Source organism: Lynx rufus, unplaced genomic scaffold (assembly GCF_022079265.1).
Source record: "Lynx rufus isolate CCGP_SWC_20201006 ecotype Redwood Valley unplaced genomic scaffold, mLynRuf1.p SCAF_37, whole genome shotgun sequence".
In the NCBI taxonomy this organism is placed as follows: Eukaryota; Metazoa; Chordata; class Mammalia; order Carnivora; family Felidae; genus Lynx; species Lynx rufus.
In genome coordinates this window covers 985,005-1,053,933 of record NW_025814853.1, presented here as the reverse complement: position 1 = coordinate 1,053,933, position 68,929 = coordinate 985,005, and the positions used below count along the sequence as shown (strand labels likewise).

At 57.6% G+C, this 68,929-nt stretch overlaps 1 protein-coding gene across 1 annotated transcript; it reads right to left on the bottom strand.

The window, feature by feature from the left end:
* Positions 1–32,569: 32,569 nt before the first annotated feature.
* ENPP7 (ectonucleotide pyrophosphatase/phosphodiesterase 7) lies at positions 32,570–40,230 on the bottom strand. The gene is made up of 6 exons (XM_047093923.1): positions 39,978–40,230; positions 38,654–38,799; positions 36,863–37,489; positions 35,909–36,218; positions 35,667–35,825; positions 32,570–32,856 (listed from the first exon to the last, which is right to left on the bottom strand). The coding sequence occupies exons 1-6, from the start codon at positions 40,228–40,230 to the stop codon at positions 32,570–32,572; spliced, it is 1,782 nt and encodes a 593-aa protein (XP_046949879.1).
* Between the last annotated feature and the right edge of the window lie 28,699 nt (positions 40,231–68,929).

The window sequence follows — 68,929 nt, the reverse complement described above, 5'->3', positions numbered from 1 at the left end:
CGCCCGCCGTGCCCCGCTTGCGCCCCGGGGCGCGCCCGGCCTCCTCCGAACTTCGTTTTCCGGGCGAAAAGCCATTGTTCGGGCCCGAACGGGGGGAAGTCGGCCGCTTCCTGCCCCGGCCTCCGAGGGGCGCTGCTGCGGGGCCCCGCCCGCCCTCTACCCTTCCGCACTGGGGCCCCTTCTCTTGGGGCAGAAGTCTTCTCTGTTTTGCGCGCCAGCCAGCCGAACGGGGCCGGGGGCGGGGAAGGAATGGGAGACAAAGTACTGGGGCAGGGGAGCAGCCTAGCCTTTCCCCCCCCAAAGGCGGGAGAGAAAAACGCACCAAATGAAGACGCGTATTGCTCCGTGTTTTCTTCGAGCCATGGAGAGTGGGACCCAGCCCCCCAAGATTTAGGGCACGCCGTTGGGAGGAAAGCGATTGCACCTTTTCTTACTTTGTTGCACGGTTCTGAAGAAATGAATGTGATGGTGGGGGTGGGTGGGGGGTGGGAGCGACGTTGAGGAGATGATTCTAACCTAGGACTAGGTCTGTAATGGGCCCGACGGGATTTGGCGATGTGTCCTTTGCATCAGTTGCACGTGACGGAAAGGAGACCGCGTGGAGGCGGGGGTGGGGGTGGGTGGGGGTGGCCTGGAGTCCTCTCTGGGGTCATCGTGGGCAGCCTGCCTTTTTATTTTCTTCTGCTGAGATCCGTATTCCCTTGAGCAGCTCCCCCTTAAATCATTTAGAGCTTGAATCAAAGTCAAACGCTGAGTAAAGGCGATGTGCATCAGCCTTAACTTTTTCCACATCAATACCGTTTAACTCAATGAAAACCCATTTTCTGGTGTTGGCGTCTCCCTTGAATGCAGCTGCCAAGTGCTCTCTCTGCTGAGCAAATCAGAGAGTCGTTTTCTTGTCGCAGGAGAATGTCTACAAGTAATTTTTGATCATTAAAGCCGTATTTATAAAAATTCTGCAGGAGAAATGTATTTGTCGTTGTTGTTGTAACGGAAATGCCTGCTGTAAAAATTGGGAACTGCAGGGGCCCCATCTTTCCCTTTCTGGCATGTTTTCCAGTTTATTTGGTTAAGTATGTTTCATTCATTTGATATCCTGGAGAGACTTTGGATAACATTCGCAAACTTAGATATTGCTTGCAAAGAAGGCAGGAAGGAGGACTCGCCTGGGTCTGGGTGGAGGTGATGGCTCAGGTGGGAGGGGCTGTAGCCCAGAACCCCTGCTTGGTGGTGAAACCCATCTTCCTGGGGTGCAGAGAGCCGCTGGCCATGTGCAGCGGTTTCTGTGTCCCCATCTTGTGGAACTACTCAGTAAATTGTGGGGCTGAAGCCAAAGGTGTATTTATTGTAGTCCTAAAAATAGCTGGGTCAGTTTCAACTCAGGTTTCCTTGCAGAATTTGTCTTGGGTGTGAGGTTTTTGCCCTGGAAGTTTCCAGTTTCCTCTTGGTGATATATGGTTCCCCGGGATACTGGCTTAATTTTTTTTTTTTTTTTTAAGAAAAGGAAGCTTAAAGAGGGGAGTTTTTTTCTAGTTTGTCTAGAATTTGATCCCAACCTATTAAAAAAAAATCAATTTCCTGAAAGGCGTAACACGTACATCGTCAATTCCACTGTGCACCCCCAGTTTGGGTAAAATAATGTTTAGATAATTTATTTGGAGAAACAGATATGACAGATTTGAGTAGAATTAAGTCAGCAGATAAATAGGGTGGTGGTTGATCCAAAATTTGTGAAATGTTCTATAAAAACAAAACTAGAAGTAGGCAGAAGCAAGGAATAATTCCCGCTAATCCAATCGTGTCAAAACATGGGTTTGGGCTAAAGCAGATTCTGTCTTCCGTTTTGACTGTCACAGACTGTCAAATAATTTAAGAATTATTAAGACAAGTCAGAAGTAATTATTTTCTTGCTCATTCAACAAAGAGTCACTCAGCATTTGCTATCATCCCGGCAAGAGTAGACACAGCATGGAGAGTGCCTAGCAGTGCTGTTGTCTAAAGTCTTTTTTTTTCCCTTTTAATGTTTATTTGTTTTTGAGACCGAGAAAGAGAGAGAGAGAGAGAGGGACAGAGCAAAAGCTGGGGAGGGGCAGAGAGACAGGGAGACACAGAATCCGAAGCAGGCTCCAGGCTCTGAGCCGTCAGCACAGAGCCCGACGCGGGGCTCGAACCCACAGACCGTGAGATCATGATCTGAGCCGAAGTCGGACGCTCAACCGACTGAGCCACCCAGGCGCCCCAAGTGCTGTCTCAAAGGAGCTTTCAGAGATGTTCTTGTATCTGCAAGTGCCTTGTATCTGCGTTTTCAATAGTTTCACCATTAGCCATTTGTAGAGAGTGAGCACCTGAAATGTGGCTAGTGGGATTTTTTATTTTATTTCAGTTTAGGTAACTGAAATTTAAATAGCCACCTGTGGCTAGGGGTCATGTACCTGGACAGTACAGGTCCATAGGAATGTCAGGGATAGACTCGAAACACATTTCAAGCAAAAGAGTCATGTACTGCCTTGAATTAATCCTGGAACATGCATAGTTTCCTTGTACCCCCATGTACGCTTTCTTACACTCGAGAACGTTTATAACACATACAGGAAGGCGTTTAAAATACGGGCATACGGGAGGACGTTCAGACTAAATACTTCATTTAATGCCATGTTCTTGCTACGCAAGTGACAATGCGCGGGACACACGTTAACTCGCTGATGTCTAAAACATCTCTGAGAAACGATAAATGTTTTCATGCTCCTCCTGTGACTCAAAAAGCCGAGACACTGGGTCAGGGATGATGGTGTTACTTTGCAGTGAATGGGAGTCAAGGACTGAGATGGAGCCAGGACCCTTTGGTCGGCCGCCTTTGGCAGCTGAAACGAGGTAACATTCCTTGTGCCTTACAGGGTAGTATTTCTGCAAATACCGTGTCATGACTACAGTCAGGGTTGGCTGTGGAAAGAGTAACTACCACCATGCACCCCAGACACGCTTCCTGATCCCACGGTGAGATCAGGATATGGAATAACACATTGCGCCCTCTTTAATATTAAAAACATTTACGACTTCAGCCAGGTCACGATCTCGTGGTCCGTGAGTTCGAGCCCCGCGTCAGGCTCTGGGCTGATGGCTCGGAGCCTGGAGCCTGTTTCCGATTCTGTGTCTCCCTCTCTCTCTGCCCCTCGCCCGTTCATGCTCTGTCTCTCTCTGTCCCAAAAATAAATAAACGTTGAAAAAAAAAATTAAAAAAAAAAACATTAAAAAAAATTTTTTTTAAAGTGTATTTATTTTTGAGACAGAGAGAGACAGAGCATGAATGGGGGAGGGGCAGAGAGAGGGAGACACAGAATCCGAAGCAGGCTCCAGGCTCCGAGCCGTCAGCACAGAGCCCGACGCGGGGCTCGAACTCACGGACCGCGAGATCGTGACCTGAGCCGAAGTCGGCCGCTTAACCGACTGAGCCATCGAGGCGCCCCTGAACAATCTTTAATGTTTAACGTGATGACTTGTCCCCCACCGGGTCCCCTCACGTTTGTGAGGCTGAGACGTGACTTACAGGCTAGCCATGTTATGTGACGCTGATTCCGTGTGCGTAATGGATACGTATTGTGTATACCTGACACAGTGTTTCGGTGCCAGAGCTCAAGTAAAAGTAAGCACAGATAGGGTGCTTGCCGCAGCTCTCAACCTCAACCTTTTCCGGTTTGCCCAAGAATTGCCTGGGCGCACAGTGCAAATATTGACCCCTGCTCCCCCCAGAGCCTGACCCGGAAACCCCCAGGCTGTCTTCAGCCTCGTTGCTTAGTATGCTTCCTACCAAGGGCAGCCTGTCCTCACTTTACAGATGTGGAAAAGCAATCCCAAGTTGCTTCAGTCTTGCAGCCGGGGAACCTCTACCTGCCCTTTCCCACCTGAGCCTGGTGGGGGCGGGCAGGCCAGTGTGGGAGGAATTCAGAGGCCTGCACTCAGGAGGCCCTCCAGGGCTGACAGAGACCCCGGCAGCTGGGACCCGCCCCGGGGCCCTTAAAAACCTGCACAAACTCGAACTCCTCACCTTGGACTCTTGGGGCCGGGAAGGTTAAGGTTACAGGTGGTGAGCAGTGGACGGTTAACCTACCCCTTTATGGTGTTTTGGAGACCAGCCCACCGCCCCTTGCGGGACCCCCCCCCCCCATTGCATCGGGCTTTTATTTTAAAGAGTGTCATTTCTTAATTTTGCAAGCAAATCGGTCCCCGATGCCGGTGAGAAACGGTGCAGCGATGAACGTCTTTATCTTTGCACGTGCAAGATGCTCGCACATCTGGAACAGCCTGCCTCGATTTTGTACTAAAGAGCTCGTTTTTGCTCGAGATCGCCAAGCTGTCCCCGAGGGGTGTGCTGATTTACATGCCTGCCCCAGACACACGGGGCTGACTCTGTCCCCGCATTCTCCACAGACCCCTAGGAGTTGTAAGTCCATCCAGGGCATTTCTGGACACTTAGCTGGTTTCAGTGCTGTTCTAACACAAATCAATCATGTCTGTTACACGCCCCACATCTGCTTTTTTTCAAGACCTTTGCCTGGTGCGGAATTGTTCGAGTGTAAAATGGTTTTATGAGTGCGCTTTGCCAGTGTGAAATGCATCATTTTACAAATTCAAAGGTAGCTTGCACTTAACAAAGTTCTGAAATCTAGGGTGACGCCCTTACTTACAAACCGGTAATTGGTTCGGGGATTCAAAGCGGTAAACGAATGCACATTTATGAGTTTGCTAATTGTTCTTTCTGGCTGCTGGAGGTGATCTTGGACGTCCTTCATAAATCCTTCGAGCCCCACCAATAAACCCACGGGCTTCGGGAATGGGGGTTCTGAGACCCTGCTTACAAATCCCCCTCAGAATCAAGTGTTCGTTCTGTTCCACCCCCGTCATTAGCTGGGTTCCTTTTTGTCTAAAAGAACCCACACAAAGAAATGTCCTTTCGGTCACACAAAGCAAAAGAGATTTGCATTGCCTTTTTAAATCCTGCTGCGTTTTGATGAGAGAATATGAAATTAAGTCCAAAGGACGCCTCTTTTTTTTTTTTTTTTTTAAAGCCCTTTCTTTGCTTCCTGTTGGCAAAAATCTCAGTGATAACGAGAGGAATTGCATTTGGAGTCAGGGAATGTTCGAACCCGAAGGTGGGGTGGGGTGGGGGGAGGTGCCTGGGTGGCTCAGTCGTTTGAGCCTCCGACTCAGGTCATGATCCCACGGTTGGGGGATCGAGCTCCCCGCCGGGCTCCGTGCTGAGTGTGGAGACTGCTTGAGGTTCTTTCTCTCTCTCTGTCTCTCTCCCTCAAAAAAGAAAAACAAAACACAAAAACCAGAAGGGACTGTGGAAATGCCACTTTGCAGGTGAGCACGGGGTGGCCCGGGGTCTCTGTCCGAGCCTGGGCTCCTGCTTGTGTGGGACAGCGTCTTGCCGGCCACGCGGCCGCACGGCCATCTCTGAGCTCCGCTCCTCCACCGCCATTGGCCTTCGTGACTGTCAACCCAGCGGGGAGAGTGGGACGCGCCCCAGGGGTGCCAGATTCAGAAGGTTCAGCAGATACACTCTGAGAAATCCCTCCGGTCCCCAGCAGCCTGGTTCTCCATTCTAGAAGCAACACACATTCCCGCTTCCTAGGTTTTCTTCTGGGGGCATTTGGTCCCCTCCGGCAAGGGTGCCGGGAACCTTTCTTCCCCTCGTGCCCTCCAGTGGTTTTCCCTTGATCACGCACACGGCCGTGCACCTCACGGTGTTCTCGATGCTGCTGTTTTCTCTTAGCAGTGTGGCCTGAAGGTTATGGCCCCTCGAGTGGGGCGACCTGCCGTGTTCCTTCGGATTCCTCCAGGACTTTCCGTAGCTGGATGTATCGTGGCTTATTTAACTGGACCCTGACCGCTAGGTGGTGAGTTGTCCCGATGTTTAGCTCTTGGCATTAATTAGAAAACCAACTTCCTCCGCACAGTGGACTTGGAGAGGCACGGGCCCGCCGCGAAGGCGTCCAGGAGGCCGCGTGAACACTGGTTGAGACGCTGTTAATCGAACCCACGAAGCACAGGTTGGGCCTCGGCCGCGGCTCCTTCGGCCCCGCACGTCCTGGCTGGGTTCCGTGAACACGCAGGAATAACTCCCTGTGCCGACAGTGGTGGCCGCTGGCTTTCCGAGGTATTTGGATGGGAGTTTCCTCTTTGGGGCTGAAACCCGATCCTTCGTTCTGGCTACAGAAGCGAGAGGGGTGCTCTCTGTGTCACCGGTTCACGTCTCTTTGGGTTCAGTACGGGCTGCCTCCTGTGGTCACTGCTTTTCCAAGGCTCCCGTCCTGGTGTGAATACTGCCGCCGGGAGCCTACGTGCCCCAGAATGACACGGCGGTGTCCCCACAACTTCAGTAGGTGGATTGGGACGTACCGCGTAGCGAGATGCCAGCCGATGGGAATTTGCAAGGTGACTTTTGGGTTGAAACGACTCACACAGCAAATACTTGCCAAGCGACGGCCCTTTGCCAGGCCGGTGCCGGGGAGGCCGCCGCAGGAAGGCAGAGCGATGGCCACTGGGTGGGAGCCAGGAAGCAGGGCCAGCAGTGGCCCGAGCCGTCCAGGGAAGCGTGAGGACATAAAGCACAGATAAGGGCATCAGGTGCACCTAGGGCGGGGTCGTATTCCTCCAGGGGAACAGAACCAATACCAGAAATGCCAATTCCTAAAGAGATTTCTTTTTTTTTTAACATTAACAATTTTTAAAAATTTTATTTTAGAGAGAGAGAGCACAAGCAGGGGAGAGGGGCAGAGAGAGAGGGAGAGAGAATTTTAAGCAGGCTCCATGCTCAGTGCAGAGGCCGATGCGGGGCTCAGTTCTGCAACCCTGGGATCGTGACCTGAGCCGAAGTCGAGAGTCAGACGCTTAACCGACTGAGTCACGCAGGCGCTCCTTGAAAGAGATTTCTTGCCATCGTGGGGGCTATCTGGTCAGGTTGAAAATCACAGGGCAGGCCGTCAGGGAGGGCGGGTTGGAGCCCTAGGGCTGAAGCCACCGTCCACGGGCAGAATATCTTCCTCCCAAACCTCGGCACTGTTCTCAAAGTCCTTCAGCTGATCGGGTCAGACCCACCCCGATTCTCCAGGACAATCTTCTTTACCTCAAGTCAGCCGATTGTGGATGTTATAGTCACATCCACAAAAATGCCTTCACAGAAACACCTCAATTCGTGTTTGACTGAGCAACTGGGGACAGTCGTCTAGTCGAGTAGACCCATAAGATCTCCAAGGTAGTGTTTTATTTATTTATTTTTAATTGTTTAAATGTTTATTTATTTTTGAGAGTGAGGGAGACAGAGTGCGAGTGGGGGAGGGCAGAGAGAGAGAGAGAGAGAGAGAGAGAGAGAGAATCTGAAGCAGGCTCCAGGCCCTGAGCTGTCAGCACAGAGCCCGATGTGGGGCTCAAACGCACGAACCGTGAGATCATGACCTGAGCTGAAGTCGGCCAGTTAGCTGACTGAGCCACCCAGGCATCCCTCCAAGGTAGTGGATTATCTGGAAAAAAAAAACAAAACAAAAAAACCCCTAACTGTGGAACAATATTGTTTGTGTTTCCTAGGGCTGGAATCACAAATTATTCACAAATTCGGTGACTTAAAACAACAGAAATTAGCCTTCTTACCGTGCTGGAGGCCACAGGTTTGACGTTGAGGTGTCATTAGGGCCACGCCCCTTCCAGAAGCTCTACGGGAGGATCCTTCCAGGCTCTTGCAGCTTCTGCAGGAGGACGCCTGTGATTCCCGGCGTCCCTTTGGCACAGGGACCGTCCCATCTCTGCCTCTATCCTCACGGCGCCTCCTTCCCTGGGTCCCCTCCTCTCTGTCCTTGTGTCTCAGACCTCCCTCTCCTCACCCTTATGAAGACACCAGTCGCTAGGTTGAGGGCCCACTCTAATTCCAGGGTGACATCCTCTTAACTCAATCACATCTGCAAAGACCCTCTTTCCGAATAAGGTCACGTCCACGGGTCCCCATGGTCAGAGCTCGGACGCGTCTTTCTGGGGGTCACTATTCAACCCTCTGCAAATAATGTATGCTATTACTTCTGCCGTGCAACCAAAAGGAATCTGTGTGTTGGCGGATGTGTACAAATTTTCTGCAAGGATCCCAAGACGCAGATAGCAGTGACTGTGTTAGGCCGGCGGTGAAGGGTCCTTTGATGATCAATTTATGGGCCCATGAGTCAAGTGCAGTGTTTTACCTTGTGCACGTATACGCTTACGGAAAGCGCTATTTCCTGAGTTACCTAGCGTTTAAGCTCATGAATTACTTTGAGCTTTGTTAAAGTTTAATCTAGTTTTGGGCTCCTGGGTGGCTCAGTGGGTTCAGCGTCCGACTTCGGCTCAGGTCACGATCTCACGGTTCACGGGTTCAAGCCCCGCGTCGGGCTCTGTGCCGACAGCTCGGAGCCTGGAGCCTGCTTTGGGTTCTGTGTCCCCCTCTCTCTCTGCCCCTTCCTTGCTCGTGCTCTGTTTCTGTCTCCTTCAAAAATAAGTAAACGTTTAAAAAAAAGCTTAATCTAGTGTTTAAAACTTAGATTTTATAAAGTTTTTCTATAATAAAAATATTCAGGTCCTGGTCTCTCCTCAATATATTCTGATTTCTTTTTTTTTTTTTTTAAGTTTATTTATTTATTTTGAGAGGAAGGGAGAGAGTGCGCCCGTGAGCAGGGGAGGGGCAGAGAGAGGGGGGAGAGAGAGGATTCTCAGCAGGCCCCACGCTGTCAGCGCAGAGCCCTATGCGAGGTTCCATCTCACGAGCCGTGAGATCATGTCCTGAGCTGAAATCAAGAGTCAGATGCGTAAGTGACTGAGCCGCCTGGGTGCCCCTCTGATTTCTTTATCGCTGAGAGAAATTAAAGATTTAAATAAAGAAGACTGTTTATGGATTGGAAGATTTGTATTTTTAAGATGCTGATTCCCTTCAGATTGATCTAATGATGTGACACAATCCCATTACAAATCTCAGCACAGGAGCACCTCCCTCCTCTCCCTCTCTCTCGGCCCCTCCCCTGCTTGCTCTCTATCTCTCTCTCAAAATAAATTAGAAAAACCTAAAAAAAAAATATTTAAAAACAAACCAAAGGAATTGATAAGCTAACTCTAATTCTGAAATTAGTGGGGAAATACCAGGGAATTAGAGTCATCAATACGCTTTCAAAAAAGGACAGGGTCGGAGAACTCACACTCCCTGATCAAGATTTACCGGAAACACGTAACCCCTGTAGTGTGGTTTAGTCTGGTAAAGTCCAAGAGGCCAGGGGGTGTGGTCTGGCTGGTTCGCTGCCGTGGCCCCACCGTAGAGAGGGCTCGGGGCACAGCGCACTCTCAAAAACGTAGAGTGAATGGAGAAGGTTCTTTCTGTCGCTCAAAGGTGAAGACAGCCAGGGAGGACGGGGTTATGGCGGGGCTGAGGCAGGGGAGACTTGGAAGCCGCTGGGATAGTGTTGGGACTGAGCCCAGCTCCCCCACCTGGAGGAGAAGCGGCCGCAGACAGCCGGTGGCCTCGGAAGCTTCACTGCAACATGAGCACACACCGTCCTCGTGTGGAAGAGATAGCACCGATCCTGGGTCCCTTACCAAGGCAGTGGTTCAGGGAGCTTATGTGCTGCCATGGGCCCCGGAAAAGGATGACAGGTGCAGTTTGTACCAGGGCCGGTAGGCACCAGGGCCGGTATGGACCACAGGACAGAATGCACCAGGGACAGTATGGACCACAGGACAGAATGCACCAGGGACAGTATGCACCAGGGACAGTATGGACCACAGGACAGAATGCACCAGGGACAGAATGCACCAGGGACAGTGTGGACCACAGGACAGAATGCACCAGGGACAGAATGCACCAGGGCCAGTATGGACCACAGGACAGAATGCACCAGGGACAGTATGGACCACAGGACAGAATGCACCAGGGCCAGTATGGACCACAGGACAGAATGCACCAGGGACAGTATGCACCAGGGACAGTATGGACCACAGGACAGAATGCACCAGGGACAGTATGCACCAGGGCCAGTATGGACCACAGGACAGAATGCACCAGGGACAGTATGGACCAGGGCCAGTATGGACCAGGGCCAGTATGGACCAGGGCCAGTATGGACCAGGGACAGTATGGACCACAGGACAGAATGCACCAGGGACAGTATGCACCAGGGACAGAATGCACCAGGGACAGTATGGACCAGGGACAGTATGGACCACAGGACAGAATGCACCAGGGCCAGTGTGCACCAGGGGAAAGGATGCAGTAAGGGGGCAGCCGGCACCAGAGGGCAGTGTGCATCAGGGAACAGTACGTAGGAGGGACAGTTTGCACCAAGGGAGAGTATGCAGTAGGAGACAGTACCCAAGAGGGGACTGGAGGCACCAGGGGACAGGACGCAGTAGGGCACGGTCACGCCAGGGGGCAGTGTGCGCCAGGACGCATGCCCTTCCTTGTAGCTTCATCAGCGTGATTCCTTGTGATCAAAGTTTATCACCCTTTTTGGTTTGAAAATCTCATTGAAACTTTCAGACATGTTTATGGCTCTGATAGGAATTGCCAAAATACCCCGTGGGAAGACCTTCTGGTCTTACGCCCCCCCTTCCCCCAGCACATACAGCTTCCCTCCCGTCGTCGGCAGGCCCGTCAGGCCTTTCCCACTTGATGGCCTCCTGCAGGTCAATGTGGGTTTCTTGGCTTATTTAATCTGCGTATTGTACTTTAACTGTGCCTCGGTTTAAATTCGTCCCCGTCAGGGCATAAATCCCCGACAGCGGGAATGCAGCGTTCACCACAAAGCTTGGTACAGAACGGGGACCCCAGCCGTACCCATAAAAATGAGCAGTTTGCAGACAGGCATGGGGCAAATTCATCCCCAGACAGGGCATATTTGTGATTTTAAACCCTCAAGTCCTCAGTTCAATTAGAAATCCGTTTAAAAGTCCCTGGTAAAAGCTGGGTGAGCGTGTGAGGAAACTGTCACTCAGGCACCACGGGTGGGACTATAAACGGCTTCGATGTTTCTGGAAAGCAGTTTGCCGGACCCTCAAAAGCACTCGTGCCCTTTTATTGGGTAATTCCACACCTAAGGAATATCCTAAGGAAATAACAAGTAATCAGAGATGCACAGAAAGATTTATCTGTGTACTGATTTGCTCACCACAGCAGAGCTGATAAATACACTGGCAATAGCTCAGTGTTCATCCGTGGGCAGCTGACTTTACTAGACTGGGGAGTATTCATGCAAGGAAATTCACTACACTCCTTAAAGTTCAAGTTTCGGGAGCTCCTTGCAATGACATGGTGAAGCCCTGTGGAATGTTCCATGAAAAAAAGTGAATTAGAGAAATCTGCAGTGTGGTCTCCGTTTGGGGAAAACACCTATGTCTATGTGCATGGACAAGAGAGTGGGAAGAAATAATAAAAATAGTGTTTACAGTTATTTTTTTCTTTATTTTATTTTATTTTTTTTTAAATTTTTTGACGTTTATTTATTTTTGAGACAGAGAGAGACACAGCATGAACGGGGGAGGGTCAGAGAGAGAGGGAGACACAGAATCGGAAGCAGGCTCCAGGCTCTGAGCCGTCAGTCCAGAGCCCGACGCGGGGCTCGAACTCACGGACCGCGAGATCGTGACCTGAGCTGAAGTCGGACGCTTAACCGACTGAGTCACCCAGGCGCCCCATTTCTTTAAAAAAATTTTTAAAAATCTTTATTAAAAAAATTTTTTTAAATGTTTATTTATTTTTGAGACAGAGAGAGACAGAGCATGAACAGGGGAGGGGCAGAGAGAGAGGGAGACACAGAATCGGAAGCAGGCTCCAGGCTCTCAGCCATCAGCCCAGAGCCTGATGCGGGGCTCGAACTCATGGACCGCGGGATTGTGACCTGAGCCGAAGTCAGACGCTTAACCGACCGAGCCACCCAGGCGCCCCAAATCTTTATTTATTTTTGAGAGAGAGCGGAGCAGGGGAGGAACAGAGAGAGAGGGAGACACAGAATCCCAAGCAGGTTCCAGGCTCTGAGCGGTCAGCCCAGAGTCCGACGCGGGGCTCGACCTCACCAACCGTGAGATCATGACCTGAGCCGAAGTCGGACACCCAACCGGCTGAGCCACCCAGGCGCCCCAACATTAAAAAATTGTTAACCAAATCATGAAACAGGATAAAGAGAGGTACTGCGTCTCAATACAAGGTACAACCCGTCTGGTTTTCCCATTCATGAGTTTTAGAGATGTTAGCACACCTTTCGGAGAAATCACAGACCCAGAGGGCACGAAGGAGTCAGGCCTTCCCTGCCCCAGGGTAAGTGCCTCTACTGTGTGACTCTGAGACAGCACGTGGAGAGAAGCAGGGTAAGAAGGAGAGAACGAGACACAGAGCGACGGAGAGACGGGGGACAGACCCAGAGTATCCAGATACACCTGGGAGCTTCCTGTTGGGACAGCTCCTTGGTGGCTCAGCTGGTGTGGGCTGAGGTTCTGTCCCCTCATCTACATGGGCCCATGCTTTCGTTTCAACCTCCCCCCAAACATTGGCACGACTCGATGTTCTAGGCCAGAAACAATATCAAATTCCAAAAGGGGCAAACATCCGGGCCTCCTCTCTGATCACGAGGTCGTAAAACAGGAGACCAAAAAAAAAAAAAAAAAAAAAAAAAAGGCGGGGAAGGGGTCGAGAAGGAATCGAATCAGACACGTCTCAAAAGCAGACACGAGGATGTTATGTCTCCGGATGGCTCGGTCGCTTAAGCCTCGGGCTCTTGATTTCGGCTCACGGTTCTTGAGTTCGAGCCCAGAATCAGGCTCTGTGCTGATGGTGCGGAGCCTGCTTGGGATTCTCTCTCCTCCCTCTCTCTCTCTCTCTCTGCCCCTTTCCCAGCTCATGTTTCTCTCTCTCTCTCAAAATAAACTTACAAAAAATGGTCATGTCTTATGTGGACCCCCCAAAGATACGTCACGTCACTGCTCATCAGGCAAATGTGAATTAAAACAGCACGGCCGTGAGAGGGGCCGGGGTTTAGAAGAGCAGTACCACTAACACCTGGTGAGGACGTGCCGAACCCGGGACCCGCGCTCGCTGCCGGGCCGTGGTGCCGGGCGGTGCCGGTGGTAGTTACAAAATGGTGCAGCCGCTTTGGGAATCAGGTTGGCAGTTGCTTAAAAGCTACATCAACCCTGGGCGCCTGGGTGGCTCAGTCGGTTGAGCGGCCGACTTCGGCTCAGGTCACGATCTCGCGGTCCGTGGGTTCGATCCCCGCATCGGGCTCTGTGCTGACAGCCTGGAGCCTGTTTCGGATTCTGTGTCTCCCTCTCTCTGACCCTCCCCCGTTCATGCTCTGTCTCTCTGTGTCCCAAAAATAAATAAACGTTGAAAAAAAAAAAAAAAGAGGTAGACCGGTCTCAAAGTGCTGTGCTCGGTGCGAGAAGCCAGACAGACTTACCCCCCTGTATGCTGCCATTCCTACGAAATCTAGAAAAGGTAAAACCTACAGGCACAGGAAACAGATCCGTGGTGGCCTGAGCTGGGCGGGGGCGGGGGCGGGGCAGGGCGGGCGCAAGGGGACGTTTTGGCGGGACGGTCCCCAAACGGGACTTGGGATGGAGTCCTGGCATCCTGCTTCCCCATCCTGGGGGCTTCTTTTGCCTCTCTTGTGGGACAGCCTTGGAATAGAATGCCCTAGTGCCATAAAAAAATGTCACAGAGGGGCGCCTGGGTGGCTCGGTCACTTAAGCGTCTGACTTCTGCTCAGGTCATGATCTCGTGGTTCGTGAGTTCCGGCCCCACGTGGGGCTCTGGGCTGACAGCTCGGAGCCTGGAGGCTGCTTCGGATTCTGGGTCTCCTTCTCTCTCTGCCCCTGCCCCGCGCATGCTCTGTCTCTCTGTCTCTCAAAAATAAATAAACATTAAAAGAAAACAACTATATACACGAAATGATTCCATGTTTGTTAGCCATTTCCAACGTTTATTTATTTTTGGGACAGAGAGAGACAGAGCATGAACGGGGGAGGGGCAGAGAGAGAGGGAGACACAGAATCGGAAACAGGCTCCAGGCTCCGAGCCATCAGCCCAGAGCCCGACGCGGGGCTCGAACTCACGGACCGCGAGATCGTGACCTGGCTGAAGTCGGACGCTTAACCGACTGCGCCACCCAGGCGCCCCTTGTTAGCCATTTCCAGACAAAAGTCTGGAAATACGTTTGTCTAGCTTTTGCTTATTTAAAAAAAAAATAGCATCTCTCTCAATGAATGCGTATTCTTCCGTAATGGAAACACATAAAAGGCGTTTGTAAGAAACCCGGGGACCCTGCAGTCTGGTCTCCTCATCTTCTATGTTCTAGAACTTAATTATCGTGGTGGTTGCATATACATTTAGCAAAATTGATAGAACTGTTTATTTTTTTATTTTATTTTTTAAAAATTTTTAACGTTTATTTATTTTTGAGACAGAGAGAGACAGAGCATGAACGGGGGAGGGGCAGAGAGAGGGGGAGACACAGAATCCGAAACAGGCTCCAGGCTCTGAGCGGTCAGCACAGAGCCCAACGCGGGGCTCGAACTCACGGACCGCGAGATCGTGACCTGAGCTGAAGTCGGACGCCCAACCGACTGAGCCACCCAGGCGCCCCTGATAGAACTGTTTAAATGGGTGTGTTTTATTACATGTGGACGGTACCTCCCAAAGCAGAAAATGAGTAAAACTGTAGAATCTAAATCAGCTGTGTGGATGGTGCCGGCGTCAGTGTCCTGGTTGTGATGTTGTCCTGTAATTAACAAAAGGTGTCACCTTGGGGGGAGGCCGGCGGCCACCAGGGGCCCAGAGGCAGTGAAGGGTCCTCCCCTAGAGACTTCAGAGGGCACGGGGCCCTGCCAACGCCTTGATTTCAGATTGTCTGGTGTCTACAACCACGAGGCAATAACTTTCTGTCGTTTCAGGCCACACGGTACTTTGTCACACCAGCCCCGAGAAACTCATAGAGGGGTTTTGACCCTCTGATGGTAGAGACGTTAGAATCGGTGTGGAGGAGGGAGTGGGCCATAAAAGGTGCCAGACAATTGATAAGCCGTTAGGGAAAAAACAAGAAAGCTGTACTCTCTTTACACCGACCTAAACTTTTTATTTTTATTTACTTTATTTATTTATTTAAAAAAAATTTTTTTTAATGTTTATTTATTTTTGAGACAGAGAGAGACAGAGCATGAATGGGGGAGGGGCAGAGAGAGAGGGAGACACAGAATCGGAAGCAGGCTCCAGGCTCCGAGCCATCAGCCCAGAGCCCGACGCGGGGCTTGAACTCACAGACCGCGAGATCTTGACCTGAGCCGAAGTCGGACGCTCAACCGACTGAGCCACCCAGGCGCCCCTGTACTTTATTTTTATTAAAAATTTTTAAAAGTTTATTTTGAGAGAGGGACAGAGCACGTGAGTGGGGTAGGGGCAGAGAGAGAGAGGGAGAGAGAGAGAATCCCGAGCAGGCTCCGCACCGTCGGCGCAGAGCCTGACGTGGGGCTTGAACTCACGAACCGTTGAGCTCGTGACCTGAGCCGAAATCAAGAATCGGACGCTCGGGGCGCCTGGGTGGCTCAGTCCGTTGAGCGTCCGACTTCGGCTCAGGTCATGATCTCATGGCTTGTGAGTTTGAGCCCCACATCGGGCTCTGTGCTGATAGCTCAGAGCCTGGAACCTGCTTTATATTCTGGGTCTCTCTCCCTCTCTGCCCCTCTCCCACTCTTGCTCTCTCTCTCTGTCTCAAAAATGAAAATAAACATTAAAAAAAAAAAAAAGAATCGGACGCTCACCTGACTGAGCCATCCAGGCGCCCCTCAGGTTCTTTTTAATTGGAGCTGAAGTTTAAAAGATGGGATATTTCTGAAAGTCAAATTTTTGCCACCTCTGGAAAATGTGGAGGTCAGGTAACCCTGGGCTGATGTTCCCACACGGACTCCTACATGCACCCGCTTTCCCTCTTTCCAGCCCCTGTCCGCCATTCTGGATTTAGGGGCTACCCAGCTCCCGGCTTCTGCATGGATGCCCCCAGGAGGGGGCGGGTGCTGCCTCCAGACTCTGGGTGACCAGCAGGTGTGGGTCTGAGTCCCCAGCGGGCTTTAGGTGTCATTATTACGTTATCATGTGCCTGTCCCAAAGATAGCTTGAGTCACACAGTCGAGTGTGCTGAGTGTCAGAGAGCGGGATGGGGCCAGCGGAGAGGCCACAGATACGGGGCCCGTGGGCCTTGCACCCCAACAGAGCGGCTACCAGATGCTCACAGGCAGATAAGGGGGCTTTCTCCTATCTCTCTACCCCAGGGAAGGGGGTCTTCTGCCCAGGAACTGGCCACATGGGCCTTGCCCAACGACGACGGCCAGGTGTCCACACCCTGCAGTGGATATAGGGGCAGATCAGGGCGCCCACCTCCGCTTCCTGCAGCGGGTCTGTACTGGGCGTGCAAGGGCAGCACCAACAGTAGAGGTGGCCGGAGGGGACAGGGGACCCTCCTCCTGGTTCCTCTGGGACCGATTCTGGCCTGGTTTTTCTTCTGTGCAGTGGGTTGATTTGTATGCGTCACATTCCCGAGTCCTAACCCCTGGGAGCCGTGAATTCGGTCTTATTTGGAGAAGGCGCCTTTGCAGGTGTGACGATGCCCAGGATCTCAAGGTGGAGCTACCCCAGATGTGTAGGGCCACCCCAACTCCAACGACCCCTGTCCTTATCTGGGAAAGATTTGAGCCCGAATCCGGGAGAAGGCCACGTGACGATGGAGACAGAGACTGGAATGTGTCTCCAGGTCAAGGGATGCCAGCCAGGGACCGCGGGAAAACCACCCGAAGCCGAAAGAGCAAAGGAGGAATCTCCCTCGGGGTCTCCAGAAAGACCCAGCCCCTTAATTTCAGACCTCTGGCCCCCAGAACCGGGGCAGAACACTTCTCTGTTGTTTTAAGCCACCGGAACTGTGCCCATCGGTTATGGCAGGCCTAGGAAAGGAGCCCAGCACGAGGCATTTTCGGTGCTAAAACCGGGAGAGCCCCGAGCGAGCCGGGATGGTCGGTCAAATTGGCATTTGAAATATCTACCGAAGTTTTTGAACTCGAGTCAAAGCACGGGAGCTGGCTCTGGCTTAGATTGGAAGCTTCTCCCGGGTCACGACTGGTACTTTTTCTACGTCACTGTGCCTACCCTGCCCGCCGCTCTGGCGTCAGCGTCGCAGAGCGCGTGGGGCCTTCTGCCTAGGCTGGCGGCTGACGTCGGCGAGTAGGAACGGGCAGGGGTGCCCTGGGCCTTCTCAGCAGCCCTGTGTGTCCTTTGGGGGGGGGGCGGTGAGCAAGCCCACCACATCCCAGCTTCCCCTCCTTTGGAAAGAGGAGTTGCTCCCGGCCTGGGCCTCAAAGAGCCACGCAGATGATCTGGCTTCGGCAAAGGGCCGGGTGGTCCTCACCTTCCCGCTGCTTGCTCCCAGGCCGGAGTCGCTCGTGGTTTCACTTAGGAAATCGCCCATATCCGGGTGGGAAGCAGGAGCCCCGAGGCCCCATCCCGGGAAGAGACCTGGTTTCCTTTTCCTTCTGCTTCCCTGTTTCCTCCTGGGCCAGGGCAGCAGACCCTCTGACTGCCTAAGCAGTGAGGCCACCTGAGAGAACACAGTGTCCATCACCTGCCAGACCCCGTTTTCCTGGCCGTGGACATAGGCGCTTGGGGGTGGGGGGGGTGTGCGGTGTTCACCCCGGAGCACCGCTGTGGGCGCCTCCTTCGCCCCGACCCCGTGGGGCCGCTTTGGCAGCTGTCACGGAAAAGCCATGCTTGTCTTGACACACGTGGGGCCTGGCCTGGATTCACCTGGGTCTCCCGCCTCCCACCTGGGGTCAATCGCAGGAAATCTCCTCCGACGTGCCGGACGCGGCCCAGGAGCCCCCGAGAGCCCTTCCCTCCGCCTTTGGCAACACCGGTCGTGCCGCAGGCCGAGGCCTGCCCTTGGCCGTGGCCCTTGGAAACACAGGTAAAAATTCCTCCGATCTCACAATTTCTGGAGTGCAACTATCTAGCAATGTCTGGCCCCGAAGCTGGGGGGGCCAAGTGCCAGGAGGGGGAGGCGAGACTGAGGAGCACAGCGGGCTGGGGACGGCCCCCGCGAGGGGACCCCCTTGCACGTTGGAGGGGCGGGGGGAGCGAACTCTTTTAAGAGGCTGGTCTTCTCGTTCCCTCACATATCGTGTCGTCCATTTAAGTAAGTCACATATGCTCGGGGCGCCCGGGGGGGGGCTCAGTCGGTTAAGTGTCCCACTCTGGATTTTGGCTCACGTCATGATCTCACGGTTCGTGAGTTCAAGCCCCAAGTCGGGCTCTCTGCTGACAGCAGGGAGCCTGCTTGGGATTCTCTCCCTCCCTCCCTCTCTCTGCCTCTCCCCTGCTCGCACTCTGTGTCTGTCTCTCGAAAATAAATAAGTAAACATTAAAAAAGAGTCACGTAGGGGCACCACCCGGGTGGCTCAGTTGGTTGAGCATCCGACTTTGGCTCAGGTCATGATCTCACGGTTCGTGGGTTCCAGTCCGCGTCGGGCTCTGTGCTGACGGCTCAGAGCCTGGAACCTGCTTCGGATTCTGTGTCTCCCTGTCTCTCTGCCCCTCCCCTGCTCGTGCTCTGTCTCTCTCTCTCTTAAAAAGAAATAAAAATTAAAAAAAAAAGAGTCACATATGCTCACCATAAAAATATATTTATATTTTGTGTTTTATATCTATTTTAGATACTTTATAGGGTTTTATTATTTTTTAGTGTTTCTGTATTAACCGACTTAACCGACTGAGGCATCCAGGTGCCCCTTAAGATACTTTAAATATGCTTTTGTGTCTTGTATTTTCCATCCATATAAAACATACGCTGCCAGTAAAAGTGGCTTACAAAACCGAGCTGTAACTTACATATACTAAAGAATACAGATCTTAAGGGAAAAACTCAGCATATGTTCACGTACGTTTCTATCTGTGTTGATGCTGCTCCGAGGTGGACCTTGGCATGGAGAAGGCGTCCACCGGCCCCCAAGGCCACCTCTGTCCTGACCTCCAACACCGTAGATTCGCTGGTCTGCGCTCGAAAGACGTATACACGGAAACATGCAGCGTATGCTCTTTTCCGGGTGGCTCATTTCACGCGGCGTTTGTCCGTGAGCTTCAGACAATTGACGTTCTTACTGCTGAGTGGTGTGCCCTTGAATGTCTACACCACAAACTGACTCCTTGTTTTGCCGATGGGACTTGGGCAGTATCGCGTATTAGCCGTTACAGATAACGCCGCGGGGAGGTCCGCGTAGGAAGCATCTAGGTGCCGCGGGGAGGTCCGCGTAGGAAGCATCTAGGTGAACTCCGGGTGTGACATTTGTGGGGCAGAGGAGAGCTGAAGCTCGCCGCTCTGCCCCAGACCTTCGGCGATGTGGGGAGAGAGGGCCGTGAAAGAAAGACGGCCCCTCACGTTGGTGTGCTCTGCTTTAACTGCGGGTGAAGGCGGGACATCTTCTCTTGGATTCATTGGCCACTGGCATTCTTCTTTTCTGAGAATTGTCCAAATGTTTTACTTTTTTTTTTTTTTTAACATTTATTTATTTTTGAGACAGAGAGAGACAGAGCATGAACGGGGGAGGGGCAGAGAGAGAGGGAGACACAGAATTGGAAGCAGGCTCCAGGCTCTGAGCCGTCAGCCCAGAGCCCGACACGGGGCTCGAACTCACGGACCGTGAGATTGTGACCTGAGCTGAAGTCGGACGCTCAACCGACTGAGCCACCCAGGTGCCCCACTTTTTTTTTTTAAGTAGTTCTCACACCCAACATGGAGTCCAACATGAGGCTTGAACTCACGACCCCGAGATAGGGAGACACAGAATCCGAAGCGGGCTCCAGGCTCCGAGCTGTCAGCACAGAGCCCGACGCGGGGGTTGAACTCACGAAATGCGAAATCATGCCCTGAGCTGATGTCTGACGCTTAACCGACCGAGCCACCCAGGCGCCCCTTCTAATTTTTTAAATGTTTACTTATTTATTTTCAGAGAGAGAGTGTGAGCGGGGTCAGGGGCAGGAGGCAGGGGGGCGCAGAGAGAGAGGGAGAGAAAGAAAGAATCCCAAGCAGGCTCTTCCCCGGGCAGCACAGATTCCGATGCTGGGCTCAGGACTCAGTAATCGTGAGGTCATAACCTGAGCCGAAATCGAGAGTCGGACACTTAAGTGACTGAGCCACCCAGGTGCCCCCTTGACCCATTTTATGTTAGGTGGTTCGTCTTTTTCTATTACGTCTGTAAACACGCTTTGTATTTTAAGAAAGTAGAACCTTGTATTGGAAAGGCATGGGAAGGAATTAATTTTATACCCAGAGCCAAACCGTAGGTGGTCCTACCGACGTGGGCTTTGGGACTCAGCTGTCCAACCACGCGGTTCCTTTGCTTGTATACCTTAATCACACAATATCAAAATGCAAAGTTTGTTTGATTTTGCTAAGTGTGTTAGAATTAAGGTTCGGGCAGGCGACCATGGTTTCTCCACCTTGTTCACCAGCTCACCACAGACAGCGTCCCTGCCTTCTGAGCCTGGGCTGGACCTCAGGATCCTTCCCGACCCAAAGCTCCCTGTGGACGGTAGTGACTTGAGCTGGCGTGGGTTGGAATCTGTCTGCCTCCAGGGCGGAATGTCACCTACTGTTGGAGTTAATTGAACACGAGAATGGACACTAGGGACAGAAGGGAGGCACCGTCAGGGCTTGCGAGGCCAAACAGGGCTGAGGACAGGAGGGTGGGGCCGAGTGGGGGCAGGGATTCTGTCTAGAAGACAGGACCCAGACATGAGTACATTTTTTACCATGCAGCTCTGGAGTACTGATGGTGAGGTTATATCTGGATTCTGAAGGTGGGGGAGGGGGCTGGGTTGAGGAGGGGATGGGGAGGGGAGGGAGGGAGCCGGGTTGAGGATGACATAGGGGGAGGGTGGGGAGGTGGGCCAGGAGGATCCATGATAAATATGGAGACCCAGTTATTGGATCAAGACCTGCGCGGACCATGTCAGTTGGCTGCTGTCCATGCTTGTTGGCCCAGAGGTGGCTCAGTTTGGTGACAAGATTGGGGCCTTCCCAGGACAAAAGAGAAAGGGGCAGGGGGTGGGAGCCTGGGTGGCAACGGGGAGCCGTGGCTGTAGCCTCCCCCAGAGTCTCTGATGTCTCGTAGGCTGGGCTGGCCAGGACTCGGGTATAAGCTGCGGACTTTTCAAGCACCTTGTGTTTCGGACTGAAGATCTTTCATGACTGGACATTTTCCTGTTCTGTTCCCTATGAAGAGTGGCTTCCCCTGCTGGCTCCCAGGCGGCTTTGTGATTTGAACTTGGAAATGCTGCAGTCTCTTTCTGCAGCTCCTGCACCTCCTTCCGGTTAGTTCTCTGGCTCTGTGCCCCTCAACATCTGCTTTCTCACCCCACTGAATAAGGGCGGATTTTTACATCGTCTCAGGGGAAATTTTAAGGTGTAGATGACCAGAGCTTGCAGCCTGAGTGTCTGGGCTTCCTGGTGTGGCTGAGTGGATGGCATTCGGGACCCTGGACCCTCCTCGCCCACCCGTCCCCTCCGTGAGCGTGTGTGTACGTGCATGCGGGTTCACACGATTCTCCGCATACGCGATCCCTTGGCACCGTGCGAACACCACAGACACTGCATGGAAAAGCCAGAACATCAAGTGACATCTGTCAACTGAGCACCTGCTAGGAGACAGCTCGTGGGCCGGGTGCCAGGGGAACCTCGACAGAGAAGACAGGGTCACTGCCTTCAACGATCTTTGTCCAACTCCCAAACTGGGAGGCGGTGGGCTTTATTTAGCATCCACATGTCACATGGGGCCAACGCAAAGCCCGAGGCGGGTCTTTTAGAAAAAGTTTTTGATTGTGGTAAGATACACACGAGCATAAAATTCACCCCCTTAACCACTAAGTACATTCACGGTGTGGTACAACACCGCCACCCCCCCGTCTCCAGAAGCCTTTCGTCGTCCCAAACTGAAGCTCGGTCCCCATGAAACTATGAATTCCTGTGCTCCTTCCCCAGCCCCCGGCGCCCTCTCCATTTTCATGAATTTGACGGCTCTAGGTACCTCGCATAAGTGGAATCGTAGAGCACTTGTCTTCTTGACGCTGGCCGATTTCACCCGGCACACGTCCTCGAGGTCCACCCGTGGGGTGGCAGGCGTCGGCACGTCTTTCCTGTTCATAAACGACTTGGAGTCCATTGTGTGGATGGACCCCACTTTGTTTATCCCGTCATCCATCGATGACGATGGATGAGTCCCGTCATCCATCGATGGGATGAAACCCCACCCCTTGGCTACGGGAGACAGCCAGGGCTTTTAAATATATTGAATTAGCTGTCAGCATTTACGACTTGGGGGATTTCTCCACTATCCAGCGCCCAGCTTCTCGTGGAGAATAAGGAGGTCTGGTCACACTGGGCTGCTGCCCTGTGTGTCGGTGACTGGTGACGCGCGGTTCCTGTCCCGGGACAGTGTCATGCGGGCGCGGACCAGAGGCGGACCACTCACGTCTTTGTTTTCCTTTCAGTCGAGTTAAGGAAAAAGCAAAATATTTCCATTACCTGCGTCTCTATCAAACGTGAACAATACAAAACATGTGGAAGGATCTCCCCGTTTCGGGGAGAGGAGAATGTTCCTGCGTATGGAACACGCACTCAGGGCAGGTCTGTGGGCGGAGAGCCCAGGGGGCCGGGTCCCTAACACGGCCCCCTCCCACGTGGGTGTCCCAGGGGGCACTGCAGTGGACCTCTGGGTGGGGCTTCAGGAACTGAAGGTTCTGGATGCAGCTTGGTTCCTGCTGGTGGGTCCATTGAGTCATCTACGTCATGATACCCTAATCATTGGTTTGATTTCTGATCGGCGATATCCTGATCGCCCGTCCCTCCCGCAACGTTGTGGGCCACGTAAAGCAAGCAGGTGTAGGGGGTTGAGCGGTGGCCCCTGGGAAGACACGTTCAAGTCCTGACCCTCCTTACCTCTGAGTGTGACCCTTTATGGACGAAGGGTGCTTGCGGGTGTAATTAAGGATCTGGGGATGACATCATCCTGGATTAACTGGGTGGGTCCTAAGTCTAATGACAAGGGTCCTTATTAGACACAGAAGAGTGAGGGCATCTGGGGGGCTCAGTCAGTTGAGCGGCTGACTTCGGCTCGGGTCATGATCTCACGGTATGTGAGTTCGAGTTCCGCGTCGGGCTCTGTGCTGACAGCTCGGAGCCCGGAGCTCGCTTCGGATTCTGTGTCTCCCTCTCTCTCTGCCCCTCCTCCACTCGCGCTCTGTCTCTGTCTCTCAAGGATAAATAAATGTAAAAAAAAAACAAATAGCAAACCCCGAGCCAGAGGCTTTTCAGGGCCTCCCCTCCGTCCGTGCTGTGTAGGAGAAATGGCTCGTCCCGGACAGACACGCGTCCTTCCCGTGGCCAGGGCTAGACGCCCACAAATATTTAGGCGCCGCGGCCCGAAGCCGGTCTGTTCACCTGAGGTTTTCATGGAAGATGCTGACTCTCCCGGGGGCTTTTCTCTGCCGTGTGCTTGTGCAGAAAGGCTGGCTCTTGTGTGTGCCGTCCAGAATGCGTTTCTCCCAAGGGGCTGCTGCTTAAAAGAACCACTTCTCCAGTCAATTCCAGTTGGGGCATACGTTCACCCTGCATGTTTTATCGGAAGGTGGGAGGTGTCGTTCAGGCGTTCCCGGGGTTTGGCTGACACCTGTGGGGGGCCCGGAGCGGCCTTAAGGAGTCACAGTGCCCCCCCCCCCCCCCGGAGGGTCCCTGCCCACCTTCCCCGAGCCTCTCTGACGGAGGGCCTGGGCTCCAGCCAGGCTCTGGGGGGGGAGCACTCCCCCGGCTCCCCTCCCGGCTCCCCTCCCCCAGCCCCTCTTCGGGTCCCTCCCCAGGAGCATTTATTAGCAGCCAGAGGACCAGGGAAGCCGGGTACGTAGACCGGGGCCCGCTGGTGCGGCTCCGGGGCCTGAAACAGCCGCTGTGCAGCCTCCCTGATTTCTGTTTTGTGTTTCGGCGGACTCCCAGAATCTGTGTTTGTAAAAACTCGTGCTAAAGTACATATAACATAAAACTTACCATTTGAATGCTCCCGAGCATATAATTCAGTAACATTTAGTACATTTCACAGGGTCGCACGCCTCCACTACTATCCGGTTCCTGAACGTTGTCATCTCCCCCAAAGGGAACCTGTGCTCACCCAAGCAGCCCCCTCCCCACCCGAGTCTCCCCTCCCCTCCCCCCCCCCAGCCCCCTGCAGCCACCAGCTACTGTCTGTCGCCCAGGATTTGTCTCTTCTGGACACGCCGTACAGAAGGAATCATAGGACGCGTGGCCTTTTGTGACTGCCCTCTTTCTCCCCGCATGTCCGCGTGGCCTGTGTGGCATGGCTTCATTCCTTGTCACGGCTGAGGCGCGTTGCATGGTGTGGACACACCTCACTTTCGTTGTCCTCACGTCTGTCCACGCACCTTCATCTGGGCTGTTTCCACCTTTCGGCAAATGTCAAGAACGTGGCTATGAACATCCGTGTAAAGCGCTTGCTGGAGTACCTGTTTTCATTCTCGGGGCGCCCACCAGCCGTGGGAGCGCAGGGCCACACGGTGACTGTGCGTCACCCGCCGGGGAAGCACCTGACTGCTTTCCGCTGCGGCTGCGCCTTCTCGTGGGGCCCGCCGGCTGCGCGGAGTTCTGGCCCCTCCACATCCCCTGTGGCACTTGGCGTTTCCTTTCCTCCCTCCCTCCTTCCTTCCTTCCTTCCCTCCTTCCTCCCTCCCTCTTTCCTTCCCTCCCTCCCTCCTTTCTTCCTTCCCTCCCTCCTTCCTTCCCTCCCTCCCTCCTTCCCTCCCTCCTTTCTTCCTTCCTTCCCTCCCTCCTTTTTCTTCCTTCCTTCCTTCCTTCCTTCCTTCCTTCCTTCCTTCCTTCCCTCCCTCCTTTCTTCCTTCCTTCCCTCCCTCCTTTCTTCCTTCCTTCCCTCCCTCCTTTTTCTTCCTTCCTTCCCTCCTTCCTTCCTTCCTTCCTTCCCTCCCTCCTTTCTTCCTTCCTTCCCTCCCTCCCTCCTTCCTTCCCTCCCACCCTCCTTTCTTCCTTCCCTCCACCTCCCTCCTTCCTTCCCTCCCTTCCTCCTTTCTTCCTTCCTTCCTTCCCTCCCTTCCTCCTTTCTTCCTTCCCTCCTTCCTCCCTCCCTCCTTGCTTCCCTCCCTTCTTCCTTCCTTCCTTCCTTCCTTCCCTCCCTCCTTTCTTCCTTCCCTCCTTCCTTCCTTCCTTCCCTCCCTCCCTCCCTTCCTTCCTTTCTTCCTTCCCTCCTTCCTTCCTTCCTTCCTTCCTTCCTTCCTTCCTTCCTTCCTTCCCCCCTTCCCTTCCCACTTCCTGTCCTTTCCTTCATTATGATAATCGTCCCCTGGGCGTGAAATGCCATCTTGTGTTATGGATTTGCATTTCCCAGGCGAGTGTCTTTCTCTGTGCTCCCTGGCCACTTGCGTCTCACCGTCTCACCGTCTCACCGTCTCACCAACCGTCTCCCACTCTTTGGTCCAAAAGGAAGGGGAACGGCACCAGTGGCCTCCAAGGTGCTTTGTGCTCGGAGTTCCTATACGAATTTGGAAAAATGTCCTTTGGTACCTTTTTAGGTTGGGAGCCACCGTTTTCTGTCATTAAGTTCACAAGGCTGCAAAGGGTATGATTACCGGTGTATCGTAAATACCAGTTTAAAAGGATACAATGGTGGGGCGCCTGGGTGGCGCAGTCGGTTAAGCGTCCGACTTCAGCCAGGTCACGATCTCGCGGTCCGTGAGTTCGAGCCCCGCGTCAGGCTCTGGGCTGATGGCTCAGAGCCTGGAGCCTGTTTCCGATTCTGTGTCTCCCTCTCTCTCTGCCCCTCCCCCGTTCATGCTCTGTCTCTCTCTGTCCCAAAAATAAAAAAAAAAAAAAAAAAAAAAAAAAGGATACAATGGTCCCTCACTCTCTAGAAGCAAAACCCGACGTTCTGTCCCACTTTCAAGGTCATCCAGCAAGTCGTATCGCTCAGTCACAGATAAACCGAGCCAGAAAACCACTCTGCGCCCTGAGAGAACCCCAAATCTGAGTCCCCCCGGTAATAAAATCCTGTTTCTTTCCTGTGGACCTGTGATAACACCAAGAATCTCAGGCTGCCCTTTGCCCTTCCCAGTCTGGGGTCCTGACCTTCAGGGTCGGCCTAATCGTGAGAAAGTGGCTGCTGGAGACTAGGTCTTCTCCCGAACTTTCTTGCCTTTTAAATACTTGACCGTATTTTTGTGCGGGGCCTTCTGAAGTCTGCCTCCCCTGCCCTCTTGGCAAGAAAATGGTCTTTTCTTTTCCTAAATGCAACTGCCCCCCGCATCTCCCTTGGGCAATTCTTTTAAATATATCAAATGAAATGTAAATAATGCAGCAATGTGACCTCACAATACCCAAGACGGGAGGGGGGGGATTCCCAGTTCTCTTCCCTTCCCCCCAGGGGCGTCCTGTGTCACTTCTTCCACTGAATCTTACTTTAATAAAAATATTTTTATGTTTGAAAGTAAGTCACTAATCACTCAAGCAGAGGCCTCTGGAACAAAAACATAATTTAAATTGAAAATGTTTTATTTCCTGTGACTCTAAGTCTCTCAGTTAAAAAGAAAAATTATTCTGGATCGAGTGAGTAATGGAATTAGTCAATTGACCGGACCAACATTAAGTGTATTAAATTGTGTATATATTGGGGCGCGTGGGTGGCTCAGTGTAGGTTAAGCCACCGACTTCAGCTCAGGTCATGATCTCACAGTCCGTGAGTTTGAGCCCCACATCAGGCTCTGTCCTGACAGCTCGGAGCCTGGAGCCGGCTTCGGATTCTGTGTCTCCCTCTCTCTCTGCCCCTCCCCTGCTCATGCTCTGTCTCTGTCTCAAAAATAAATTAAAAACACATTAAAAAATAGTGTATATATTTATTACATACATATATAAAAGTTAAATGTTTGAACGTCTCTTCATGGGATGGATAGGGCGCGTGTTTTCAAACGGTTCGTGTGTCTTTGGATGACTATTGCTTATGATCTGAGACATGGTCTAGAATCTCTTTGTCCCTGGTGTGAGTGTGTTGGTGAAGATTCTGAGAAGACTTGTTTCTATAAATTCCCACCTGGTAACGGGAGAAAGGCGCCAGGGCTAGGTGCCTCCTCTTTCTGAACGGCTTTAGCGATTTAAGTCAAAAGTCACAACAGCGACTTATCACCAAAAACATTTTAAAAAATTGATTGGATCGAGTTGTCCTCCAGATGAGCAAGATTGCGGGCTTTCTCGGCACTCCCGGTGGGTGAGTGGCCCCGGGTCCCTCCCTGGTCCCCAGGATCCCCCACCCTTCTCAGGAAGTGGAGGTGTCCTTGAGGTCCCGTTCAGAGGCGGCGGATCCTCGCTGACCCAGCGACCCGGATCCCAACCCCCTCGGACCGGCCCGCTACGCTGTAGCTGCGCCCGCGCCGGCGAGGAGGGGGGGCGGCCAGGCTGCAGGTGTCTGGGCGTTCCGGTAGGGTTGATGGTGGGGGCCTCCCCGGACAGCCGCGCCGACTGTCCGGTCGGGGCGGGGGGTGCGTGCCTAGGAGGCCACCCCGCCTCTGAAGCGGCCCCGCAAGGTGGGTCTGCGGAGAGGGTCACAAAGAGGAGAGGTGCACCAGCCTGCTGCGCGTGCGCGGACCCGGCTGCCACCCTCTGCGGGCTGTGCCTGCGAGTGTAGACGCCGGGGGCCTGTTGCAACCGCGCATCTTCGGGTGTCCGGGTCCCGGGTGGGTGTCGGGCGCGCAAGCCCGTGTTGTCCTAGTATTTACAGCGTGTGGCTGGGATGGGAAATAATGCGTACGGTGTGGGGTGTGAGTGGCGCGTGCGCGCCTGTAGGCGGCGCGTGTTCTGGCGTGTGCGTGTGTGTGTGTACGGGGTGTGGGGGTGCGCCGTGACAGGGCGGCGTGCGTGTGCGCGGAGCGCGCGGCGTGCCCGTCGCGTCCCGCCTGCGCCCCCAGCGCCGCGCTCAGGGACTGCGCACCGCCTGCGGCCCTGGCACCACCCACCGCGCGGCGCGGAGCCCGGAGCGCGGCGGGTAGCCATGGCAACAGAGGCTCCCGCAGCTCCGCGGTCTGGGTGAGGGGCGCTGCGCCCCCCGACGGCGGGCGTGGGGGAGGGGAGGCCGCTCACCCCCAGAAACGCGCGGACGAGGCGGGACACACCCCTGCGAAGCGCCTGGCTGACACCCCTCGGGATACCGCCCCCCCCCCGCCCCGCCCCGGGCCCATCCTCGGTCCCTGCTGCTTGCCTGGGGGTCCTGGACCCCTCGCTCCGGTCCTCTGCAGGCCTGGGGCTGGGCGCCGAACCTTTCCTGCTGCGAGTGGATGCGCAAAGCACTTACTGCTGCTGGGTGCGAAGGCGCAGCAAGACAGGTGCGTCTTAGGGTCCTGCTCCGGGGACCGAGCCTGGACCGGGTCACGAGCACGGCTGTCTGGTTTTATGACCGACAGCTGCTCCTGCTGGGTCCCGGAAGGATGGGCCAAAGGGAGCCCCCCTGCCCCCCACCGCCATTCCCACCCCCAAGCGTTGGACGTGGCTCTTCAGTGGGGAGGAGAGCATCTGGGCCAGCAGCTCCCTGGGGTCTGGAAAAAAAGACTGACTTCCGCCAGCAAGTAGCACCTGAAGGAAAGGGCTGGCCGGCCCTCCGGGAACTGAACCTGGGGATATCTGCCGCCCCCCGCCCTCGCTCAGGGCCAGCCAGCCAATGAGGCTGCCTCGATTCTAATCCAGTTTTACCTGAGGAGGTTGGGCAAGACCAGTTTGCATTTATTCATTCATTCATAACCCTTAGTAAGTGCAGCCATTCTGAAGCGTGGTACCCGAGGCCAGCGGCAGGAGAATCACCTGGTAACTAGTCAGGAGTGCAAATTCTCAGGCCCACTCCAGGCCTCCCACCCAGAAACGCGTGTGCGCGCTCAGGCTCACCAGCACAGCACCTGATCTAACAAAGCGATTCTGAGGCACCCTTGAATTTGAAAACCGCTGATCCGGGGTGGCCTTGGTGCTGGGCGCGGGGCTGCATGATCCCTTCCCTCATGGGATCCTAAAACAAACCTGATTTGGAAAGTTCTCCTTCTCTGGACTATGAGCGTTCACTTGGGGCTCCACCTACAACTGGGGGGGAACGAATACTCTGACCCCTCCCCCAAGGCTGATGTGGTTATTTCCGAGGGGCGGGAGGAGAAGCTGGAGGAACCGGAGATTCTGAATTCCTACTTCAGAAGCTGCTGGAGAAAGGCTTCGAGGGGTTTGAAGAGCCCAAGAGCGCCGCCTCCTGGTGACAGCACGCGGGGCTGGCTGTAAAGGGGGGAGGCCTCCTGACAAAGGGGACTTTCCCGGTCCCTCCGACACCCTGTCGCTCATGAACTGGCCAGTCAGTACTTGAACGTGTCACCCATCACTGCCTGGCTAAAGTCAACAAAGGCTTTGAGCAGACAGCTGTACGTGGACGAATGGTGTATCCGTGTGGGTCCTCAGTCACCTCCACGGGGCTCGGGACGGCAGTGCCGCTTTGTTTCAGCCGGGGTTTTCTCCCGACTGTTTCGGTTGGGCCGAGGGTGAGATGGAGTTTGCACGGTGGGTTACAATGTTAGTTTTCAGCAGCGTCCCGAACTCCCCTGGCCGGAGTCTTTGGACAGCAGCCACCGGGGAGACTGAGCGCTGCCCTCCAGGAGCCTCCGGGGTTGGCCACGTGGGGGGAAGGGAGGGCAGGCAGGTGGGAGCACGGACGACCTCCCGGACGCGTGCCTCTGGCTCCCTCTCCTTTACTGTTTCTAAATTTTGTCGCGTCTACCGGCCATCTTTGCTATGGTCACGGTCAAGGTACTGCCCTTACATCAACGCGTCCTTCTTTTCCTTAAGTTAATTTTATTTATTTATTTATTTATTTATTTATTTATTTATTTGACAAACTTTATTTATTTCTTTTAAATTTTTTTTAATGTTTATTTATTTTTGAGACAGAGAGAGACAGAGCATGAACGGGGGAGGGGCAGAGAGAGAGGGAGACACAGAATCGGAAACAGCCTCCAGGCTCCGAGCCGTCAGCCCAGAGCCCGACGCGGGGCTCGAACTCGCGGACCGCGAGATCGTGACCTGAGCTGAAGTCGGACGCTTAACCGACTGAGCCACCCAGGCGCCCCCCCCCCCCCTTAAGTTAATTTTATTTTTATTTTTATTTTATTTTATTTTTTTTTTAATTTTTTTTTTCAACATTTATTTATTTTTGGGACAGAGAGAGACAGAGCATGAACGGGGGAGGGGCAGAGAGAGAGGGAGACACAGAATCGGAAACAGGCTCCAGGCTCCGAGCCATCAGCCCAGAGCCCGACGCGGGGCTCGAACTCAGGGACCGCGAGATCGTGACCTGGCTGAAGTCGGACGCTTAACCGACTGCGCCACCCAGGCGCCCCTTAAGTTAATTTTAAAAAGAAAAACCGTTGAAATACCAGACATAAATGGAAGATCAGTAGCTCTCACCTCAAACCGAAGGTGATCATAAAACCGGGGACAACGCAGGTATAACATTGCGGCCACGGGGTGGCCCGTCACCGCCCTGAGCCTGGCTCCTCTGGGGGCTAGAGCAGCGAGGTGCTTCAAGGCTTAGCGTCCCCGACCCGAAACTTCCTGCGAGAGAAGCAACGTTTGGAGGCGAATGGCAAAGAGAACAGCCGTGACTCCTCGCTGTTCCGCGTGTCTTCGCGCGGGCCTGAAGCGTAGCTCGTGGGCCTCCCGTGGGCCGGATCCAGCTTGCGAACAGTAACTCACCTAATCGTTAGGACCAACCTGTGAGACAGAGACTCCCGTTGTTCCTGATTTTACAGTGGGGACGTGGCCCAGTGGTCAGCAACTCGCGTGGGGCTGCCCAGCATTGCGTTAGAGGGTCTGAGCACGGGAGCTGGGGCTGGGCCGCCCCCGGCCACACCAGGCACAGGGCGGTCCCCACCACTGCACAAATGAGAAATGTAGCCTCATGGCACGAAGCCCGGGATCATGTTTCTTTCTTTTCTCTTTGAAAAAGTCAGTCGGACGAGCCTTGGAGTGTCTGTCGGCCCATCCTCTGCAAAGCAGCCAACCGTGGGCTCTCGGAGGCAGGCTGGGGGTCTTTCGGGGGCCTGTGGGTCGTGGTGGTCACACAGGCCCCTGTGGGTGCTCGGTGCTCGGCAGCTGTGAATGCACGCGGATCCCCCTCCGGGTCCCCTCCAGCCAGATGGGCAGACTCCCCGGGGCCAAGACCGGATTCGGGCCTGTCCGGAGTCAGAAGCTGGTGTGTGGGCTGGTCTGGGTATCCTGCGCCCGGCAGGCTCTGATGGTGGGGGGGGGGGGGCGTTCCTTCTGGGGAAATGACTGGATGCAGGGCCTGTGAGGCCAAGGCAGGACTCCGGCTCCGGGCAGCTGGTGAGGCGGCTGCGGAGGGTGGGTTGGGATGGACCCTGGAAGTGAAGGTGGGGACCCAGTCACAGGTAGATGAGGCCCAGGGAGGGGAGGGGGGCTCACAGGCAAGGGGTCGTCTGGTCCCGCAAACCCCTCCCGCGGAGTCGCGTCTCACAGTGTTACAGCTGGATTTGTAACACGCAGTCTCTGCGGCCCGGCCTTCACCTGGGGGGGCCCCCAGCCTCCCAGCGTTCTCCTGGGCAGATCTCAGGGAAGTACGCATCTCCTCGTCCCCTCACGTTTTCCGATGAGGACACTGAGGCTGCGCCCCGAGGTCACAGCTTGTGAGTGGGGGACAGACTGGAGTGGGAGTTGTCACTCCAAAGCCCTGCTCTTTATTTTTTAAACTTTTTTTTTTTTTTCAACGTTTATTTATTTTTGGGACAGAGAGAGACAGAGCATGAACGGGGGAGGGGCAGAGAGAGAGGGAGACACAGAATCAGAAACAGGCTCCAGGCTCCGAGCCATCAGCCCAGAGCCTGAAGCGGGGCTCGAACTCACGGACCGCGAGATCGTGACCTGGCTGAAGTCGGACGCTTAACCGACTGCGCCACCCAGGCGCCCCATAAAGCCCTGCTCTTTAAAAGTGGTTTTGAGTGCATGGTCCGGAAATGCTTCGGTATGCGCAGTGCGCAGGGGACGGCGTGGCGGACCGCACCCCTCCCGCTCCTGGCCCGTCTCTGGAGCCGGCAGTGCTCCCCTGTTCCTGGGAGTGCTCCAGGGTGTTTATTTACGTGCAGACGTGCCCGCATGCGTGCGCACACACGTACACACGCACACATACTCTCCCCCCTCCCCCACGCCCACCCGTGGGGGGTCTCCTATTTGCAACGTCTTCGCCTTTTTAAATTACTTTTATTTTTTTGGCTGAGCAATGATGTGGTTCCCTGTCAGTTCACAAAGAGCCTTCTCGCCCCACCCCTTGTGCCACCTCTCCTTGGCAAGGCCAACCAGGGCCTGTCCCTCAGGAAGAGCGGATGGGTTCCCGGGGGTGGGGGTGGGGGGGTGGTTAGTCGTCCTAAGTTGTCAGGAATGCATCACACGCTGGGGCCAGCTGGTTGGGCTGTAAGAAAACCCAGCAGGCTTTGGAGCAAAAGGCCTGTAGCCACGGTGGCTACTGTGACTGCAGCGGCTAGGCTGTCCTTCATTCCCCCTGGAGCAGGAGCGGGCGGGGACCGGCGTGCGGACTCGATCAGGCAAAGCGTCCCCGCCACCGGCCCCTGCGCCCCGGGGGGGAAGCTGGAGCCGGGCCGCAGGACCTTCCCGCGCGGGGCTCCCGCGCGCCCCCGCGTGGCCGCAGACGGCACGGCTTGTGGGGCGGGGCCTGTGGGAAGAGGAGGAGAGGGGAGGGGAGGGGGACCCTGCGCCGCCCCGGACCTGGGCAGGGGCCCCACTGCCAGCACCAGAACGACTGAGCATGAGCTGGGGCTGTGGGGACACTGAGGTCTGTGGTCAAGTTGGGATTAAAGGCCCATCCGTGTCCAGCGGACTCACGCATTGAGAGGGCAGCTTCTGGAGGCTTCCTGGAAGAGGCGGGCCTGGAAGAATAAGTGTCTGTTGGCTGGTCTGGTGGAGAAGAGGAAGCAGGGCTGCAGGGAGGGAGGGACTGGTGGGAAATGGGCTGGGCAGATAGTGGCCTGGACACTCATGTCAGGCTGTGACTGAGAAGGTCCCCCGTGGGAACTCCTGACCCTCAGCTGACCCCCACCCCGGAGGGCACTCGGGGCTGCAGGTGGGGGCGGGGCTGGGGTTGGGGATGGCTTGTGGGGGCACTTTCCTAGGCCTGGCTGGGGGGTCCTGCAGACCCAGAAGTGGGGAGAGCCCGAGGGTGCCTCGGTTTCCCCTGCTCTCAAGCCTGGTGAGGAGGACTCAGGTCGCAGTGGAGGGCGGCCACGTGTGGCAAATCCTTTGGGCACTGCCTTTGGAGCGGAGAAAATGACCTATGAGACAGCAGCCGTAGTTCCGAACCGGATTCGGCAGCTGTGACGCCAAACCCAACAGGGGAGGTTGTCTCCAGGGCTCCGAGCTCTGGGCTGGGCGCCAACTCCGTTGTGAGGGCTGATTCTGCAGGCTTTTCCCAACCCGGCATTTGTGACCTTGCTCTGGGGCTGGAAATTGGCTTGGTGGGCCGGACAGCGGGTTTGCTAGCACGCTTCTGGGGCAGACCTCCCTGGGACCATGAGCAGAGTCAGGTGCTCTAACCTCTCCCTTGCCTGTGAAGTCTGAGTCCCCTCTCGGCTGGAGGGCTGGGGAATCTTATAATATCACCGTCTCGTGCCGGAAAACCCACTTCAAGGACCCGATCCCCCTGCGCACAGAAAGCTAGTGGTGGACACAGCGGAAAGTACTCCAGACGAGGGATTTAAAAACTGGTGCTCAGACAGAGTCCCTTTTGGTGATCTTGGACTAGCCCGCTAACTTCCCAGGCTCCAGCGTCCTGTCTGGGTAAGAGGGGGTGGCTAAAATGATCTTTCTGGTTCTCTCCAGCTCTACCATTCAGTGGCAAGTGCCCCCCCCCCCCCACTCCTCTGCAGCCCCTCTGCCTTCTGGCCTCCCTCCTATCTCAGCTGCCACTGGTCCCTGTCTCTCCTCACGTGTCAGTGAGTGACTGTGGCCCTTCTGGGGCAGCCCGACCCTGAGCTGCAGACACAGCCTTCATATCTCGATTTTCTTTACCCCCAGAAACAAACCTTGTAAGTCAGGCCCTTCAAAGGTATTGTGAACTCGTCCGTTTTACATCATCTCCACTCTGTCCCCAAGATGTTCTGCCCGGACCCCTGCGGGACCTTCCTAACTGGCCACGCTCTGGCCTCCAGTGTTCTTTTAATCATTGGTGTCGAATCAGGTGTCCCCTCCCCCCCACCATGTCCCTCGGCTAGGGGCTCCCTGCGGCCGGTGAGGCAGCTCCGGGCCCCTCTGTCCGTGGTGAGCTCATCATGGACCCCTTCCTCCAATACCAGCCTCCAAGCACAGGCCTCCCTTCTCTTCCACAAACTCGAGGAGGCAGTCTCGCCCAGGGGCTCTCACTTGCGCTCCTGGAACCCCATCCCCCGGGGCTGGGCATGGCCGCCGTCCTCCTCATTCAGGTCTCCCCCTCCCCCGTTAGACGGTCTCAGTCGTCTTGCCCACTGATTCGTTCTCTGCCTGTTGTCTGCCCTTGGCGGTCCCCTAAATTACAGACTCCGGGGCGTGGGGCCCAGACTGTCTTGGCTGGTATCCCCAGACCCGGGACACCCAACAGGCTCCCACTGTGTGGTCTGGGAATGAATGAATGATTTGGCTTCTGCTTTGGCTGGAGGGCTGTGGCACCACACGGCAGAAACCAGGCAGGGCAGGAGCTGCCCCGCAAACCTAAACCCCAAGCCTTCTGAGTTCTCCCTTGTCCCGGAGCACAGCACGGACTTGAAGGCGGCCGGGTGGGGAGGAGGCTGGGAGGGTCCCAGTGTCATGGGTGGTCTGCTTGGAAAAGACCTGCTCCAGGCCTAGAGCAGGGCAGCTGGAAGGGGCCTGCAGGGTCCTGAGGACTGACTCCTCTCTGCCCGGTGAGGGGGCCCAGGTCAATGGTGGGGGCATCGGGCTGGGTCAGCAGGGAGCACGGTCCCACCCTCCCCTCCCCTCCTCTTGCCTCCCCTCCTCCCCTCCTCTCCCCTCCCTTCCCCTCCTGGGCCTCTGACCTTGAGCGGCATTATGCGACCTCGGCCAGAAGAATCGTAGCCACTGAGAGTCCCACCACCAAGGGGCACCAGCCACGTGGCACGAGGGCAAACCCTGAGGAAATTTGGAGCATACAGTGAGTGAGGGGAGCCAGAGCCTAACACTTCCCCCGCTCCCCCATGGTGGCCCGGGTGCCCTCTGCACCGCCCCCCCCATGAGCCCCCTGACCTCATCTCTCACCACGGCCCCTCCCCTGCTGAGCAGCCCCTCCCCACCTCCAGCCAGGCCCCTGCTGGGGTCCACCATCTTGTCTGCCCCTGGGCTGGGTGGGGGGAGGGGGAGGGGGGGTAAGGGTGTGCTGGGGGGAGGCCGATCCAGGAAGGAGCCCTCCCGTGGCCATGTGGGACAATAGGTCATGTGGCATCAGAAGCCCGGAGGTGGACTTCACCAGGAGGCCTGTCCTGGGGGCAAACCACCTACTTCCCTGGCCCTCAGTCTCCCCGCCCCCAACAAGGCTGCTCCCCTTCTGTGCTGCTCCCAAGATGCGCAAAGTGCGCTGCATGGTGTCGGGTACTCGAGATGTTTCCAGAGTCTGGGGCGGGGAAGGAGAAGGCGGCCCCACACGGCTGACGGCCATCCCTGGTCAGGGCAGGGCAGGCGCGCACACACAGTCTGCAGGTGCCTGGGGGCAGAGCAGGTGCAGGCGGACGGCAGCACCTTACCTGAGGGGGACGTGGGCGACACGGTGCTGAGGGGCCCGTGGCTGGTTTCCTGCAGCGTGGGCGACACGGTGCTGAGGGGCCCGTGGCTGGTTTCCTGCAGCGTGGGCAGCAGGACGCTGAGGGACCCGTCGTTGGCCTCGGGCACGATGCCCAGCAGCTTGCACATGAGCTCGTACACGTGGATGCTCTCGAAGGGCTCCACCTCCAGGCCCCGCTTGAAGCTGGGGCCCACGGCCCGGAAGATGGTCTTCATGTCTGTGACGTTGTTGTGGAAGCCGTGTTCCCCCTTGTTGAATTGCACGCTCAGTCTCTGCCGAGGAGGGAAGGTCCTGAGTCTTTGCGGGGCCCGAAGCACACCCCCGCCCTCTCTGCCAGCCGCATCGCTGTGTCGGCAGAGGACCCCCGGAAGGCGTTCACACGTAGGGGCAGGGGAGGTTCTCTGAATTCTGAGCCCCCAGGATCCGCGGCCCAAGAGAGAGCCTCAGCAAAGACCTGGTGACAGAGGCGCTGACCCCAAGGACGCGGGGTGGCGCTGGCCGCCCCGGGGCGCCTGTGCACACCAGCGCCCCCTCCCCGACTCCCCCTCCCAGCCTGCATCTGGCTTCCCCTCCAGCATCCCGTGGCTCTCATCTGATGGCAGAGCGGGCCCCTTGCCCTCGTCCCTCCCTCCCTCCCTCTGGCCGGTCTTCCCACACTTTGACCTCCACGCATGCACACGCACGTACACGTATGTCCACGCACGCACCCAGGACGTGTACGAAGCACACACACGGATCTTACGCACGTACACACACGTGCACGTGGACAGACGCACTCCCACCGCGTGGTGACGGGTATGTGCCTGCGGCGGCCCGCGCCCCTCAAACTGGGGGCCGGCGGGAGACGGAACTCGAGGGGGGCCCGGCGGCCCAGTGAGGGAGCCCGTCCCCAGCCGTGATTCTGCGGGCAGCTCACCCCGTGGATGACGTAGCCAGGGTCGCTGAACATGAGCAAGGGGGTGATCCTGGCGTTGTTGGCGTAGTGGAGGGACGAGGGGAAGGACTCCTTCTTGAAGACGTGCAGTTTGGGGTGGGCGTCCTTGAGGACCTCGTACACCGTCTCCAGCTTGCCCTCCTTGGGGAGCAGCATCCCGTTCGGCCCGTAGTCCAGGAGCTCAAACTCGATGTCCTTGAAGGTGAAGTTGGGGAACTTGTGGAACTCCACCAGGTCCGGGGCCTGCTTGTGGACGGTGGTCATGCCGTGGTCGGAGGTGACGATCAGGTTGAGGCTGTCCTCCAGGCCGCTGCTCCTGATGCTGTCCCGGAGGTAGCCCACGGTCCTGTCCACCTGCATCACCATGTCCTTCCTCTGCTGGGACTCGGGGCCGTACTTGTGGCCCGTGGAGTCGGGCTCCCCGAAGTAGAGCGTGACCAGGTCCAGGCCCTCCCCCGTGAACCAGGTCATCACCGTGTCGATGTTGGCTTTCCACTCCGCCTCGTTTCCGTAGTTGTGCAGAGCGCCTTCCTTGCGGCTCAGCGTCACGGCCACGTTCTGGTAGGTGACGTTCCCGCCAGGGTAGAAGAAGGAGCCGGTCTTTAGGCCCTGTCAGAGAAGGTGGCGTGGGAGCCGCGGGCCTCCTTGGGCTCAGCCCCTGCCTGTGCCCGGCCCTGCCCTCCCCTCTGCCCACTCGCCCTGCCCTGCACCTGCTGCAGGCGTGGGCCTTTCTTTGGGGGAAGCCCTTTTACAACTCTTATCTCACGTTCCCGAGTTTACAGAGGAGAGAGCAGGTGCCCCGTGGACTCGGGACTCAGCACCGGTGCGATAATGGATACAGACGTGTCCCCAGATACGCGGCGTCCTCATCATCGCTACGGCCCTAGGCCCTTGCCCCGAGGCTGAGCTGTCCGGACGGGTGGCCCTCCCCTTCTGGCCTGGAGCCCGGCCCCTCCCCGCAGGATTCTGGCCCAGGTCCTTCCCCCGTGTCCCCGTGCCTGCCCTTGCAGCCTTCAACCTGGCCGCCCATCCGCCTTTCCATAAACCGATGGCTGCTTTATTTCCAGATCCATCTGGCCCCCCAACCACGTGCCCGCGGTTGTCCGCTCCCCCTGCGCCCTTCCGTTTGGACCGAGCGCCGCGAGAGGCCAGGCTCTCGGGCCCTGCTTCCTGTGAGTGAGCCTGGCATCCGGGTAGCTCCTTCCAGAGCGGAGGGACTCCGACCTGAGTGGACACCCGGCCTAGGAGGTGGGTGTAGGCTCCGAAGTTCATCCTGGGCTCATCTTGAAAGCATCCGTTGGGCCTTGTTGACTAGAAACCACGCCTGTGGTGGGGCCAGGAAGCTCCCAGGACGTTGCAGGATGGTGAGCTCCCCGCGCTCAACCCCACAACCCACCTCTTACTTTGTCTTCCTCCCTCTGGAACTTAGCCACCCAGCCCTGAGAGGAGTCGGGAAGGGGAGAGGCATCAGGCTGTTGCATTGTTATGTGCCTTTTGGCCGAGTGACGTTATTTTTCCCGTGGGGACCCCTCTGCCACTGCCAGGGGTCCAGGGGTGCAGTATTCCCTCCCGGCGGGAGGCCGGAGCAGCCCTGCCCGGTCCCAGGGCTCCAGGGAGGACTGGGCAGGGCGGTACCCACCGCCCCCAAGGCCCCTCTATGCTGGGAGCCCGGGACGCCAGGGCGGGGAGCGGGCCAGCGTGGGTCTCGAAAGGTCTTTCTGGGCCTGGTCCTGCCTTCCCCTCTCTCCCGACTGCCGTCCGCGGGGGCATTACCTGCCTCTGGGCTGTGATCCAGATGGGTAAGCTGCCATTGTCCCACCACATCTGGACGCCCAGCGTGGCGTGGTAGGGCAGCTTCACCTTGCTGGTGGTGTTGTAGTACATGTTGTGAACCACGCCGTGGTTCTCGATGTATTTGCCTGTGGGAAGGAGGCACCAGAGGGGAGGTGGGGGGTGGGCGGGCTTTCTCGCGTGCCGCCCCCCAGGAGCCCAGGTTTGGGGTCCCAGGCACATCCTCCCCAACCCAGAGGTTCTATCCGCAGTGCCGGCGACTCATCCTGCGGCTCAATGTGCGCACAGCGCAGCCCCACCCGTGCGGGGACGTCATTTGTAGCCTCTGGGTTTTAGCAAAGCCTGGGAGGGACCCAGATGGCTCTCAGGAGGGAACTAATTAATCAGTTACGGCCCGGTCATAACACAGAATCCCGGGCAGAAATTTAAGTGAACTCCCAGCGGAGCTCTATCCGCGAGGTATTTTCTAAAGTTCACTTTTTGCACGGGAAACACGCGCACGTGCGCTCAGAAGGCACAAGAGGGGGGACGATGAAGAGTGTGCCCCCTTCCCCCGCACCCCCGTCCGCGATCTACGGAGGACGCAGGTGACGTGCAGGTGTTTGCAGTGGGAGCCGTGGTCACAGAATGCTGGCGTCAGGATGAGCCGTCCGCAAGGAATGGGGTCCCCCCTCCAAGGTCACGTCCCCCCCCAGAGCCTCAGCGTGTCACCTTGTTTGGGGATGGGGTCTTTGCAGGTGCGACTAGTGAGGTCAAGATGAGGGCAGTCTGGGTCAGGGTGGGCCCTGAGTCTATGGGCAAGCATCCTCACGAGATGAGGGGAGACACAGGCGGGAGGGGCGGCTGGGGCTGGACCGACGGGCAGGAAGCGGGGAGCGGCAGGAAGGGCCCCCTGAGTCTCCCTGCTGACACCTGAATTCTAGACTCCCAGCCTAAATAGGGCGACGGTGGGTTCGAGGGGACCTCGGGGGGGCGGGGACAGCAGGGAGCCTCAGGCTCATCTCTCCTGCCTGCCTGTCTGAAACCCAGCCACACTCACCACCTCCAGAAGCCCTCCCAGGTTGCCACCTTGGTTGGGGTCACTGTTTAAAACGAGACGGCTGGGTAGTTTTGTGGCTTGTGTCGGTTGTCACCGGCCGTGCTGCGTCTCCCCAGTGACAGCATCCCCTCCTGGGGGTCACCTTTGTCCCTGTGCGGCCCCCCGGGGGGACAGGGCTCTGTGCATACACTGGGTGCCTTCTGTTGGTTCCCCCTGGTTGCTCAGCCCCCTCCCCAGCCCCAGGCCCCACCCGAGGCCAACGCTCACCAGTGACCAGGGTGAAGTGGCAGGGGCTGGTCATGGTGACGAAGGCCGGGGTCATGTAGCGTGCTTTCACCCCGTCGAGTGCCATGGCGTCCAGGTTGGGGGTGGGTACGTCCTGGTCATAGTCCCAGCGGAAGCCGTCAAAGGACACCAGCAGCAGCTTATTCCGGGAGACCTTCCTGCCGACGGGAGCCCCTGTCCCCGGAGCCAGGAGGGTGGCCAGGGCCACGGCGAGGAGGACAGCCGAGCGTCCCATGATGGGTTTTTCAGACAGGAAAGCCTCCGGGCTCGTTCCTGCTAAGGAGCAGAGCAAAGTCCCAGGGTCAGCCGGGCCGACCTGATCCTGTGCCTCTTTGAACACAAGACCTGCACATACCTGCGTCTCGGAAAGCGGCCCTGGTCACCGCACCTGCCACCCGGGCCCAGCCCTCACACGGCATCGGCTTTTATTGCCAGCACAGCCTCCTGGGCTGGGTGCTCCTCCCACCTCGTGCACGTGTGTCCTCACAGGGAGGATGGGGACCGGTCCCGAAGGCCTGGATTGCAGAGGAGGCCACTCCCTCCAGAAGGCCCGTGTCCCCACTCCACCTCTCCTAGGCGCTCTCGGCCCCGGTGCCCTGCTTGCCCTGACCCCAGAGCACTCGGAAGAGGGGGCTCCCTCGTTACCTGTGCTCATGGGGGTGGGCGCACGCGGGAGAGGGACCCCTGAGTTCAGTGTGCAGCCCCCTTCTCTGTCCCTGTTTCTGTCTCTGTCTCTCTCCCTCCCTCTCTCCGTACCTACGAAGCTCGTTCTATGAGCCGGGCACGGTTCTCCGTTCTGCGGACACAGAGTGAAGGAGACAGACCTGCTCCTGGCTCCTTTCATTCTGGTTGGGGACACACAAAGGACAATGAGTGGCCAGGTAGATCCGTAAAATAGTGAGGTTCTCGGAAAGAAAGCAGGCAGGAGGGTGAGACGGAGCACATGGCTGGGGAGGGGCAGCAGAACAGGTGGCCGGCCAGGGCCGCACCAGAGGACGGCGTGGGTGGGAGCCAGGGGCAGGTCAGAGGGCGGCGTGGCGGGGTCTGGGGCCTGGGGGGCTGTGGTAGTACCGAGTCGGGCGTTCTTGTGCAGGTCAGGGCGAAGCCAACCAAGGGAAGGACAAAACTGATCTAGTTTTTTTTTTTTTTAATTTTTGAGAGCCAGAGAGAGATGGAGCACAAGTGGGGGAGGGGCAGAGAGAGCGAGGGAGACACAGAATCGGAAGCAGGCTCCAGGCTCCGAGCTGTCAGCACAGAGCCCGACATGGGGCTCGAACCCACGAATGGCGAGATCGTGACCCGAGCCGAAGTCGGGCCCCCCCAGGCGCCCCTGACCTGATGTTTGTTTTTTTTTTTTTAATTTTTTTTTTAACATTTTATTTTTGAGACAGAGAGAGACAGAGAGAGACAGAGAGAGACAGAGAGAGACAGAGAGAGACAGAGACAGAGAGAGACAGAGAGAGACAGAGAGAGACACAGAGAGACAGAGCATGAATGGGGGAGGGGCAGAGGGAGAGGGAGACACAGAATCGGAAGCAGGCTCCAGGCTCCAGGCTCCGAGCCATCAGCCCAGAGCCCGACACGGGGCTCGAACTCACGGACCGCGAGATCGTGACCTGGCTGAAGTCGGACGCTTAACCGACTGCGCCACCCAGGCGCCCCTACCTGATGGTTTTTAAAGAAACAAGGTGTTGCCCCTGCAGGAGGGTAGGCCTGAGGAAGGGGCGGGCTGGGATCCGTGCAGGGAGGTGCCTGCCAGTGTCTGGGCAGGAGGGGGTGGTGGCCCGGACCAGGGTGGCTGCTGTGGCGGTGACGGGTGCCAGGGGAGTACGGAGGCCTTGCTGGCCGACTGCACGTGGGGGAGATGGCGGGTGGAGGGAAACCAGCATTCCATTTTAGCCACCCCGTGTTGGGGGTGCCCGCGGGCAGCCCGAGTGGAGGTGTCCGGTGGGTAGTATGTCCTGATTTAAATTTTCTTCACCTACAAACCTGTCAACAGCAGGCCTGACTTATGAGGGCTGCAGCAAGATGTTCTCGCCAAGCGATGCCCAGCTCACCACCACAGAGGCCATCAGAGCCTTCTCCACGGGGGCAGATACCAGGGTCCTCCCCACCGGAACCCTACTGAAACACACCCTGGGGAGGAATCCCCACACAGCAACCGGCCTTGGAGGTTCTCCCGTCTGCCGGAGTCTGGGAATCCCGGACAGGCGCACCGCACGGACTCCTACAACCAGCGCCGACGGGCGGCCTGCCAAGTGGTGGGCCAGGCCACAGCAGGTGCAGGGAGTGTGGCGCGGGGGCCCCAGCTCCAGGGATGGAGGCGGCAGCTGTGTGTGAGTGGGTGCAGGTGCCCTGGGAGAGAACAGCGGGGCCTCATTTACACCCGTGTGGGGTCAGGCCCAGGAGGGCTACTCTGTGGGTCTGACATCCAGGCCGCAGAGTGGGCAGGAAAGCCTGCCTTCCAGGTGGGGGGCAGGCGTGCAGGGGAAGAAGTGCCGGGGCTCCCAAGGGCGGAGGGGGAGAGGAGGGGCGAGGTCGGGCTGGAGGCTAGAGGGGCAGGCCATGGAGGAGCCCGGGTTTTGGGGTAGCTGTCTTTCAACGTTCTGTTCTTCCAGACCTCCAGGATAAGATGGCTGCCAAGAATAAAGACTACACTTCCCAGCATCCCCTTCAGCGAGATCTGACCATGTGACCCCCGTTATGGCCAATAGGATGAAAGAAAAATGTCATGTGACAGCCCCAGCCTCTTCTCTCTGGAGCGCTCCTCCCGCGGGTTCCCCAGGCCGGCGCTGAGGGTCTCCCGGGGGGCGCGTGGGAGTCCTGGGTCGCGTGGCCTGTCGCCTGCGTCCTCGCTGCGAGTCGTGCGCGCAGCCTGTCTTGCTTCTGTTTCCTTGTTTGGTTTTCTGTCGGGCTCAGCAGGATCCATTCCCAGGCTCTGGGCGGCCTTGCTGGGTCTGAGCCGGGAGGTGATCTGAAATGCAGGCTGCTGCGTGGGCAGGGGGGGAGGCGGGAGGGAAGTGGGCCCGACGCGGGGGTTCAGGGGTCCGGCCCGGGACATTGGGGGGGCTTGGGGCCAGCGCTGGTCCTGGCGGCGGGTGCGAGCGACGGAGGCCTCGAGGACCTGTTGTCACAGGGCACTTTCTTCTGCTGACCCCCGTCCGGGGGAGGGGGGGCGGGGGTGTGGATTCAAGGCTCCTGTTCACCCTCTGCTGCCTGCCTGGGTCTGGCCTGGAGATGGCGGAAAAGGTCTGCTCCCTGTCGTCTCAATGTCTCAGTAGGCTTTTTTTTTTTTTTTTCCTCCCTGGATCTCATGGGTCACCCTTCCATCAGTTTCCTTTTCCTTCCATGGCCTCCTAGAACACTTCAACAAAAAGAGGGTGTGCTAGCTGACGGGAACCAGAAGTGACAGGGCACTGGCTTTACTTACCCAGGATCTCATTCAAGCGTGGAGATAGTTCTGGAAGGCAGGAGTTCGTAATATCCTCACTTTATGTGTGGGGAAACTGAGGCAGAGCGAGGTTTCAGGTCGCTCAGCAGACGGAGGAGCCGGTCCTTGAAGCCAGGCTCGACAACCCTGCTTTGAACCACGTCTACGGGCCGTGGGTGCACCAGCCACTTGGGACCCTATCTCGGGCTTTGGGGCTGTTGACTGCTTTTAAAAATAGTACAGCTGTGGGGCGCCTGGGTGGCGCAGTCGGTTAAGCGTCCGACTTCAGCCAGGTCACGATCTCGCGGTCCGTGAGTTCGAGCCCCGCGTCGGGCTCTGGGCTGATGGCTCAGAGCCTGGAGCCTGTTTCCGATTCTGTGTCTCCCTCTCTCTCTGCCCCTCCCCCGTTCATGCTCTGTCTCTCTCTGTCCCAAAAATAAAATAAACGTTGAAAAAAAAAATTAAAAAAAAAAATAGTACAGCTGTGACCATGGTGACATCGCTGACTTCCCCTTCTACTTTCCCGGTGTTTCCTCCGGCCGCTACCTGGGAAGGGGTCCTGGGATGCGGCTGCTTGGGCCTTAACAGTTGTGTCGCGGTCAGAACGGCTGAGCTCTTAGCTGCCAGTCCCACCAGCCACGAGTGGTGTCTCCTCTGCCCCACTGTCTCCACTGGGTTTTATTTTGTGTTCCTTTTGTGTGCTTGACGGGCGTGTGATGAGATTTTCCAAGTCACAGTTTCTTCTGTCTGCTCCCACGTGCAGTTTATTCGTCATCTCTGACCACTGCTCAAGGTCATTGGATCTTAGGGCTTCATCAGTTTTGTTTTGTTTTTTTTTTGTATCTTTCAGCGTATATGTCTTGGAACGTATATTCTGGAATCTACTTTTCATAGGTACTGACCAGTTGTATTTACCTCTTGTAACTTTCCCCGCTGTCTTGCGCACCGGTCATTTCTCAGGCAGACGGTCGACCCGGAGCCCCCTGAAGGCAGGCCTGGCCATATTTTTCATGGTTGTATCCCCAGAGCCTGGCCCCAGCCAGCCCAGAGGAGGCACTGAACCCGTATTTGTTGGGTGAATAAATATGCGTGGAGGGAAAACGTATGCAAATATCTATCATGTTTTTGGTTAGGGAGAACATTTTTTACGATAAACTCTTTGACGGCAATTTTAGGTTTATGGAAACCTCGCAAAGATCGACTTCCCACATACCCTATGCCTGGTTTCCTCTGTTAGTAACATCTTACATTCTGCGGTATATTTGCATAACACATGAGCAACGTTCATAAGTTACTGTTCAATTCAGTACCGACAACTCCGTATTCTCAGATTTCCTCAGTGCTTGCCCTGTTGTCCCACCTCTGTACTGGGGTCCCATCGTGTCATCGGCCTAGCTCCTGTGTTCCTCTCAGGTGTGATAGTTTCTCGGACTTCCCTTGCTTTTGATGACATTGGCGGTTTTGAGGAGTGCTGGTCAGGTGTTTTGTAGAACTTCCCTCCGTTGGGATTATCTGTCGTTTATCTCTTGATTAGACAGGGGTTATGGGTTTTGGGGAGGAAGGGCGCAGAGATTAAGTGTCATTCCCATTATGTCCTATCAAGGGTACATCCTATCAATGTGACTCATCACGGTGCTGTGACCTTGATCACCCGGCCAAGATAGAGTCTCCAGGTGTCTCCACTTTCTTCTTTCTCTTTGCCTGCTCTGCTCTTTGGAAGGAAGGCCACCGTGTGCTACCCACACTTGAGGACTGAGAGGCCACGCTCCACCTCCTTGGGGACAGAGTATCTACAGAAGTTATTTGGAATTTTGAGCAGGACGTTTGTCTCTTCTCCCCATGTATTAACCTGTCCAGTGATTCATACCCGTGTAGACTCGCGGATGCTTGTTTCACACTGTGGATTGTAACCCACTGCTGCCTGATTGATGTTTGCTGGTCCGTCCCAGGCCGCCGGGAGCCCTTTCACTCCTCCGGTGTCCCTTTGGCGTGCCCATCACTTTCTCTGAGCACTTCCTGCTCCCCGGCAACCACATCTCGTGTATTTCCTGCCCCCGTCCTACAATCGGGCATTTCTCAGGGAGCCTGGTTCCTTTTGTCGGCAGGTGATGTTAGAGGCCAGGGGCTGGGTGTGGTTGTGCCCCTGCTGCAGGGTGTCGAGAAACTACTTGTAAAGTCGTAATCCAGCTGTCCCGGAAGCCCAGGCTCCCCGGCTCTATCAGGTGGACGTGCGGCTTAGGGACACGGCTGCAGTGCCTGGCACACAGTGGGGGCGAAGGAAAGAAGGCGTGGGTGGCGCAGGGAGAGTCTGGACCCCTGACGGATGTCCTCGCTTCTCCTCTGTCTCCGCGCGGCCGCTGGAGCGATGTCTAGAAACCAGGAATCGCCGTCTCCCTGTCCGGCCGCCACGTACTCCTGGGCTGCCGCCGCCAGGGGGCCCCGGACGCCCGGTGACGGGGTGGGCGCGACCGTGGGCTGTCCCCTCCGTGGAGAAGTGTGGAAGTCACGCGTCCACCCTCCCCACTCTCCACAGTGACAGGCGGCTAACCGGGCTCTAACAGGTCTCCCCACGCCCAGTCCACACCCTGTGGAGGGAAAGCGGGGGTGTTGCTGACACATTGCGTGCTCTCGGGGACACGAGACAAAGAACGGCCCGATTGTGCAGTTAAGCTGGAGAGGAGCGTTGCCATCAGGAAGGAGATGAATGAAAATTTGACTCGGGGGCGTGGCCGAGCACCCTTCCCAGACAGGGTCCCTGAACCTGTGCCATCTTGGGAGGCCCTGTGACCCTCCCGGCTTGGGGCCGGATGGGGTGCTTCTTCCTCGTGTCCGGGGGCGGGGGGGGGGGGGAAAGCTGAGCCGTTGAGCCTGGGACAAACGTCTGGCGGGCAGTGGGAGGCCATCAGGAGCCACACACAGACAGGCCTGGGCTCAGCAGGTGTGCCGCCAGGGGGCACCACAACCTTTGCGACCTTGGTGGCGGTCCTGCCGGGAGAGACGGTGGCCCGAGGCTGGCGATTCCTTCCCAAAGGGCCGCCGCCATCCGGGGGCACCGTGGGGAAGAGGACCTGAGTGGAGCAGCCTCCCTCCATCCCTCTGCTGGAGAGGCCCCCCGCCCCCACGACGAGCACCCCCGCTGTCGTGGGAGGCGCTCCCCACCCTGCCCGCTGCGGGCGGGACCTGCCCACTGCTGGTTGTGCCCGATGACTGGGGCCTGACCCGACCTTCACGACAGCAGTATTTTATTAGTGCCACAATCCACTTTATCAATTGCTGCTGCCTTTTATTACCACTCGGGAGCTTTATCGCAGCGGCCACCTCGCCTCCAGCTAAATGAGGATTAATATTTTAACAGGATTATGTGCTGTGGGTTAGCAGTGCTCCCTGGGGACGCGGGGTGCTCCCCTCCCTCGCAGGCTGTCCCCTCCCCCCAGGCCTCCCTCCTGGCGTGCAGGGAGGTCGGGTCCTGAGATAGGGCAGCCGGGCCGCCTTGTTCGGACGCCAGGATGGGGGGCTGGGTGGGAGGGCTCGGGGCTGTGGGGACAGTTTGCCTTGAAGAGCGGGGCCTGTCCTGTGGGTGGGATGGCCCTGCAGGGTGAGGTCCCTGAAGAGACCAGATTGTTTCCTGGCGTCAGTGGGCTTGACCACCATGGGGGAGGGAGATGAGGGGGAGGGGGGCACCGCCGTGCTGATGCCCACCTGCCCCAGGATCTCAGCCCGCCGAGTGACACAGCTTGTAACTTTGCCAGCTTCGGGCCCTCTTGGGCGTTCTCCTGGAAAAACATTTCCATTTCCTCTAAAGTTTTATAAAAGCAAGACTGTTCCCATCCCTCTCCTGATTCCATCATGGAAGGGACAAGACCCAGGTTCTCAGGCGGGGCTTTCAGGACCTGTGTGCTCGGCCCCCCGTGGGTCCCCAGTGTCCGGGGGACCCCTGCGTCACCCTCCTTCCCCGGAGCCGCCTTCTCCTTCACGAGCTGGAGGAGGGGCCGGCCGGACCCACCCCCTCCCCCCCACTTGGGAGCTGTCCTCCACGGGGCTCCACGGGTCCTGCCGAACCACTGGTCACCGTCTCTGTAGGTATGAGTTTGTGTGTCTGCTTTTCATGCTTGTGTGTATGAGTTTGTGTGTCTGGAGGAATGAGTGAATGAATGCGTGAATGAATGAGGGAGGGAGGCAGGCAGGTTGGTTCCCTAAGTGAGGGACCGGGGCTGACGTTTGCACACCTGTGTTCACAGTGGCAGTCCACAAGAGCTGGAGCACAGAAGCTGGCCGGGTGTCCACCATCGGCTGAGGGTCTGGCCACGCAACGGAGTTTATGCAGCCTGGAGCAGGAGGGGCCTTCCGACAGCTGGTGCGGCGCGGACGGACCGGGCGGACGTGATGCCAGGTGGAGTCAGCCAGTCCCAAAAGGATAAACAGTGTAAGATTGCATTTATGTGAGGCTCCTGCGGTCGCCAGATTCACAGAGGCGGAACGAAGGAAGGGGCAGCAGAGGCCGGGGAGTTAGTGTTTCATGGGGACAGGCTTTCGCTTTGGAAAGACGACAGCGTTCTGCAGGTCAGTCGCACGGCAACGCGAGTGTGGATTTCATGCTGTGTGTGTTTTTCTACGAGTAAAAATTAAAAAATATAAAAAAAACCCCTGGAATCCCGGGGCCTTTCTGAGATGCCAACGATGTTAAGGGGGGTTCGGCACTAGGTCAGAGAATTCTAATTCTGTCTGGTAGGTAGAGAGACAGTTCTCTGGAGTGTGGACAACCCCACGTAGGCCCAGCTCTGTGTAAGGGGCTTCTAGACAAGGGTGAGAAGGACACGTAAGCTGAAATCGCAGTCATAAAACCTCTACCCTCCCGCCCCGTTTTAGAAATATTAAAATAGTTCTAGAAGTTTAGCAAGGACTAAGAAGGTAATTTTGAAAATAACTCCCACTCGTTTCAGAACATTTGGAAAATACGGAAAAGCCTAGAGAGAAAAATAAGCATAATGTGAAAGCTCCCAACCCAAGGGGCCGTGGCGGGTCAAGTGTGACATAAATGGTAGTTTTTTTGGTTTTTTTAAGCGTTTAATATTTATTTTTGAAAGAGACACGGAGCACGAGTGGGGGAGGGGCAGAGAGAGAGGGAGACACAGGATCCGAAATGGGCTCCGGGCCCCGAGCTGTCGGCACAGAGCCCGACGGGGGGCTTGAACTCACGAACTGTGAGATCATGACCTGAGCTGAAGTCGGACGCTTAATCGACTGAGCCCCCCAGGCGCCCCCATAAATGGGAGTTTTGGTTCTTTCTCCCTCCTTTTTTTTTTTAATTTAATGTGTATTTATTTATTTTGAGAGAAAGAGAACACAAGCGGGGAAGAGGCAGAGAGAGAGGGAGACAGCATCCCAAGCAGGTGCTGTGATGCCAGCACAGAGCCCGACGTGGGGCTCGAACTCACGAACCGTGAGATCACGATCCGAGCTGAAACCGAGAGCCAGACGCCCAGCTGGCGGAGCCACCCAGGTGTCCCATGTCTTTCTCCCTCTGCCTGCTTAGCGAGTGGGGAGCAGCTCGGTGGCCAGCAAGGTGACGTGGCCTGGGGGGGGGGCGGGGGCGGGATCAGGGACTCCCCCAGGCCCCGCTGGTCCTCACAGGCCCAGGACCCCTCGTTCCCCATCAGTGGCCTTCCTGTGAGACGGTCCGAGGCCCCGAGGCCCTGGATTTAGGCCGGTTTGGGAGTCAGGGGCCCCAGCCCTCCTCACCCATCATCACCTCCTCCCCGCCCAGCCGGGCTTGGTCTGTGCCCTGGACCCCAGGCAGGCTCAGGGGGTCGGTGATCTCACCTGGGGGCTGCACGATGATGCTCTGCGGCTGTTTCTGAGTGAGGTCGGCCGTTCTGTGGGGTGGCCGTTCTCCGAGGCCACCACCCTGCTTGGAGCCTTCCGTCCGTCCATCGGTTCTCCCGTTTTCACAGCTTTGCTCCCTCCCTGTGCTCCCCTTCTCCTGGCTCCCTGTGCCCTCCCTTAGCTCTAACTCACCGTGCTTCTCCCCGAGCACATCACCATTTATTCGGCGACCCCAGCTGTGCACCACGTGAGAAGGGACTCTTGGGTCCTGGCCGACAGGGCCGAGGGACACTGACGTCTCACCGTGGAGAGCTGGTCGTGGGCTGGTCTGGCTGGATGCCCAGACAGCGTGACTGCGCCCCCGGGACCTCCATTCAGGGGCTCGAGGAGGCATCTCTGGAGGGTTGTGGGGGACGTTGGGGGCCCCTGGGCGGGGCGTGTGGCTCTGTGCCTTCCCTGTGTTTCTGGTTGGTGCCCCACGTGCCTGCTTGTTTAACAGGCTTGCTTTCTGGATCGGCACAAAGGAGGTCCCTCCCGGGGCCACCACGCTGGCCCTGGGAACCCCGGAGGGGCCGATGGACGCTGACTGCCAATGGGGGTCGGCCTGGCTGGGGAGGTTGGGCAGTGGCCGGTCTGAGCCTTTCTCGGACCGGCCAGAACCACCCTGGGGCAGCCTAGCCCTTCCTGCCTCCTCTGGTGCCTGCGAGGTGACGGGTGGACCCTGGGTCATCAGCTAGCGAGGCGCTGGCCCTGCGTTCCCACCCGGGACGGATGAGCAGGGACGGACTGAGTCGCCCGGAAACTTGCAGGGGGGCCTCGGGCAGGTGGCGCCAGGCCTGGCCAGACTGTCCCCTTAATGCAGGCTGCCGGTCTCGGTGGCCTTGCCTGCCAGTTGGGATGTGGGTCACCCCTCCAGGCACGTTTTCTAGCTCTGCCCGCTGCCACTGTTGGTTCATCTGGAAGTGTGGATCTGTGAGGACCGCGTGTTGTGGGGGAGGGGAGACACCTCAGTGCTGAGCCCAAGACTTGGGCCACTCTGGGCTAGAGCCAGTGGCCCGCAGCGTCCCTCAGCCCTGAGAATCTGCCCTGGGGAGGCCTCCTTGGCCTGTCCTGCCTCCCCCCAGCACCGGCCCAGCGGGTCCATCACAAGGAGGACAATGAGAAACGAGGGGTTCGATGTCACGGTATCTCTCCTGGAAGCAGGAACTTTCTCCCTGGGCAGCAGAGGCCTTGGGAGGGGGTCTCCCCACCTTCTCAGAGACCTTGGCCCCTAGGGGACAAGGCAGATTGGGGGGTGAGGTCAGCAACATTGTCAGCTGACTGGGGCAGGAAGGCAGGGGCGGGCAGAGCAAGGGGACCCCTGAGGGTACGACCCCTCCCTCCCCACCCGGGTCCCCCAGTGACCGGGGATCCGGTGGCTCAGCTCCTGGCTGTGTGTGTTGGGGGGGTGCCCCCGGGACCAGGCTGGTCACACCCTTGGTCCTGTCTGTGGCTGGGCCCTCCCGAGCCCCCCAGGGAGGAGCCCACTGCCCGCTGTCACCCCTTTGCAAGCACCACTCAGAGTCCGTCTCCCCTGCGGCTCATCCGTGACAGGGCCTTCCTGGAACTTGCTCTGTCACTGTCCCGTGGGTGTTTCAGGCGGGAATCTTTTCCTCTGCTTTCTTCTCAGAACTCTGGCTGGTCTGGGCGTCCGACCCCAGCCGTGGTCTCCAGGAGCCCTCGGGACTCAGGCCTGGAACTCCCCCCAAAGTGTGTTTCTGGGAGTGCTGGGTTTTGGGGTTTCCCCTCTTTCCCTTCCCCAGGGGCTGAGCTCTGTGGGGCAAGGGCAGTGGGGGGCACGGCCAGGGGCCGTTTTCTGGGGCTCTCTGCAAAGGGTAAATGGTGCCCATCCCTCCTCTGGCTCCTGGCGGGCGGCTGACCACCTTGGTGGGTAGGGGTGGGGGTGGCGGTGCTGACTCTGCCCGAAGGCCAGAGCCAGTCGAGGGCCCTTCTGGGCACTGGGCAGCAGGAAGGTGACAGACGCCATCTGGGTCCATCGGTACCGCCGTCATGGGATCTTCCCTTAGGGGAGCTCAGACGACCTGCTGTCTCCAGGAGCATCTGTTTTATAGCTGCTTGGATGCTCTTTATGCCCAGATAATGAAGAAGGGCCATGTCAAGGCAGATAAGAAAGTACCTTTGGCCACGCCGGGCAGATAAGGGACGGCCAGCATGTCACTGCCGGCCTGTCCCTCCCAACTCACCACCTCCATCTGGGGAAGGGACGGTGTCCCTCTCATGCAGCGAAGGTCCTTGGGCGGGTAACCCCCTTTACGTGGGTCCACGGTCATCCTCACTGGCCCTGCTGTCCTCAGAGTCTTTCACCAGCAGGACCCTTGGGGACCAGTGGAGACGTGTGGGGTTGAGCCTGGTCCGCAGACGGGTGACGTCAAGAAACCGTGCTGTCAGCCACTGGGACCCACCTGGGCCAGGATCCGAGGGAAGGTGGGGGAAAGAACGTGGACGTCCTTCCCGTGTGCCAGCCCCTGGAACCCTCAAGGGGAAGGTCCAGGAAATCTTGTTTGGAGGCTGGTGTCCTGTCCGCTGTAGATTAGCTTCCTTAGCTTGGCCACAGAGCGCGACAGCTCGTTAATTTACACGCATGTCCGTCACCCTCCTCCGTCTCAGCCTGCGTTGTCTGAGGGGCCGCTCTGTTCAGCCAGCACCTACTGGGCGCCCGCTGCGCGAAATGGGGGAGGTGCTTTCTGAAGGACGGGGGTGTAGACGGAAATCTGAGACCCATGACTCTCCCAGACAGTTTGCTCAGGGCCTGAGAGTAGGCGAGGCACAGGGAAAGAGTGAACATGGGAGGCACCTGCTGGTGACCCAGCCAGAGTCCCTCAGCACGTGGAAAGCGTGGCACATCCTTGCTCTCGGGGATGTTGATGGCGCCCTTCGCTGGGCCAGAGAACGGGGGTCTTTGGTGGCTGGAGAAAGTGCTTTGCCAGGTGACAGTGTTCTTTACCAACCACATCTAATCTGGTTTCTGTCAAGGATAAGCTGATGCTGAATCATCAAATCCTTATCACCAGGGACTGAGACCTGGCTCGGGCAGCTCAGAGACCCAGGGTGCTGGAGCCCGTGGGGGCCAGGCAGGGACTCCACCCAGGTCCCCGGCCCTGCTGCAAGAGCCCTACGGACTCAAAAACACAGGGACCGTAGACTCTGACACCAGAGATGTTCCCTCCCGAGACAGGTGCCCTGAGAAATAGACAAGACGGGGGTCAAGGATGCAGGATGGGTCAGCTTCTGTGATGATGCTTCTACCCGCAGGTTCATTTCAATGTTTATTTACTTTTGAGAGAGAGAGAGAGAGAGGGAGCATGAGCAGGGGAGGGGCAGAGAGAGAGGGAGACACAGAATCCGAAGCAGGTTCCAGGCTCCGAGCTGTCAGCACAGAGCCCGACGTGGGGCTCGAACTCACAGACCGGAGATCATGACCTGAGCCCAAGTCAGACACTCAACCGATTGAGCCCTGCCCCCCTCGCCCCCAGAAGGTTCATTTCAGATGAAGTTTGCAGCAGACAGGATGTGCTGTCCTTTGACAGCATTTTTTATCATGAAAGTTTCCATAATCACCAAAAGATAGGAGAGCGCAAAACTCTTGGACATCATCCATGTCGCCTTCATGTTATTTTCTTGCTCTCTGCTGTTGCCTTTGGCTGAAGTATCTTCAAACCCGTAGCAGACATTCTGTCGTTTTGCTCCTGCAAACCTCAGGGGGGCAGCTCTCCAAATACAGGAAACTTTGTGACATAATCACAGTTCTGTTGGCACAGTATCAAACCCAACAGTAATTCCTTCCTCCCTGTCTGCTAATGCCTGGTCCATACCTGGCTTCTCTGATGGTCTCAGAACTATCGTTTTGCAGCCGGTTTATTTAAATCGGGTTCCAACCAAGGGCCACACGTGAAGTTTTAGTGCTGCGCCTCTTAGATTCCTCTTGATGTGGCTCGGGCATCACCCCCACCCCCACCCCAGTTTTCCTCCTGCCCGTGACCTGGCGAAACCAGATCAGCTGTTCTGCCCGGCTTCTGGTCTGTGTGCTTTCCATCTGATTGCCTCCTGTGGCGTCACTTTGTTCCCGTCTTTCCTGGACACAGAAGTTTAGCTCTGGAAGCTTGGTTGGATTCAGCCTCCTCTCTTGGCCAGAACCGTCCATGGGGGGGTGGGTGGGGGGGGTGGTGCGTCTCACCCGGAGGCTCGCCTGGGATGCTGGGCCGGTCAGCGGGTCCAGGTCACCCCAGGGCTCCTCGCTAACGTCTTGCATCGATGGTGTCATCCATCCACGGCCGTTGCGAGAAATAATTATGTCACGAGAGCTTGTAAATGGTGATTTCCGAACGGCGTGGCCCTTCCGCAACGAGTAGGTAGAAACCTCCTGTTAAGAAAACCAACCCTTCCCTGTCAACCGGAGTTTCCGGATTACCCTGGAACACAGCTCAAGAGGAGAAATGCTTAATTCGTTTCAGTAAATAGTGTTCCAAGAAGAGTTGGGGGCCTCTAACGTCCCATGAGGTTCCAGTGAATTTTTTTCTCTTTTTCCACATACTTCCCTCTTTTATGCGTTCAGCGTATTTCAACCGATTGCATTCACGATTCTTGTTAGGCTTGGTTTGTCCCTCGTTGGCCAGAGATTTCTGACTTTTTCGCCTCAAAGGGGGACAGGCCAGGGGTGCCTGTCACATCAGTCGGGGGAGGAGGGGTGACTCCCTTGGGCAGTGGGTGACGGGACGGGCTAAAAGGGCTTGTTGAGAAGAAGCTCTTTCTTTTGGGGGATTTATTTTCCTGTCTTGTTTGAAGTGCCTGGGTTGGACTCTCTGATAACCAGCCACATCGAAGCAGAATCCGATTAGAGGGCAGGGGGTTCTGATAGTCATGGAGCCCTGCTGGGAAAAGGGAAGGAAGAAATCCCTCCACCGAAAATCTCAGAACCGGAACAAAAACGCCATCTGGCTTTGTAGTCTCCGATGCGGCCACCAGGTGGCGATGTTCAGCCGCTGATCTGCCAGCCTGGCGCTCAGCGCCGCCGCTTGGGCCTCCTGGACTTTGAACCCACTTAGTTCCACTGCCAGCCCCTCCAGCCAGGCCCGGGGGCCAAGGGAGGACAGAGTCCCCTGCGCCCCACAGGGGACGCGGATGTGGGTTTGGCGGTGCTGTCCCCAACCCAACAAGCTCTGGCCAGCGACGGTGACGGCCCCGGAGATGCTCGGCTCCCCCCAGGGCCCGTTTGGTCCCACCCTGCTGATGGGGGCTTGGACGTAGGCTGGTCTCCACCTGCTCCTTCTAGGAAAGCAGATGTCGGTCGGTCGGCCAGATGAGGCTGGGGGACAGGTGGGTGTCACTGGAGCCAGGTGGCCCGATGGTGGGTGCACTGAGGGTTCTAGCTTCCTGCCCCGGGAGGGAAGGGGGGTGGTCACCAGGAAGGCATCCGCGGTAGGAAGCTCTCCCTGGGGTCCTGCGGGAGGGTCTTGATGGATGGAGGGTGAGGGCAAGGCTCTGATGGGCCGCTTGGCGAGGGGGAGGGGCTCCCGAGTTCCAGCCCCTCACCGCCTTCCGGCAGGTGCTGGGAGCTGCTCGGGGCAGGATGGGGGGTGGGGGCCTGTGGGATCCGTGGCTGGCAGTGTGGACCTCCTTCCCTGTCTGACCCACCAGGGCTGGCCCTCCAGCAGAGAGTGTGGTAGACCCCATGCCCTCCCCCCTGCCAGCCAGTTCATGAGGATAAGGGCCACACCCCTTCCCTCCCTCCCCCTCTCACCAAGTAGAGCTCATGCGCCCCCCATTTCTTCTACGGTGGGGTGATCATGGCACATGGTGAGGGGATCCAGGGAGGGGTTGGGGGTGGGGGGTTCCCTGAGCAATAGGGCCAGAGGCAGGGGAGGGGCTGAGGTCTCCTCTCATGACCTCTTGGGTGCATTAGTCAACGTGGCTCAGCGGCTGCCCCCCAACGCCTGGGGTGGGCTTCCAACAGTGGGCCCTCTCTGCACCAGGGTCCTTGTGAGCGAACGGCTGGGAGATTTGGGGTGCCCACGCTGGGGCCTGGACTTGGCCGCTGGGCCTCGGAGGCAGAGCTGGGCCTTCCGAATCCCCTGTGCCCTCCCCAGCCTGCTCTGGGAGCCTGGAGGGAAGTTCTTCTTCTTCCTCCTCAGGCCCCGGGGTCCCAGGGGGCGGTTGCTGACCAGCTCCCAGGACCCTGGGGCAGACGCCAGCCAGGAGGGGCGAGCTGAGTGCAGGGAAGGCCTGGGCAAGGGGCCCATCAAAGCCTTTGGGGCAGGGATGCCCTGCAGACCCGACCCCTCCTGCCCCAGGCCCTGGAGGGGGGAAGGGGTGCGGCCGCCGTCTCCTCCCGGTGCAAGGCCCCTTTGGTCCCCCCTCGGCCACCCCTAGTTGTGGGGAAGCCATCTTGGAGGTGGCCCTGCCCTGGCCGGGTTCCTGCCGTCCCCTTCCCCGCAGGGGCGCCAGATGGGGCTGGTGCGCGGCAGCCGGGTCTGGGCTTTGGCTCCTGCCTCGTCCCCTCCCGAGGGCCCCGGCGGAGCCAGGAGGAGGGCCAAGCAGGCCGGCAGATGGTGGGCCGGGAGGAGGGGCTGCCGGGCAGATGGGCCGGCTGTCAGGACAGATGGTGGGCCGGGCAGGGGTCCATCTGGTCCGGGCCCCTGGTGGGGCTTTTCTCGTCCACCTGGGGCTGAAGTGGGAGGAGACCCAGGCCTGCTCGTGTCCTGCTGGGTCCTTTCTGTCCCAGGGCTCAGGGCTGGGTGTCCCTGCCTCGGGGGGTCTTGTAGCCCCCTCCCTGCAGTCAGCCCATGGCTGGTGCTCACAGAGCTGGAGGGATTCCCGAGGGTCCGGGGAGGGGGGTGCTCGGGTAGAGCGTGTGGCACTAGGTGACGCCGAGGGGCTCCCGTGACAGGCGAACGACCAGTGTTCCGTTGTCCTCAACGGTCGGCCCGCTACGGCGGAGGAGGGGGTCATGGATGGGGGTCAGTGCGGAGGGACGGTCACCCTGGCGGGGGGTGGGCAGGGCTGTTTCTCAGAAGAACGGACGGCTGAGCTCACCCAGGATTCGGTGTGGGAGGAGGGGAGGCAGCTGGGCAGAGGGAGAGCCTGGGGTCAGGGGTGGCAGCGGGGGGGTGGTCAGCTCGGCCGCGTGGGCAGGAAGACCCCGGGTGTCCAGCTGAGGCTACGGGGTCACCTCCCGTGACGTCAGTCCTTAGACCCCTGCGTGGGGTGCCCGCGGCTGCGTCCTGGGTCTGACCCTGTTGGGAGAGTTTACCGTATTATGTTCTTATGTTGATAATGATACTCGAAAAATACCCTTTTCTTTTTTTTAAACCAATTACAAAGCAAGACCTTCGCTGCAGGCGAGTGCACCGGGCCGCTGCTCCCACAGAGCTGGGCTCTGGGGTTGCCCCCTTTGCCAGTGAGCAGCCCTCGCGAGGGAGGCCGGTCCACCTGCGTCAGGAGGAAGGGAAGGGGCCCCGGGGAGGGGGGCGTCACGGCGGAGGAGGGAGGGTGACGGGGTCCGGGTTGCCTTCCAGAAGATCTCCTGGTCCCCGGGTAGACTGTGGTCCTGGCGCCTGCACCCGCGAGTGCCCCCTGCCCGCCCCGCCACCGGCTGCGGGGAGCTCTCCGTCCGCCGCCTGCTTCCTGCCACCCTCTTCCCTGGGTTCCTCCTCAAACTCGCGTCTCCCGGAGCCAGACTGTGGGGTCGAATCCCAGTCCATCCCTTAGTGGCTGGGTGACCTTGGGCAGGTTGCACAGCCTCTCTGGGCTTTGATTCCTCCCGGTGTAAAAGGGGGACGGTAACGCCTGCACTTGGGGGCGGGTGGCCGTGCCAGTTCACTGACGACGGCCCTCAGAACCTTGTCCCACACGCCGCTGGCGCCCACTCCCATTACCGCTATTGTTGTCTTAACTTCGTGTCATGCTGTTGGGGTGAAATCCGCACACGTCAGGTAACCCGTTTTCAAGTCCGTGGCATTTAGTGCCTTCAGACTGTTGTGCCCCCGCCACGGCTGTCTCCTTCCAGAACATTGCCATCAGCCCGCGAGGAAACCCCAGGCTTTTTAGCAGTCGTGTCCCATCTACCCCGCCCCCCACCTCCCCGCGAAGCCACCCGTCTACATTCTGCCTCTGGATTTGCCTGCTCTGGACGTTTCCCATAAACCGAATCATACGCTAGGTGGGATTCCGCGTCTGGATTCTTTCGCCGAGCTCCACGCTCTCAGGGTCCCTGCGTGTTGTAGCAGGCGGTGGAGCTCCCGGCCGTGGCTCCGTGATGTTCCACGGCGCGAACAGACCACGATTTGTTTCTCCTTCCCCGCGTCGATGGATACTTGGACCTGCCTCTCCCTTTTGGCCCTTGTCAGTGCTGGTGCCGCGCACGTGTGTGTCCACGTTTTTATCAGAGCGCCTGCCGTATTTTTCTTCGCGTGGAACCCTTCACAGATGAGGTGTCATTCTGGCACGGGCTGAGCGTGTCTGTATTGTGCTGATTTTAGCGTGAGTGCTGCGGGAGCAGGTGCCCTGGTGCAAATCTTAACTTTTTTTTTTTAATTTTTTTTGATGTTTATTTATTTTTGAGACAGAGAGAGACACAGCATGAACGGGGGAGGGGCAGAGAGAGAGGGAGACACAGAATCGGAAGCAGGCTCCAGGCTCCGAGCTGTCGGCACAGAGCCCGACGCGGGGCTCGAACCCACGGACCGTGAGGTCATGACCTGAGCCAAAGTCGGTCCCTTAACCAACTGAGCCACCCAGGCGCCCCATGAAGCTCCTTCTAGAAGCCACAGTCGTACCAGGCTCCTTCTTGTAGTGAAGCTTTCACCTCCAGGGTTGACTCCATGCTGCCCCATGCTGTACGTGGGGAAACTGAGGCGCTGAGAGACTCAGCCTCTCCCTGTGGTCTTCTGCTTTCGGGTGCGTGGGGTGTCTCTGAGCCATCTCCCCTGGGCGTGCCCCTGCCCTTGTGTCGTGGGGCTCCTCGTCTGGCGCAGCAGCTGTGGGTATGGGGCACACTGACCTTCACTGCACCCCGCCCCCCCCACCCCGTCCTGTCTGCTCGGTTTTCCCTCCCTCCTCCTCCTGCCTGTGCTGAGCTCTTCTGGGATCACCCAGAACCCCCATGGGCATCCCCGATTCTGTAGGTGTCGCTTTGGGCTGTGGATGTTGCTAATTGCTGCTTGAGACCCTAGACCTTCAGAGCAGACCCGGGCCTGGAGAGAGTCTGGGAGCCAGGAGGGAGGGCTCCTTGTGCCCAGAGAACTTCGCAGGGCTCTCCACTTAGGGACAGTTTGCAGATGAGCTCTGCTGTCCTGCTCCCGTCCCGTGGGGTTGCTGTAACCATAATGATTCATGTCCCCATTCCGGGGTGAGGACCAGAGTGGCCCAGCGCCAACCCCCGCCGCCCCCCACCCCCACCCCGCCAAGGTCCCTGCCGGGGGCTGGCACCGGGCCCAGGTCTGTGTGGTTCTGGGCCCAGCCTCACAGGGACAGAGACCTGGGAGGGCTGCCCGGGTCTCAGAGGCGCCCGGGGTAGGGGTGGGGGGACACCCAGAGTGGGCCCAGGGGACCCTGGCCGGGTCTGTGATGGAGAGACGGAGCCACGTGGGCGAGCTTCAGGGTGCACTGCCCAGAGTGGTTTCATTTTTGCCTTGCGCAGGCCCTCGGCCTCTTTCACGCCCGATGGAAGTCTGGGGACACGTGTTTCTTGCTGAGGCCCAGAGTCCCTCGGAGGTCTCGCTGGCTCATGGTCTCTACAATTCCCCGCGAGCAAAGCCAGCTGGGCGTGTGCCCTTAACTGAGTGAATGCTGCCGGCCGGGCTGTGGACAAGCCCTCAGTCTAGCACCACTGAGATCTCACAGATCCCTCCCAGGGGGCCCAGAGAGGTCAAGTGGCCTGCCTGAGGCCACACAGCTGACACGCGTGTCCGCGAACCTGCAGGAGCGGGGGCTCCACACCCGCCCTCGTGGAAACGACTCCGGAGCCCCGGATGGCGGGTGCGGGGGCTGCTTCTCCACGTGGCCGGGATGCTGTCCCTCCCAGTAAGGGTGGGCCGGGACCAAAAGCCATCCCCCTGCATATCTCACAGCGTGAATCAGGCAGAGGGCCGCTTGGATGGGAAGTAGGGTTGACTTGCCCGTGCAGGGACCTGGCCCTGCCTTCCCGAGCCGGGTTCTTCAGCTCCTCTGTCCTGGGTCCCCCGAGGCACACCCCCTTGACTTACACCAGTGCTGCTGCAGTGGCCCAGGCCCCTGGGGACACCTGGCCCCCGGAGACCTCCTTCCTTTGGTGATGATGTGCGCACAGCCACCCCTGGGGAGGCCTCAGTGACTGGCGGCCTTCTCATGGGCTATGCTGAGCCCAGACTATGGAGGTGAGAGCCGGGCCCTGGTTGGGGGAGGATTCTGCTGCCTGTGGTTGGGATGTTAGCTGCTGGACAAAGGGTCCTCTGCCGGGCCCTTTCCCGCCTGTCCTCCTTAACCAGTTATCGATCGCTGACCAGGCCCTTCCCTTCCATCTCATTTTCGTGGCTAATGGCTTTGGCCGCCATTGATCTGCAGTAAGGCCCCGTCTTGACGAGACCCCTCCTTACCGCACCTGACCGCGTCTGAGACTTTACCCTCCCCGGTCCTGCCACTGTGCCCTGCCCTCCTCCCCCATGTCCCTCCCCGAGCCCTGCTGTTCCCAACATCATCCTACGCCTCACTCCCCTCCCCTCTGCCGTGTCCCCTCTCTTCCGGGCCTTCCAGAAGGAGGACGGGGTATCCACGGCCCGCCCCCTTATCACCAGGGCGAGGAGAACTTCTCTCTTCCACTTATGCCGAACTGACCCATCTAGCTGGGTGGAGGAACTTTCTGGTGAGAAGCCTCAAGGGTGGAAAGGAGGATGGGGTGAGGTTCCCACCACCAGGCTGCACCCCAGCCTGACCTGGGAGGGAAGACTGTCTCCAAGGGCCTGGGTGCCGGGAAAGCCCTTCCCTCGATGCAGTGTCACAGAGCCCTGGGGGGCGATGAGGAGGCCCCTAAGAAGGCGGGGGCTGGGGCCGGGTCAGGCTGTGGAGCCCCTGCCCGACCCTCCACCTGTACCTCCGCTCCTCCTTCCTGCCTAGGAAAGCCGGACTTCCTGCCTTTAGGAACAGGCCAACAGCACAGGTGCCCGGCCAGCAGGCCGAGGGGGGCCTCTGCTCCCTCCTACCGCAGCAGGGCTCCCTGCCAAAGGCTTACTCCCGGATGTCCTGCCCCACCCGACTTTCCAGGCCCCAGGCAGTGGGGAGGGGCGGTGGGGGCTCCCAGATTCCGGATTGCAGTTGCCACTTGGCCCTGTGTGGCCACACACCCTTGGCCCCTTCCAGAAGCCTCTCCGCTGGGGGGATATGTTTGGGCTCCCCCAGCTGTGAAATATACTAACAACAACAATGCAGCCGGACCACAGTGACGACCGGCTGGGACGCCCTGCCACCCTCACCTGTGGCCCCCTGCTCCACTCCTCCCAGGCCCCAGCACCGATCTTGTGTCTGAGTCCCCCAGAGGGCTCAGGAGACACAGGCAGCCAGGTCCCCCACCCAGAGTGTCTGATTCCATGGCGTCTGGGATGAGGCCTGAGAATCCGGACTTCTGTCTGGCCGATGCTCCTGGGGCCCCACTTTGAGAACCACGTGGACTGACCCCATGGCGTGTGCTCCCGGGGAGTTTACCTGTTTAGTGATGCCAGCAGGCATTCACGTTTTGCTTATTTCAGCCTCTACTGGAGACCCAGCCAGAGTCTAAGTAAGGACGGTCAGAGACAGAGGGGGTGTCTGGCCTCTCTCCTCGGGAAGGCCTGGGATCGGTCCTCAGAGACGGGCTGGGAATCGGGGGGCTTGCCGCTTGTGGGGGACCCTCTTGGTACCCTCTTCACATTCCATGGCATGTGCCTGGGCCAACCGCACGCCATTTCCAGGCATCGCATTAACGGGTATAAAATATTTACTTAACTCAGCTTTTTGCAAATATTCCTTCAGCTGCTGTCCGTGGTGCTGGGAACAGAAACTCTGCAGCCAGCGGCTGCTGAAAGCGTTGGGTATTAAATAATACAATAGAAGCCTGCGACGGCTAGGCAGCTCCACTCGTGTCCGCACTGCCCTCCCGTTAAACCCTGTCCTCAGTCACCCCACCAGCGGCTGGGCCTCCACGGGGGCCGGTGGGGCGGGGGGAAGCTGCCTCCGTAAATGAGGGCGGGGGAGTAGGCAGGCCGGGGTTCTGCTCAGCAGACAATTAAAATTACATTTCTAAAGCCTGCCATCCGCTCTTCCAGAAGCCGGTTGTAGAGACCTTCGGGAAAACAAATGAGAAATGTTTAAAAATGTATCACTGCTTTATCTTTTAATACCTTTTATTGAAATGTTTCCTCTTTTATGGGGTTTTTTCCTGACTGCCAGTTTGCTCCCGCCTCCCCGAGGCTTTGAGGAAAGCCCCAAAGTAGAAAACGTACTCTGAGTGGCCCAGGAGCCACCGGCTTCTCCGTGTTAGTCATGAGCTGCTAACGCACCGCGTCCTGTCCTGTCCTGTCCTGTCCTGTCAGTGGTGCAAGAGGAAGCCACAGAGACAAACGTGTTGCCTGAGGCTGAAGAACCTGTCACCACTCCAGGGGTCTGTCCCCAGAGCCCCGCTGGTGGCAGGAAGCGTTGAAGAAGGCAAGTGTTTTCTCCAAGATCATGAGGGCTTGGGTGTTCGGTGGGGGCCCTGGAGGCTTGGCTTCCTGGCCATCCCACCCTCACACCATCGCCCCTCCCCAGAGCTCAAAAGCCATGAGGACGCTCAGGAGGACCGGGCTCCGGGAAGGGCAGGCAGACGTAGGGGTGCGCAGGTGGAAAAATAGGGCCGAGGGTGGCCTCCAGGCGCTGAGCGGCCCCGGCCAACAGCCAGCAAGAAATAAAGGCCTACGACCCCAGGGAAGTGAGTTCTGCTGACAATCGGCGGGAGCTTGGAAGTGCACCTTTCCCGGGCGAGCCTCTGATGAAACCGCAGCCCGGCCACCCCTGGGGGATAACAGCCGTGCAACCCAGAGAAGCCCTGTGCGCCACACCTGCTCCCCACCTGTGCCAAGTGCGAGAGCGTGAACCTGTGCCGTCCAGCGGAATGAGAGGGCGGTTCTGCTTGTCGGGAAAGGGGCTCCGTGGCAACATCCCCTCCAGGCTTCCTTTCCTGCGAAAGAGCAGAGAATGAAATCAGATGCTGTCAGCAAAGAAGCAACATGGGCCCCTAGAATGTCGTAGGTCTTCGTTGAAGAGACACAATGGGTCGTTTCTCCCCGTTGTCCTTCTGCCCCCGGGCCTGTCACGTTTAGGAGGCCTTGGGTCCCAGGCAGGCTGGGGGTTGGAGCAGAAGGGGGGACGGAGGCAGGAAGCTCCTGGAATGATCAGTGGGGCTCTGTCGCGCCAGGACCGTTTTCCTGGTGCCCAAGGACTCCAGTGTTAACAAAGCAACGCTTTCCCCTTCCATGTAGGCGCAGGATGAAGGGGACAATAACTCAGAGGCCAGCGGCGGGCTGGCGTCTGGTGGCACCGAGGGCGGGTTGAAGTAAAAGACGCCAGAGGCCGCATGAGCTGGTCCACAGCCTGGCTGTTGGCTCACAGTGTTCTTGAGATGAAGATGATGAAAACGTGCTCTTTTGGCAAAAGGCAGAGGGAAGTCAGGCAAAGCCCACTAGCCTGGAGGTGAACCCGCTCGCCTCCTGAGGAAGAAGGCTTTGGGGATTCGGTTTACCTGAGGCAGGAGGCAGGGAGCTCAGCAGGGTCCCTCCTGCGCAGGGCCGAGGGGCTCTCAGCCCCTGGCTCCGAGGCCTGCACCCCTGCTCTGCATCACCTCTGCCCGGACCAGGGTCCCTGCCAAGGGCACCCCACGCTGGGCCCCTTTCTTCCCGCCAGCCCAGGCACCCTCCTCCCCACAGCCCACCGGGCGTCTCTCCTCTCTGCCCTCCGGGCCCCCGTTTGGGCCCACCCCCACACCCCTGCATCTCCCAAGGACGCTGTGAGGTCGCTGAGGGCCGGCCTCTTACACAGGCTCACAGAGCTCTGTGTGGCGAATGTCTCTTCCCTGCCTGTGACCTCCAGGTGGTTCGGGGACAAGCCATCCTCACGGAGAACATGTTTCCCCTGTGTTCATTGGAGCCGCTGTCTGTGGCTCTCCGGCTGTGCCTCGTGGGTTTTGTCTCCCACCAGCACCCCCCACCCCCGGGGAAGGCACCGCCCTCAGCCCCGTTCCGTGAGCTCCGTGGTCACAGTGCCAGTCCCGCGTCATCGCTGGTGCTCTCTCAATCTCCGGCGTGCTCCGTGGAAGCGTCTGTGCCCGCCCGCTCGGGAGGGGCCCCTCAGCCCAGGGCCGGGGTTGGGGGGGTGCATACAGAGCTCCCCGGGCTTCAGGGGCTGCCCAGCTCCTTCAAACGAGATGCAGATTTCCCATTAAAAGGCAAATCTCTATTTCAAAAGGTTCAATAGGATGTGACTTAAAAAAGATTTCCAGCTGGTTAGATTCAGGGCAGGGCAGCAGGGACTCAGCGGGCGGGAGGGTGGGGCCGGCAGGTCTCCACCGCCAGCGCCCGCGTCGTGTCGTGGGGCTTGTATTCTCTCCTCTCTGAGTCAGGCAGACAGTGCAGATGGCCGTGCTGGCCTGAGCTGGGCTTACTTAAAATAAGCTACTTCAGCTGGGTGGTGGCCAACTCGAGATGGCCTGGTCCCGGCTGACGGGCACCCTTGCTGCACGGCGGGGGGGTGGGGGGGTGCGGGACGCACCCAGCGCCCGTGGTTGGCCCCCTTGCCCCGCGGGCAGCTGAACTCTGCCGCCCGCCCCGGCTGGCTTTCTTATCCCTACTCCTATGCTCCTGTCCCTACACCCCCTCCCATCCGGCCTCCCAGGTGGCAGGAGGAGTCCCTGGGAGTTGGAGAGTTGCTCCCGGACCCAGCCCCCCCACGGGCCAGGTGACCTGGGGCATGTCATTTGACTGCTCGGACCTTGCGGAGCTCATCCGACAGCAGAGGAGCTGGGCTAACCCGTCTCCAACACGCCGCTGGCCGCTGGCCTGCAGGGCCCGTCGGGCTCTCAAACCCTGGAACCGTGGGACGAGAGGCAGGCAGAGCGATGGGAATGGGTGCTGTGTGCACACGTGCGCGTGACGCGTGGGCCGGGGGCTCTGGGTGGGGCGGGAGGATTTGCACCTGACGGTTTCACAGCCCAGGGACCTGAAGGGGAAGGTGGGGAGGCAGGAGTGCTGGCTGGGGTTTTGGGAACCACGGAGCCCCTTCGGAGAAGCTGCCAGAGGGAAGGGCATGGCCTTGCCCCCGGTTGACTCCTCCCCCTCCTCCCCCTCCTCTCCTTCTCCCTCCCTTCCTCCCTCCTCCCCCTTCTCCCCTCTTCTCCTTCCCCCTTTCCCCTTCCCTCCCCTCCCCTCCTCCTCCCTCCCCACCCTTCCCCTCTCTTGCCTCCCTCCTCCCTCCCCCTCCTCTCTCTTCTCTCCTACTCTCCTCTCACTCCTTTCTCCCCCTCCCCTCATCTTCTCCCACCCCCCTCCCTCTCCTCCTCCTCCTTTCCTACCTCCTCCTCCCCTCCTCCCCTTCCTCTCCTTCTCCGGACCCCAGAAGCAGCTCTCTGCTGGTGGCATTAGTGACCAACCTCAGAGGCCAGCCGGCCCAGGCCCAAAGCCTGGGCAGGAGTCTGGGAGTCCCATCATTTCAAACGCGCCCACCGCTGGGCCGTGCAGCACCCGCCCACCTCAGCCTCCTCCCCTCGTTCCCCGACTGGACCCTCCAGCCGTGGCCCCGGGCCCTCCCGCCCCCGCTCCGGCCCTGCTTCCTTCCATCTCAACCTCTGTGCCGGACATAAAAGCAGACGGATGGGCAGAGCGTGATATTAGCGCCAGGACCTAATTTCACAGCATTTTCGTGCAACACTCCATAAAACCGAACAAACGTGCTGCAGTGCAAATCTGTCGCAGAGGCAGCGAGGCATCTAGGTTCCGGGGTGCGTGCCGAGGAACGGGGCACTGACGGCACTGGGGGTGTCTTGGAGGGCTCAGCTCGGGACCGCGGGGAAGCAGAGGCAGGAGCTCCATTTCTGTGGGAGGGTGGAGGAGTCCCCCCAGGTGGGCCTGACGCCCGGCCCCGCTCCCAGGACCTGCCTCCACCCTGCCTCCGTGGGGCCCCGTAAAGCACCTCTCAGGATGGTCTGCCCAGACGGAGAAAGAGGGAGGGCTGGCCCTACGGCATCCTCCTCGCGGGCGAGAGGTGAGCTGCCCTGTGTTTACACGCCCCCAAGTGGGGTTCTAGGGCGTCCCTCCTGTGCAGGTGGAGAGGGGCCCGGAACAGGGTTTGGCCAAAGGGGCCTGTTGGCCTCACTGCATGCCCCTCACCCTCTGGAGGAAAGCTTTGCGGGGGGACACCAGGTCCCCTGAGGACCCTGGGTTTCTGCTCCTTCACTGCATCCAAGCAGAGGGGGTACAGCAGGAAGCCCCACCCTGAGGCTGGTCGTTAGGTGGGAACGGGGAAGGAAGGACGGCAGGGCCCTTCCAGGACCTCCAGGGTGAAGTCGGCTGGTGGCTGGATGGCCATTTCCCGCCAGCAGCCAGGCCGGCACCCCCGTCCAGCCCAGGGGAGAGCCCCGTGGTCACGTCACGGGAGCCCCAGGCGGGGAGGGCAGATGCGCTTTGCCCACGACGCGCTCTGGTCGGGTGTCAGCCTCAGAGATGGGCCCCCTCTGTGGGACAGGAGGACAAAGCGTCACATGGGACTGGGGGATGCCCCCATCAGCGTGTTGGGTGTGCCCCCCAGCTGCACGTCGCCGGCTCCTCCCTGTCCCTGTCCCCCTTCCCTTCACTCCCCTGTCCTATCTCGTTAGCTTCTTGCCTTGCCTTTCTGCCCCTCGCTTGTGTTATGAAATATGCATGGACGTCGAAGTGTAAATAATGAATAAGCACGGTGTGCCTCTGGACCCATCACTGGCCCCGAGGCACAGACGGGTGTCCTGGCCGCCAGCCCCACTGCCACTCTCGGTTTCGTTCCCTGTCCCCCAAAAGGGGAACTCTGTCCTGTGTTTTGAATTGTTCATTCCCTTGTTTTTCTTTGTGGTTCCAACTACTCTGTGTCTGCTCCAAACAGTGGATAATTTAGTTGTAGTTTTCTGAACTTGGTTCGAATAGACTCACACCGTATTTTCTTCTGCACTGTTTTTCCTTTTTTTTTTTTTTTTTTTAACCCTATGCTGTTGTTTCTGGGCTTCGTGCATGGGAAGCGCGGTTCATTTCTGTTCGGTGCCAGATAGAATTCCAGTGCGGGAATGCACTGCAGCCCCCCCTTCCCCAGTTGTTAGATAAGTGTTTCATGATGTGAAGCCACGTTGCTGTAAACATTGGGTTCTGGTCCACTGACCTCTGAGGGCGCTGGGCAGAAGCCCCAGATCTGGAGGCACTCAGTTCTCTGATTTTCTACTGTTCCAGAAACAAGCCTGCCCCCTTCCAGGACAGATGCTCTTAGCAGCCAAGGAGCCCTGTTCCCTCAACTTCCAGGGGTTCCTACTGGTTCCCCTCAGGAACAGCTAGCTGGTGGCATCAGGAACAGTCACCTTGATGGGATGGTCTCTCCCTCCAGGAACCGATCCTTTCTTCCTGTTGGGGAAGTTTGTGTGCAGGTGGGGGCGAGTCTCTGATCTGCCTGCCTCCGTTATGGCCCTGATTTCTTACACTCTCCCCAAGGCCAGGCACAGGAGAGCCATGCTGAAGGAATTGATAGCTTTGCTTGTTCATGGAAGGCACCAACTTACTCTGGTTTGCTTGGAATTCTCCTGAGTTTTCTGCATCTCAGAAAACCTTTCTGGGTTGCTGGGCAAGTCAGGATGGGTGGTTACCCCATGTTCATGTCATCATAGTGCAATAAAAGCAATGTCTTATCCATCCATCCATTCATCCATCCATCCACTTATCCATCCATCCATGCATCCATCACTTCATCCATCCATGCATGCATCCATCCATCCATCCACTTACCCAACCATTCATCCATCCATCCATCCATCCATCCACCCACTTATCCATCCATCCATCCATCCATCCATCCATCCACTTACGCATCCATCCATCCATCCATCCATCCATCCACTTATCCATCCATCCATTCATTCATCCATCCATCCATCCACCCACTAATCCATCCATCCATCCATCCATCCATCCACCGACTTATCTATCCATTGGTCCATCCATCCATCCATCCATCCATCCATCCACTTATCCATCCATCCATCCATCCATCCATCCATCCATCCACTTATCTATCCATTGGTCCATGCATCCATCCATCCACCCATCCATCCATCCAACAAATGTTTCTTTGGTGACCACTGTGTGTTAACAAGACCTTCATGTATTTCGTTGATTTGCTTTAACACTTAAAGATTGGCTGCCCTTCCCTGGCCCAGCTCCCAGAGCCCTATCACCCAATAGCCAGGGTAAGTCTGACACTTCTGTGTCACAAAATTGTGTTGAGCCAGTAACAGGGTTGTCCGTATAGGGAGATGTGAAGCCATATTTTCACCAGCAGAAGAGCTGTATGTCCATCCCATTCTTGGGTGTCAACTGGGACTTTTTAGTTTTGGTAGTTTGCCCCTTTTAGAGATTGTGGGTTGCTGCCATATTAAAGCTATGTAGGGGACAGTCAGCCATAACACCAGGGTAGGGGGAGTCTGCGGAGATGGACCATCTGGTCATGGTCCACATTAGGCTGCCAGAGGAAGACCTTGGTTCTTCTCCCTGACCTTGGCAGTCTGGGGTGGGGCACATTCCCTTATGGAGGCCAAGCGCCACGAACCTGGCTCTTCTATATGACTGGGGGAAAGCCTTATGGATGGGGAGTCGCCTTTGATTCAAAGGCGAACCTCACTTATTCATTTACTTGTAAGTCTTCTACTGAGCATCTGTTGTGTGCCAGGAACCATGCTAAGGGTTGTGCAGAGCAAATAGAACCTGAGGATGTGGCCTAAATGCTGGGTGTTTCCAGATGAGGCCACAGGACATGGATCACTGCATGCTGACGAGCCAGGCCAGGAGGCTCTCGTGAAGCAGGAGGTTCAGAGGTGGGAGAGGACAGCTGGCCAGTCAGGAGAGCCAGGGAAGCTTCATGGGAAGCTGGGACCTAGCCGGGAGAGACAGTTTGGGTCGCCGTTTACCAAATATTCGTAGCCTCTCTCCTGCTGTGGACAGACTGTACTTCCCCTTACCCATCGATGACAGGGTAGATCGAGTGGCTCGTGTTGGTCAATGGGATGACAGTGGACAAAGCATAGGCAGAGCCCATGCTTGGAGCCTGTGCTCTGCTGATACGCCACGAGCAGGGTCATACCAGCCCGGGGTTTGGATACATACATGGAGACCAGACCTGGGCCCAACCCACAGTCTGGAGTCAAGCTCAGGTGATACACAGTCTAAGGCAGAGCAAGTCCTGCCGAACCCGTCTTTGACCAGCAGAGAGGAGGTCTGCCTGCAGACAATGTCGGAGGGAGAGAAAATTCTTTTGAAAGCCACTGACTTTGGGGGCGGTTTGTTATGCACCATTATGGGAGCAGTAGCTGACTGATGCGCTGGGTCTAGAAGAGGCTGGGTTTTTGAGAAGCTGATGTGGGGGA

Coding starts and splice junctions, on each gene's coding strand:
- ENPP7 (XM_047093923.1), bottom strand. CDS start 40,230: ATGGGACGCTCGGCTGTCCTCCTCGCCGTGGCCCTGGCCACCCTCCTG. Junction 38,800..39,977: donor CCACTTCACCCTGGTCACTG/GTGAGCGTTGGC, acceptor TCCTTCCCACAG/GCAAATACATCGAGAACCAC. Junction 37,490..38,653: donor GGATCACAGCCCAGAGGCAG/GTAATGCCCCCG, acceptor CTTCTCTGACAG/GGCCTAAAGACCGGCTCCTT.